The 71347-nt window shown below is 48.1% G+C and overlaps 1 protein-coding gene across 2 annotated transcripts; it reads left to right on the top strand.

Annotated features, from left to right (window-relative positions):
• Nucleotides 1-26748: 26748 nt before the first annotated feature.
• On the top strand, nt 26749-45945 carry VEGFA (vascular endothelial growth factor A; the record flags this gene model as incomplete). Of its 2 annotated transcripts, XM_079550483.1 has the most annotated exons (8): nt 26749-26814; nt 32141-32192; nt 37302-37498; nt 39234-39310; nt 39638-39670; nt 42318-42389; nt 43526-43657; nt 45924-45945. In XM_079550483.1, 8 exons carry the CDS (start codon nt 26749-26751, stop codon nt 45943-45945), a joined length of 651 nt encoding a protein of 216 aa, XP_079406609.1. The 2 variants fall into 2 exon arrangements, with proteins under 2 accessions (XP_079406609.1, XP_079406610.1); XM_079550484.1 differs by lacking the exon at nt 42318-42389.
• Nucleotides 45946-71347: the final 25402 nt, after the last annotated feature.

The following is a 71347-nucleotide window of genomic DNA, read 5'->3' as shown; positions in this document are numbered from 1 at the left end:
AAACCATCCTTCGTGGTGCCCTGGCACTTGGAGAAGCCTTGTCCAGAGATTGCTTGCTTCATGAAATCTTTCATTTGAGATCTTTCTACTTCGTGAAATGTTTGATTCTGCTTTGAAATAGGGAAAGCCCTTGCAGCTCTGACATAGAAGAGTGATGCCAAGCCTTGGTCTGTTCCTGCTGTTTTTCCCACCCCAGTTCCAGCCTGGGTGTTGGAAGCTGCAGTCCCATGTGCTATCACACTGGAAACACTGTGTCCTCTGAGCACCACCTCACAAAGCCGCCTGCTGCTGACCATTACTCCCATTTCTGATGAAGTGAAAGGATGCAGGAATGAAGTCACTGTTGTTACTCAGCCTTGTGATCTCAGTTCAGTGAGCATTCAGGACTATTTGCTTGAAGCCTTACTGGTACTGAACAGGATTGCACAATTTGGGCTTCAGGAGCTGCTGTGTGGGTGTGTGTGTACTCTCTGCACAGGAAGGAGCACAGAGAGTTCCTTGTAGTAGCCTTTATTTCAAGGCTCTGGAGAACATCTTAAAAGCCTGTCCCTCTCCTATGTCAGCTCTAACTTTCTTTGCACTGGAACACACACAGTGAGTGGGAGAGGTAACGACAGTGAAAGGAGAAAGTACTCACAATATAAACATACTTTCACCTTACACAGATAGCAGAAGAGAGCCTGACAGGAAAGGAATCTCCATCCAACCAGGTGTGTCTGCTAGGGGAAGACTGGGAACACTGTGTTTTCTGCAGGGCCATCTGATGCTGTCTGCAATGCTGCACTTGTTTAATGCAGCGTGGTGTGGCTCTGGGAATTGCAGCACAGAAATGTCCAGAAGATTTTATACTTGGCTTATTTGTCAGAAAGCTGTGACTTGGAAAACTCAGATCGGCCTGTCTTTTCTTCCAAATACTCAAGCAGTATGCTTGGTAATGTCATTCTGCAGAAAGTTTTGATCTCTGACTTTTCCAATTAATTTTGGGAGAAAACAGAGTTCCTGGAATTTCCCACAAAGCAGAATTTCTGTTTTTCCACCAGCTTGACTCAGCAAGAATTTCTGCCACAGGAATTTGGCCATAAGTATTGATACCAGCTACGCAGTTTGAATCTCTCTAGATATGAAAGCAAGAGAAAAGTATCTCGTAAATCATCGTGTCACTGCTGTTTCATACTCAAGAGGGGAGATCATCTCACCTTCCTTTCCGTTCTCCCATGCATGTTTCCTGAGAACAGCCTAAGCAGATGGGTGTTGAAGATCTGCAGAGTATGTGAATGGCCAGAGCCGCTGTAGCTGTGCTCTGTGAATTGCTCCTTGCACACAGCCTCCCCTTTTGTTTCTCTTTATGAATGAGCTCAGTTCTTACAATGCAGTTTCTTGGTTGTAGTTACAGAGAGAACTCAGCTTTTTTTATTAAATGTGAATAACTGCCTTCAAAAATCATATTTTTTCAGGTCTAATTTGTGCTTCTGAATTTGAGAATGGTGTGGAGAGAGGGGAGATAAGAGTCAGGGAAGTGCTCCACTGCCAATGCAGCAGATGTGGCAGAATGGCTGGCATGAGTGGCCTTGTCCTGAGCTCCCACTGAGAACCAGGAGCACAACCAGGCACTGTCTGGTCTGTCTGTCCTCGCCTGGATGGGATGAAAAGAACATCCTGGAGGTGTTCAAGAGCCATGTAGATGTGGCACTGAGGAACATAGGTTAGTGGGCATAGTGGGGGTTGGTAGTTGAATAAGATGATCTTTGAGGTCTTTTCCAATCTTAATTAATGACTCTATGATTCTGTGACTGGACTAATGGAGATTTTACCATAATTTTGTCTTTGTGTAGTTCTATAGTGGAAATACTAAGTGATGGCTTGAACTAGTGATTGAACACCTGGTGGGAAGGCAGGGCCAACCCAGAGGAGCTCGGGTGCATGCATGCATCTGAGTGACCAGAAGGAGTGGAGCCAGGATCCCCTTCCCAGACTTCATTTAGGTTTGGCAATGCAGGCAATGGTATCTTGCTTGGAGATCCGTGCCTACCTGTGAGGTCTTCTAAGCGTAAGCAGCTTCTTTCCTTTATTTCTGTGGCCACAGCTGTTGTACTTATGCAAATCTTCACTTGCTGCAGCCTGGGAACTTGCTTCTCTGCTGTCCTTGCTGTACTATCCATTGCGTTACAAACTCCCACTCTCAAAATTACATTGGGGAAAAAAAAGATCAGCCAGTTAATATCTGGACTTCCTCTACACTGGAAAACAAAAATCTTGGGGTTTCGCCTGGCACTGCTAGCAGAGATTTGCTGAAACCAAGTGCAAGTCTTGAACTGTGGAAGTCTGTGGCCTAGGGGTGGCAGGAGGTCAGACAAGATGTTCTGGCTGGCCCTCGATGGCCTTAAGAGACTGCGAACCTCAGATAAAACTATGTTACCCTGAGTCAAGTTCAAAGTCTATGAATCAAGAATTCAAGCCTGAGCCTAACTCAGTGGAAAGGAACAAATTTGTGGTATTTGATGACAATGCAAGATGTTACTAGGAAGTTTCCCCGCGAATGCATAGCAAAAGCCAAACAACTGACTGTGTTCGTGGCCAAAACATTTATTTTCTTTATGGAGTGAAAACAGAACCTGAAGTGCAATAAATAGCTTCTGAATGTGCCTTCATCTCTGGGCCAGTACAGGAGGTCTGACACTTTTAAAAGCCTACTGGAAACTCGGGCTTTGATTACTGCTGCCAGAATAGCTGCCGCCTCTTCTGTGGTTCCATCAGGGATGTACCTCCTGAACGTGTGCTTGGGTCTGAGCCTGTGCTCATGACCAACCTTGTCTGGTGCTCATCTGGTTTTCCTCCTGCCGTGATGTGGTCTCATTGATTCAGGGCATGCTGTGTGTGGCCGTGCATGTGCTGAGCTACAACTGCTCTGCACCTGGGACTGGGGATGGCTGCACAGGGATAGAGCATGGCTTGGGCTTTGCAGGGCTTCAGGTCACTTCCCAGTCAGGCTTTTTCCTACAGCACTGTGGATGCAGCCAGTTAAAATCTGATGTGCTTCAGGAATTAACATTTTTAATGGTGTAAGATTGCAGTGCCTGAAAACAGCATGGTGTAGTGCCTGAAAATAACAAATTTTGAAGCAAAAAAAATCTAGTCTTGTTATTGCTTACAAGATGACAAGAAAACCTTGTGGTTTTTTTTTTCTTTTTTCTTTTTTTTCCAAAATGGCTTCTATAGTATAATGTTTCTCATCTTCTTTCAAACTCTCAGGGAAATAGTAAGATGACAGCAACAGCTATGCTAAAGAGCATGGGGGACATCAAGATTGCTTTACAAGTTATTTAGATCTGTTCAGTGACACAAAGAGCTCAACTTGTTTGCAGATTCCATTTCCAGGTCAAGACTGAACCTTTTGTTTGTGTTTTCAGATGGAAATGAATTTTTGTGAAGGACCTTCCCCCGAATCATTGTCAGAGCCTGCTGACTGATAGACACGTGAGATCTTTGGAGGGCTAAAGTTTGGCTGTCTTTATTTGTAGTGGTTTAGGGACATGTTTGTGGATGTCCTATTTCTCTAATTTCTAATTTCTCCTGTGCAAGGAGAACAGCTAGGAGAGGTTTGAGCAGAGAATGGACAAGAAAAGGACAGCTTGTGGAAAGGAGAAACTTGCATCCAGAAGGGATGAAAGAATGTTATGAAGTGCTATCAAATGAGAACCCCCTTTGCTATTGTGCTATTGTGTGTCTTTGACTCTTGGGAGTATCAGGGATCACTGAAATATGGCTCAGCAAGCCTATGAAAGAGGCTGTGAACAAGAAAATCCCATATGTAAGAAGTGATCTCCACAAAGAGACTCCAGGCACACTCAGCTATGCAATAGGGCACATGTTGCAGTTCCACCAAGTTAAAATGAGATAAGAGATAAGAAAAGCACTTTTTTCTTTTCTCCACTCTTTAGGAAGTTCTTCAGGCTCTTTCTCCTGCTGCTCTGAACATGCACTTTGTTTTACTCCATGCATTGAGAACTCCTGCATGCTTTTGCCATCCAGGTAGGAAGTTATAATTGTGAGCAGTTTGATCTGATCCAAATTTTCTATACATTTAGGTGTAATTAACATGCCAATTCCACGAAGCTGGCAAGCAGACAGTATGCTCCTCATCAGTGCCAACATCTGGCACCCCAGCTTGTCAGGAATCAGAGATGCTCCTTTCTCCAGAAGCAGAAAGGCTTTATTGGCATCAGGGCTCTGTGGTTCAGGAGGGAGAAACAGGTCACCAAGACTGGTTGTTATTTTCAAGGACATCATTTGGTGGGGTCCTCTTCATGTTCTTCCCACCCAGGCTCTGCCGCTCTTCTCTCATCAGAGGGTAAAGCAGAAAGGGCAAAAATGTTTCTCTTGTGTCTGAACTTGCAGAACATTTAAAACTTGGATAAGTGCCTAGATGGGATGGGTTTGGGATGATCCCATTCTGCATTACGATTCCAGGCAGGGCAGTGTATGTACTCACACTTCAAGCTCTCCTCAGGGTAAGTGGATTCACTGCTTGGAGGTTGGAGCATTGCAGTACCAGTTCTTACTCTCCTTGGATATTTGTTATTTATTTATTTATTTTTAATGGTTTGCATCACCACGGTACCTGAGCAACATGTCTTGTAAAACATAAGTGGTGATAACAAAGGGATTCCTGATCATTAAAGTTGGACTGTTGATGACCTTGCATGAGTTAACACCCTTCTGTGGTTGCCAGGGGGAAGTAGACCCTTTGCAGGGCTTTGCATAATGTCCCCTGCTCTGAATAGCCTCTGAAGGGTTCCTTCAGAGAGCAGTGGTGACTGAGGGAGAAGTTCAGGCCCTGTGCCTCCAAGGCTCCTCCAAGGTACACATAGTAGCTTCCTATTATCATGAAAGACACCACCGGGACCACAGGCAAGTAGCCGGTTTCTCAGGAAGCTGAATATTGCTCTCTAGTACCCTCTAGGGTTCAGAAGACACAGGACCTGGGAACTCTTGGCTGTGAGATGAAGGAATCCACAGCACCAGAGCCAGCTGCTGGGCAGGAGGGTGAAGGAGGTGAAGGAGGCACAGTGGTCACCTCTCAACCACTCTCCTCCCAGAGGGCTCCGACACACCATCTCACGCAGGGGGTGATTTGCCCTTGTCCTGCAGGCCAGCCCAGGGCCTTTGCATCACCTCTGTCCCACCTATGGGCCGAGCCGTGCGGCAGATGGGAGGGAGCCGCTCTCTATCCCACGGCCAAATCACTGAATCACAGCAGTTAGAGGCAGAGGCGTGGTAAGGATACTTGGGCTCAATCCCGGCTCTAAAACAATGAGCCTGAGGGGTCTTTATTGTCCATCACAGTGCAGACAATAATATTTTTGTTACCAGAGCAATTGCCAGTGGGATGTGGGGATAGCAGTCCTCTACATACCGCAAAGCACAAGAAAATATTGCTCAAAACTTTGTGTCATGTTTTGGATTGCTGTTGTGATTTATTGCTTCTCCCTGCCTCTGGGGACACAGTGCTGAGGCAATCCAGGAGTAGGGATGGGGCATTTTTGGAGCACAGTCAGGGCTGGACTGTCAGCATTATTTGTAAACACGGCTTAGTTCTCTTCACCAGGAATAATAGCCACTTATCCTGCCAACAAAGCTTGTTCAACTGTAGGCCCCTATCACTGCCACTTCCCACTTCTCCCCTATTTCCTAAGGAGAAGATAAGCTTAATCCTTTTCATATTTTAATTATAGGGTAGCTAGCTTTTCAGTCCTGCTTTCCCTTTTCTTGTGTTTGGACTTGTAGCCATGAGCCCAACTCTAAGCTTTGCTACATTCATTCCTTAGTATAAAAAGCAAGCAGGAGGTGTTCCCAGGAAAATTCAGGGCTCAAGGCAATACAAAAGATCTCTCTGAGCTGACTCGTTTCCTTTACAGAGTCTCCAGAGGGAATGTCTGCCTCTGGTCTGTGGGGAGGATCTGCTCAGGAAGGGATTTGGGGGGAAGGAGCGAGGGATTGCCTGGGAGAAAGAGCCAAAAGGTCAGGATGGATGGCATGGCGTGGGGACACGGTTAGCATGCCACCAACAGCACCTAATTGTGTACAGCCTCTAGGGCTGTTAAACTCATGTTAGACTCTGTGAAATAGAGTTGCTGGTGTGTTGCAGTCTAGCTAAGAAAAAGAAATGGGGGCTGCGAAGAACCTCCTGCCCCTGGGAAAATAGCAACAGAGAGGAGGGGCTGTGGTTTATCCCAGATATAGCATCCCTCGTGGTTCAGTGAAGCTGAGGGGCTGCTTGAAGAGCAGGAGGAAGTAGCGGTGGGGCAGAGCGATCTCAAAACACACACGGGGTGTAGCATGTCACAGAGCCTGCCCTGGCATGAGTAGGAGCAGACTGCTCCCTTGCTGTCTTGTCTTCTCTGTGAAGGACAAGCCTCTGTCATAGTGCAAGAAACACTGGAGTGAAGGGAGGGCTGGGCCTGAGCCCCCAGACTAGAGAAATTAACTTCTTAAAAGGAGGGAAGCAACATAGAGAAAGAAGGAGCTGGAAACCATGGAAACAGATCTCCCCCCCTCCTTCCCTTCACTCCCATCTGGATTTCCCAGAATAAATGCTGTACTCCGGTTTCTTTTGATGAGGCAAACACTTGGGCCAGTGCAGCGGTGAGTGAAGTGGTCATTGAGAGGCTGGGTGAAGCAAAGGGAGAGAAGCTGAAGGTCTTCCTTGCTTCTCCTCCTGAAGTCATAGAATCTGGATGCAAATGAACTCTCCTTTTGGATCACCCTCAAAAGTGAGAGGCAGGGATTAGTAGGGGGACTTCTGGGCAAACAGCCCGATTTCAAAACCCCCTGCTTCTCTTGTCTAGTGCCAGGGGATCATTTTCTTAGCTACACATCTATTTGCCTTTCGAGCAAAATCCTGACGTCGTAGCTTGGCTTTGAGATTTCCCTCAAGATTTTGTTCTGATGTGCGTGCAGACCCCACTGCCCATCCTGTGGATCCAGTAAGATTTCAGCAGCCGCTCCACCCACTGCTGTTTGTGCACACAACATAGGGGTGAATGGAGAGAGAGTACTGAGGGTAAATTGAAGCGTGGGGTGCAGTGGGTGAGGAAAGAGGAAGAAAAGTTGAAACCAAGGGTGAGAGAGAGAGGGAAATGGAGGAAAGTCTGAGCATGGATACGTGGAAACAAACGAGGCAGCTGGAGATTAGTGGGGCCCTCTTTGATTCAGCCGTCAGAAGTGGTGTGTTCATCCATAACTACTGGAAGGGATCAGTTACACTTATGTAATGCTTGAAGAAGAAGGCAGCACTGCTGGGCGTCTTGCTTGAAACTGTACAAGGGGAACATTGGACTCTTGGGAAGGGCCATCTGGGAGAGTATGGTGACTATGCACTATCGCAGCCATCATTTCTTCATGTGTATTTACAGCAATCATCTTATCACTCCATTTCCTGGAGTGAACCTAAATGCCATCTGCAAGGGTCTGTCTTTATTCTGCTTGGCTGATACCAGCCAAACACCAAGCACAAAAATTGGTGTCCCACCATAGTTTCTCTTTGATACTGAAAAAACCCAAAACTATAGAGGTCTGTTCAAAACAACTTATCTGTGTAGATGCACTGAATTAGATGTGATAGGAAAGAGACAGAGATATCATCATCCAGGTAAAAACCATTGTACTCATTCTTCTCTATTCTCAAGTGCGAGATGAAGGGAAAGGAGAACTTGTCTTGGGGAGGTGAAAGGATAAAATCAAAGAAATCAAAGACACATGAAATGGTCTGAAGATTGAACTTTATCCATTACCACAGATGGATGAAATGTTATTCCAGGAGATTATTGGATGAATACATATGGATATATGTATGTATATCCACACACGTACACGTACACATATATATATATATATGTAGGCATAAAGGTGAAAGAGAAATTGCTTAACTTTAGGATGTAGCAGATGCTCTAGTGAGGACAGACATACACCTAGAGGGAATAATTTCCAGTTAAATGAGGTTCCAAAGCTGTTGTCATTGTGGCAAGGCAGGAGATGACTCTCTTGCTTACCTCAAAGACTCTGACACCCAGGGGAGATAATGAGTACAAGGAGAGCTCCTGCAACCAAAGATGAACCATGCTTCTTAATGCAGCGCTGAACACACTCTGTTCTTGGCAGCAATCACGCTTCAGCTGTGTTGAGATTAGGCTCAGCTGCACCCGTTTGCAGTAATTGTTAGCGCAGATATGCAGCATACGCAGCACTGGGACTTCGAGGAGCACAGCCCCTTAGATGGATGCTCAGATTGCAAAATGCCATACTAAGCCCTCCTGTTGGTTCCAGGAAGTTTAACGTACAAAGACAGCGCTTTCAAACGCTTTCATCATGATAGACACTACAGGGGGCTGAGGAAGAAGCCTGTGGTCACATTAACCTGTGCAGGCTGGGGATCTGTGGAAATTGTTATTCCTGGTCTGTGGAGAGGAAGCCTTTCTCTTTGCAGTGGTATTTCTGGCATTGTTACAACCCCAGAAGCAGCTGAGAGCTCCTGGCTGGAATGTTGTGGGCACCTTGATACTGGAGGGAGCAATAAAAAACAGTTTAAAAGCTCTGGTTTTTGTAAGAGCAAGCACATGCTACAGGTGCCCTGACAAGGCAAAATACAACTGGGTTTATGGCCTTCTTTGTTTGTTGACATTGTGTGATCAGCACACGGAAGAAAAATGGGAAGAGGGAATGGTTTGCTTGTTTCTTTGCTAGAAACAACAAAGTTCTTGCATTTGGATCCTCCTTGATTTTGATGTGTTTCAGAACCAGCAGATGTTTTCTATCTACATTTAGAAAGCAGTGATTGTTAACGAAGATTGATTTTTTTCCCCTATACTTGTAAGGTACCAATATTAAACAAAAGAAATGAATGTCTCAACTTAGGATGGCTTTGTGCTATTCTCTTTTTCTTATGACATAAGAACCGTCTACAGTTCTTCCACCACCTCTTGTTGTTCAGCATATAGGAGGCTGAGTATGAAGATGAGGAAAAATCACTTTTTAAAAACACTATGGAAACATTATTAACCACCTCTTAAAGTCTATAAATTCAAACAGTTTTTCTTTGGAAGTCAGCTTTAAAATATTCTTGAAAGATAATGCCATAATACAGAAGAAGAATCACACTTAGAGGCAATCAGAGACTGAACCATTGTTTTTTCTCTGGTTTTGATTCCCATTATCCTTTTTTTTTTCCCCTTCATCTCCTTTCTGTTCTGCTTTTTAATTCTTCGTGAAGGTCAGTCATTTGAAGCATCCAGTTCTGATTGATTGCCATGGAAGTAACGATGAGGCAAAAGTGAGAGCAGTGACATCATGGGAGAAACAGATGGTGAGCTGATGAACTTCTAAGAAACAAAGACTCTTCTGCCAATAAGTGTTCCTAGAGAACAAGAAAAGGAAAACTGAGAACAATCTTAGTTCATAACCCAACGAGAGCGCGCTTGTAAATCACTCCTTACGTATAGGTTGTCTGAAAACAAAAAAAATCTAGCAGTCATGGATAGCTATTTGGATTCCACCAGGACTTTCACCCAATTCAAATCGAAGCAATAGTGAAACGTGGAAGAGCAAAGAGTAGAAGATTATACAGAGTGCAAAATCTTTCAGACAATTCCACTGGATTAGGAAGATAGTTTAGAGTGAGCTCACAAAACCCACTCCCTCCTTACTCAGACACCTTCGGAAAATTAGCTTTTGGGGAAGCACAGTTCTCACAGTGAGCCAGGCTCTTCAGTTATGGGATGATGTCTTTAATGATCTTGTGGAGATCCAGATGTTGTGTAAATGTAGCTAGATTTGAAGGCAAGTATGCACAGAATGAGATCCAGCCCTGATGTCAAAGAAAGGTAATAAATAAATAAAAAAACAAAACAAAATGGAATCTGCAGAAGTGCTTGTCTGCAGTCTTCTAGAGAAGAACATGAAAAAATGGTTGGTTTGGAGAGGAGGGTGGCTTTTCAATTTTATTCTCCCACCAGTCATGCTACTGGCATTACAATTACTCCAGTATCTACATAAGAGAGTGCTTTGTCATTACTAGATAACAAGTCTGCTCTCTAGGGTTGCTGCACTCTGTCCATCTGCATCATTAGCAGAAGTAGTAATTGCCATACCTGCTGTTCACATCTGAAGGAGGTCTGTATGTGGTCTCCTGCCACGAGGTGGAGAAGACAACGTCTCACCGGTGACAGCGGCAAACTGTGCCAATGAAGACAACTGAGTTGATATACCTTCAAGGTATAAATTTAGAGATGAAGCATTTTGCCTTGCATTACTTTGGGCAAACGAGCTAAAAAATGGAAGACTGCATCAAACTAACAATGACATCAGACAAGCAGCACTTCCCACAGATCGAGATTTCTGTGAAGACATTCCTCTCCTTGCTGAGACAAGGCAATCTGACTCCAATGATAGCAGAAGAAGTACTTGAACCAAAGTCGTTGGGGCTGAGACTCAAGCCAAGCTATCTTCAGCCATATGAGTGGATACCACTCCCACACAAGGCACATACAGTTGTGCCTTCTTCACAGAAAATCCTCTCCCTTATTTCCTAATGCTATTTGACCCCCTCATGGGAAAAACACAAGCATAGATACTACTTCATGCATTACAAAAGACCCAGAGTCTGGTGAATACTGAAGTGCCTTCATATTAGATGCTCTATGGATCACACACTTTCATCTCACTGAACTTTTGATGTTTTTGTTTGAGCTTATGCTCCAGGCAATCTTTGTAAACCAGGGAAGAGAGTTGCATTTGCAGGACTTGGTTCATCTGAGCTCTTTTCAAAAACTACCTGAAAATGAAATCACCCGTGCCCCAAATTGCCTATTTCTCTGCACTGACTACTAGAGTAAGTCTAGACGTCTAGCTCTGATGTAAATGCCAACATCTGGACAGGTTTATCGCACCAGCAAAACGTCCTCTGGTAAAATCCACAGCAATTACAGATAAATCAGGGATGAGAGCAAATAAGAGTGAGGCTCAAGGGAAAGCCCAGGAGAAAGTGATAAAGGGATCAAATTCCCATACCACCTCAGGGGTGGTAGGGAACAGAATCAGTGCAGGGGCCCAGCTCAGCCCCTTATCTATGGATTAGATGGGAAGATTTTATAGTTTTCACAGGGAGGAGACAGGAGGATCTGAATGTTTTGATATGGCCTGCAAAAATCAGTTAGTAAGTACTGGTCCTCTATGTAAGTGTAGTTATCACATTAGCCTAAACTCTATGACAGTGTTCTGCCTCTAAAGCATGGGAGGCTGTATGAAAAGAATCTGTGAGCTGTCAAAGGGGGAGGGAAAGGAAGGGGATTAAGGGGAGGGAAAGGGAAGGGAAGGAAAGGAGAAAGAGAAGGAAGAAGGAAAGGGAAGAAAAAGGAGGAAAATGCTGCGGTGTTCTAAAAGAAAGCAGAGCTGCTATGGGTTAGGTCATCTAGTGACAACTTTGCTTATCCATGATATGAGCAAAAGAGCAGTGCTAGGTGGTGTGTCACCAAAGGGCACTGCTCCTTTTATCAGACCTTGTAACAAAGGAGCCAGTAGATAGCTGCTTTCTCACCTACTTGTGAGTATTTGACCATTTTCTCATTTCTTTTCTACCTCTCTGTCTCTGTAAATTTCAGCCCTTAAGACACTATGACAGTTGCTGGACTTGACCAAGATAGCACAGCAGAACATTATTTTGCATTCACTCATATAAGCAGATACATCTGTTAAAATTTCCCTCTCAAACATTCCAGTATTGTTTTGCTTGCTTGTACAGACGATTGCTATCTTGTATGAGGAACACTATCTGTGTGACTGTGGTATGTATTTATAATGGAGTTTTCTGCTATAAGGAAATCAGTTAACATTTATTTAGCGTAAGGAGTAAAGTATTAGTGTAACTCTTGGAAAGTAAACCAGCAAGAAGCGTCATCCACAGGGGTGTATTCATACATGACTTGTTATAAAATACAGCCTAAAATACGAGAGGAAGAATGTTGCTATAATTAAAAACAAAGGACTGGAAGCAAGAATATCTGGTTTCTGCTTTCAGCTGTGTCACAGACGCTCCGTGTGGCTATGGAAGGATCACTTCTCTCTCCCTTGGGCTTCCCCATCTGGAAAATGATCTAATGATACCTTCCAAAAAGGTGCTTGAGAAGCATGACTCATTAATATCTGTAAATATCCTGGGATCAAAGGGCCTGTAGATACACAATGTAACATATGATTATGCTGCTGTTCTTTGCCAATTTCCCTTCGCTGTGTGGATGAGCTCTTTGTATTTATTGCTCGCCTTGGAGAAAGGCCCCATGGGACTCCATGTTTTTATTGACTCCAGATGAAGTTTTCTCATGTTTACAAATAAAGCGATAACTTACTGACCTCCGATGCCCACCACGGAAGCACAGCCTTGTATCTGGCTCCAAGAGCAGTTCCTCCTGGTGCATGGCAATAATCAAAACGCCACATTTTGGGGAAGCGAGGTCCGTTTTCTGCCTCGTAGTCAGATGGCTCCTGTGGGGCAGCACGCAGAGAACAGCCCTGGGTGGGAGTTTGGAGAGTAAGCAGCACCAGGCAGACACGGGAGCTCTGCTCTGCTTCAAGGAGTGCTCATAGCTGCAGATATTTTGCAGAGCGTGACATGATGTCGTTCTAGTAGTGATTGGACCTTTTTTTGCCCTACTCTGAGATGCAAACGCTTTACAGTGCTTCTTATGAGGCAAATCACTTCTGCAGCTGCTCCGCTGTGGAGTTGTTTCAGAGCTAGAAGAGCCAGAGAGCAGCTCCTGCAAAATGTTTTCTCTAGCTGAAGGGAATGTATCACCAAACCAAAAAGGGCTTGCAAATGCTTGGAAATAAATCCAGGCTTGTAAACTTTCAGCTATTAGACTGTGTGAGAAAGTCTGAATGAGTTGGAACCCACTGGTAGATAACAATTCCAGAAAGTGATTCTGCACATTTGCGATCAAAGCATGTCATCAGCCCTTAAAATACAAAATTTACTTCCAAATTTGCTTACAGCTACTTTGTTCTCCAGGGAAAGCCAAAAGAGCTCGCAGCCTGGTAAGATGAGCAGGTAGCTTTCACTTATGGAGTACTTACCTCTTTTGGAGACAGGTAGAAACTCTGTTTTGCCTAAAGTAAAGTTCTTGAGCGACTCCAACAAAGCAGCATTTCTCCAAAAGCACCATACAGCTGACTGGAAAGGAAAGAAGCACGATGGCCTGAAGCCAACATTTGCTAAACTAGGGGCAGAAATTTTACTCAGGGGAAAACTGCTTTACTTTGGGGTAATTTTTAAAAAAATTATTATACAAAAATGTTATCTTCATGGGAACAAGAGGTTGCAGGAGAGGCCAGGGCCGACCACTTTGAGCAGGAAATTATTAACGATCTTATCTTCTGGAATTTGAGTAGATTTGGTTGGTGATCTTTATAGAACAATATTTATCTTTCCCTGATGGACTTTCTCTTTGTCTCCACCAGCTATCAGAATTATAACCTGGCGTTCTGCATGAGTGCCTGTAACAGCGAGCCGAGGGACTGGGCAGCAAAGACAATGGAATTATGGTTACAGTTGGCAGTTCGTGAAGACTTTTTGTTTAAAGGTTGGATGGTAATCACAGGAGATCGGGCTCTGTGATTACTAATGGTCCTTCACTCCCCTTTCCCATGCGAGTCTTTGCCCATGCAGAGCTGAAAGAAAGACATTTTCCTTTTTTATATGCTACTAATGTGAGCTAAGATTTCATCATGTTTTTCTTCCATTTGTGCTGTCTCCGTGTTTATGAGAAGAAAACCATAACTGCCCTTTGGTGATCATCTGATGTTTAAAACTCTCATTCAGATTCACATCTTCCTCAATCTCTCAGCTGCCCTGCGCAAAGTCTCTCATTTTCTTCCTGCACCACCTTATCTGTCCTTCCTCACTGTGCTATCTTGTCCCATAAATACCCCAGAATCTATATGTTTGTACGACTTCAACTATTTTTCTTGCACTATCTTGAGCTATTCCTGCTGCATATGCAATAGTAAACAATGATAGCACAAACTGAGGGTGTTTTTTACTCTTTGTATATAAATATGTCTAATCCCAGTTGTTGGGAGAAGCTGCTCTTCACTTCCTTGCTTGAAAATTGGCTGTGTATGGACTGACAGTGCACGAATTGTCCTAATCCAGAGGAAATTAATGCTGGACTCCTTACCAGATAGGCCAGAGATACACTAAAAATGTAACTTATGAGTGGTGGAGCTGTGCTGTCCCTGTTTCAGCAAGGTCTGGGCTCCCTAATTGCTTTATTCAAAGTGGGATGGTGGTGGTGCACATCCTACAGGCCAGACCACACGCTGTCTGTTGTGTTGATTGACTTGTTGCAGACCTTTTGGGTGGAGGCCAGGGCCATACGTGTCTGATGAACCAACTAATTCTGAAAGAGTAGGTTGGGGTTGGGGGAAGCTTCAGCAGTAGTCCACAGAGTTATTCTGGTAGTTACTGCCAGAGAGACAGAGGTATCCCATGGGTATTCTGCCTCAGCTTTCTGCAATAGTTACACAGCACTATGTTTTTCTTCTCTGGGGTTTAGCAGCCCCGAGTCCTCTACACACAAAGAAAATGCTCAGAGTAACTTCGACATGCATAGAAGTCAGGCCTTCTAATGGCCTGATGGGATCTGGGGAGCACAAGAAATATGAGGTGCAAGGCCAGTTGCATTTCACTCTGGAATTTTTCCATCTTCTTGCAGCTAGGATACATTCCCTGGAAAGCCCAACTAACATGCCCCTCCATTAGCCACATGTTAATTATTACCAGCTATCTCAGAAACGGAAACCTTCATTCATTTTTCTCCTTAATTCCTATCTTGGGCAGCAAACGCCAGTCTTCAGAGAGTGGCTGGCAGGAGGGGACAAGGGGACAAGCCATTCCCTTGAGTTAGTACTCCAGTGTCTGACTTCTTAGTAATAACAACAACAACAATACTGATAAGTTAATTATTAACAATCTGTTTCTGCTGGGGTTATGGCCGCGCTGTCAGAGTGCACAGGTAATGAAACCATGCTTCCACTTCCAGCCATGAGTCATGCAGAGCGTGAGGTAACATCCAAGTGAGTTAATGGCATTCCTGCTCACAGGTAGCCCAATGGTCCTCGTGTCTCTTTGATGCTGTGGAGCCTTTCCTGCAGTGCTGTTTGCAAACAGAGGCTTCCTTGGTACGGATGACAGTGTTTACAGAGGCTTTATTTTCTTGCTAGCATCAGCCAAATAAAGAGACATTCCTCATAGCTCTTCTCATCCAAGCTGAAATTGGTGCCCTGATGAAGCACACCGGAGAGGGATATTTTAATCCCACATGCCTCCAGGCGGGGGACCAGATGCCATCGTGATCTTTGTACCTCACCTCTAGAATTTAAAGTAGGCAGACGTGGGCCAGTGTGACCAGCAGGGGGGAGTGTGGGCAGCACGAAATGTGACTGCTGCAAGGGGAAAACCAGCCTGCCCCGGTCATGGTCCAAGGGGGTGAGCGCTGGTGATGGGAGTACGCTTTGGGTCCCTTCCCGGTTCCACCACCGACCTGGGGTATGGCCTTGACAAGTTGCTCGGCACAGGAGCTGCCTTGCCAGCACCAGAGTTGTCTTTAGCTACCCAAAAGTTTGCTTCCAATGTAAGTCTGAGAGAATCCATCAATAGTTTGGAAAAGCACAGGTTCAGAAGCATAGGGCTATTGTATACATCTCATCTGATCCGTGTAATATCAGCCAAAGGAGCTTCTTGTCTTCATCATGTCTGAATTAAGATGAAACATTAAAGCTCTTTTCTAGAAAGTAAATAAATAAATAAATTGACTAGAACATTTCCAATCATCAAGAAATTGACTAGAGCTTCTTGCAGTCTTCTCCACCTGTATCTTTTTGCCTTATTTCTAATCTCCAAGGTCACATTGCATCATTTCCCCCCATTGCATCTTTTAATATTTGTAAATACTAAACTGAAGAGAACCATTTACTGCTGCATTGCTATCTCCAGTGTAAGGCTCTTCCACACCATGACCAAATCACTCATGACTGTCCGTTTCATCCAATCAACAGACTGTGTCCTGGCAGCTCTGCTCCATGGCATCTTTTCCAGTGCTGCAGTCATCCCTTGGCTTTTCTCAGCACTTCCCTGGCTCCTCCCCTCCCAGCTCATGGCACCAGGCTTGCAGTCATCCCACTACTGTTGTCTTGGTGTGAAAGGCTGGGATAATGCAACCTCCCTTTTTCTGTTTGTTTGTTCCTGTTTGTACAGCTCAGGATTGTATTACTCTTGATGCCATATTTCACACTGGTATATATCCATGAACTCCAAGTCCTCTTCAGATTTCTGGCCTGCTTGGGTAGAAAACACCTTTTGTTAGGAGGTCTCCTGCTTTGTTCCAAAGCTATGACTCATACATTTGTGCATGAAAATTGATATTAGCAAGAGCGTAGGCAATCGTTCTGCACCAAAGGCATATCCTCTTCATTACTCACTAGTTCCATCTTTGTGCCATCTCCAGACTTCAATAAGAATCATTTTGTGTGTCATTCTGGGTTGTATTTGAAGGAGATGGGCCAAAACTACCACTTGCCAAATAGTGACTCTCCACTTACATTATCACCTCCTGAGATGTATGAATTAGCCAGCATTTTAAACCTTAAGGTTCATGCTAATTTTGTATCATCCTATGCCATGAACTAAAATGGCCTGAGGAAGTCCAAGTAAATTACATCAACCCTGTTGCCTCTACCAAGAAAACTCATAATATCACTGAAAAAAAAAAGCTTTCATTAGTCTGATTAGATCAGTTTTCTACACATCTAGGCTCACTGGTGTAAATTATACTATCTCCTTAAATTCATTCTTATTAAATTCTTATTTCATCCCGTTTGATTATGCTGCCTTGTAGGCATACAATTACCTGCCTCGTGTTCATGAAGTCCTAGAAAATATTGGAAAGGACAGCTGAAGGATTGGATCAGGACCATTACCAACACTAGATCAGGTCAGCACGTCTCTGTAGGGCTGAATACTGAAAAGTCTGGGAGTGGACATTCCACCAGCAGTCTGGGTTTCTTTCTGCAGTTCCACATGACCTCTTATGTTTCACAGAATCATAGAATCACCAAGGTTGGAAAAGACCTCCAAGATCACCCAGTCCAACTGTCCACCTACCACCACTATTTCCCCACTAAACCATGTCCCTTAGTACAACATCTAAATGTTGCTTGAACACCTCTAGGGACGGTGACTCCACCACCTCCCTAGGCAGCCTGTGCCACTGCCTGACCACTCTATTGGAGAAGTTTTTCCTAACACCCAACCTGAACCTCCCCTGGCACAACTTGAGGCCATTCCCTCTAGTCCTACCACTAGTTATGTGAGAGAAGAGGCCAACCTCCACCTCACAACAACCTCCCTGTTGTAGAGAGCAATAAGGTCTCCCCTGAGCCTCCTCTTTTCCAGACTGAACAATCCCTCAACCACTCCCCCTAAGACTTGTGCTCCAGACCCCTCACAGCTTCATTGCCTTCTCTGGACACACTCCAGTACCTCAATATCTTTCTTGTTGTGATGGGGCCAGAACGGAACACAGTACAGGAAGTGTGGCTTCACCAGAGCTGAATATAGAGGGATGATCACATCTGCTCCTGCTGCTGTACTGTGTCTGGTACAAGCCAGGATGCCATTGGAAAAGCAGTTTGCTCATTGCTACCTTGTTTCCAGATGTATAACACCCGTTTTGCAAAATTTACATACAAAAAAAACACTCACTGACTTTTTCTGGCAGCTCTTTTAATGCTTTGCAAGGTTGTTTATTTTTATTTATTCATTTATTTAATTTAGTCTATTGAATCAAAACTGCTTCACTATTTCACATATAAATAAACCAGATTTTTTTTATTTTATCCTTTGTTTTGACTTAGCTTAAAAAATGCATTTTATTGCCCTTAAATTTACTGTCCACACGCCTTTCTGTCCTTTTGCTCCCTCTATCAATTTTCTACAGTTGCAGCCAATTAAATTAGTTGTCACACTAGCTATTGCTGTCAGCTTCTCTCTTCCCCCCTCATATCTACATATAGAAAAAGCTATATGGAGAGTGCAACATCTCTGTGTTTGATTTTTGCAACCTCCTGATTTTCCCTCTAAAGCAACCTTTTTCGCTCAACAGCGATGTTTCAGCACCAATAAAAATACTCAGTTTCCCAGCTATTCCATTTCGTCTGTTTGCTTTTCACTCCCAGCTGATGCAGCTCAAAGCTAACATGTTTTCAGCTTTGGAAGCTGACCCTTTTAAAACTCCAGGTTTGTACATTACTAGTTTGGACTTTATTCTGTTTACTCATAACAAATCACATTAAGCCACATTTGTTTGACTCTAACTAATCAATAATTCAGACTAGTAGTCATCCTCTAGCACAGGAACGGGGAATGAGTTTCCATCAAAGGAAGGTATTTTGGGATGTCCACTGTGACCCCTCTTGCAGCACTCTGTTTTGCCTGCAGATGAGCAGTGCTGCTGTGGCATCGCTTCCCATGTTAGTCCAGGTGTTGTCAGGGCTGGTTAATATAAAATACGTGCTGCTGGGATGCAATGCTCTTAATGCTGCTTAATGAATCTTGACTCACCTGGGTACGCCAAGCACTCAACCAGATGAAATTGGAACTGATGATGCAGCTCCTCCATTCCCACTGCCCAGTCCAAAGCGAAATGAAAGGCAAGCGCTTTTGACCGAAACCTGGCACAAGCCACCAGCCTCAGATCCACGAGCCTTAGAATGCTGTTCAGCAGCGAGGCTGGCCTGCACGCAGCCTGGTCAACAATGTGTTATTTAAGAAGACGATTCCCTTGGCGACTGCCGTGATCTCCAAGGTGATTGCCCATGGGTGTCTCTCCATGAGATCCTCCAGCCACAGCCCCTTTGTAGAAGGCCATAGGCCCATCCTGTCCCCATGTTGGGTGTTTCCCAGCCCCAGCCAAAGCACTGTGCCTTGCGACCGAGATCACAAAAGCCAACCCCTCCAAAATTAAGGGCAGTAACTCAACCTGCTTCTCACCTCTCGTGTTTGCAAACTGGCTGGCTCAAGACTTGGGCTATACAGGGATAAACGCATTGCTGTAAGAGTGGTTTCACGGCTCGCTTTCAGGGAAAAGAAGCTGCTCGGTACTTCATATCAAGCGTTTTGGTGCAAGGAGTGTGCATTTTCTTCTTCTAGGAAATCAGCTTGCTGTTTCTAAGCACTGCTGCCTCACATCATAAGGAAAAGAGAGCACTACCCTGTGCTGTCCTGGATCGCTGCCCTGACGGCCCTGTGTTGCCCTGCGACATAACGCAGATGGATAAGGTGTTGGAGGATAACACGCTAGTCCACCCACAGTGTAGTTCTCGTGAAATGTCCAGGAAGGGAATGAGATAAAGCTGCACTATATATATATATATATATATATATATATATATATATATATTTTGCTTCCAGGAAAGAGATAATACGTTACATTCACTGGAGATTTCCAAACCCATATCCACTATGCTTTGAAAGAATTAATGTGGCCCCCTAGGGAGAAAAAGAACATATATCAGAATATGGACAATATTGAAAAATAACTTTTCTGTCAGATGTCAAAAGCTAAGCTTTTTGACCTATAGCTCAGTTCCAGAAAAAAACACTTCTTTTTAGGCAAGCAGAAAATAAGCTGGAAGTGATGAAACTGATCATATGTTTGAACTTTACTTTTGTTGATGGATGACAGTTGTATGAGTAGCTGCCCCTACTGTTTTTCTTTCAAATCTTTTAATGCTGACCTTTCTGTGAATTGGTGACATCACAAAACCTATTGCCCACTTCAGATTCTGCCAACCTTCTTCAAAAGTGGCTTTATTTATGAATATCATATTTGTAAGAAAAGGGGCATTCCTGGCATCTCAGGCATCTCCAGCCTTGGCTGTGCTGTGTCTCGCTGGTGTCAAAGAGGTTTTCCCAGAACTGGCACCAGTGAAGTGCTGTCTTAAGTTGAAGCTGTTTGGACCAAAGTTCCTGACTCCAAGATTTGCCCTAAGAACTTGGTTTCGAAATGCTGAAAGGAAAAAGGAATTTTGGAAACCATGCTTAACAAGGAGGAGGCTGAGGAGCTTGGCCAAAGATGAGGAAGGCTGTCTCTTAAATTCTATTCTGGAGAAATGCTGTGTTTCAGTTCCATTGCTGAGAAGCACTCCCCCAGGAGACTGGGAGCTGGGGAACTCAGGAACCTCCTATCATCCAGCTTGCCTTTGTTTTGATATTCTTCTATTTGGAGTATTGCCCAGCCGCCTTTGAGTGTGAAGGTGTGGCTCTGGGCAGCCAGCCACCAAGGTGTGTGGGCATTTGGAAGGTCCAGATACAGAGGAATTTAAGAAAACTTCCTTGCTTTGTGCAGCTCAATATGCTGTCATGAAATTGCTCACTGAACTGTATTCAGTGCGCTCAGCTTATGGTCCTGGCAAAACTGAAATACTGTCTTGTGCAAGCTGCCATTTATCCAAAATAATTTGATGAAGTCTGTTATTTGAAGCAAACTGCAAGTTTTTGGAGCGGTGAGCCAGGTGCTAATATAGCTCTGAGACAGAAGCTTTACAATTGTATCTATAGTTTGCGGTTTGCCCATCAGATAGTAATCTAGTTTCAATATGGAAATATTTAACTGGCATACAGTTATAGATGTGATTGATTGCGACTTCCTTCTGTTGGGTTTTATAACCTGCACAGTAGAGTGGGCAGGATTTCATGAGGAGATCGGGGAGCCTGGGATGATCACAAGTGGTTTGTGGGAAGGGGTGGGAGGAGGAAATGGTGCAAAGAGGTCTTCAGTCATCTGTGGGAAATGGTGTCTGGGGATGGGGAGGTTCCCTGCCTCAGACCCTAATTGCTGGGGAAGAGACGTGATTGTTGTTTCAGTACCTATACAACTACAGCTGGCCAGTAGTTGTTCCCCTGCTTTTCACCCTACAGGAAGAATATAACTCCCAGATCTCCCCACTTCATTGGAGAGAGACATTCGGGTCTTGTCATGCAGATCTGAGTGGAAGTTGGGTGAGTGCTTACTGGCATCATGCTTCTGCAACAATAATCCCATGCTTCCTGGAGGGAGACAAGAGGGGATTATCCTACCTTTGAAGGAGAAAGAGGCTTCTGGGTTCCATTCTAGCTGCTTCTTCCTTCTAGGAGAGCACTTGTGAGCAAAAACAGGATATGCCACAAGGCATATCCACGCTTCCATCCCTGTGTCCCCACCACTTCATCTGTCAGGTTGTGGGCAGGAGGGAGTCACTCCTTGATCACATAGAGACCATTGCTTGTTTTTTGCTGTCCTTCTCCTTGATGTGGAGCACCAACAACTTCTGACAGTTGTGTGAGGCACTGATACAAACCACAGCTGCTGTTGCTGAGGTGTGGGAAGAGCCTCGTGCTCTTCCATCCTTCTGTAGCACATTGTGTTTGTAGAGTTTGGCCTTTGGTGCAACTCTGAAAAGTGGTGTAAGGTGATGGAAGGGACTTGGTGACCCACGGCACATAGAATAGGTGTTTGGTGGGTTCCTCTGGACTGAAATCCCATTTGCCCATCCTTGCAGAGGACTGCACATGCTGACTGTCCAATTTCTGATTCAGTTGTTGCACTGGCATATTTGTTGTTCAAGCCAATATCATTAATGGACACCTGACTTGAGGAGAGCAATAGGCATGCTTTTGTTCAGTTTTATTTTTGTTTGCTAGTTAGCAAAGTGTTGAGGTCTGAATCCAAGTTCAAATCATACCTCCTTCAGCAAGCAACATGTGGCCAGCACCTGGGATGGACATCAAGTGACCAACCTAAAACAACAGAACAGCTTTCCTGAAATCAGCCTTTGGTTCTTCAACCCATAGCCATGAAAAACACCCACACCCAATGCTGTGAGTGTAGAATATTAACTCTGGGACAAATGATAACAAATGAGCCCAAATGAAACCTTTCCTCTAGGAAATGATTTAATAGGTAAGGCCTACTCCATCAGATTTCTTCTGGGACTGTGATGTAAGTGTAAGGTGAAGTACTAACGCAACTGCTGTGTGTGTGTATTTCTACCAGCTCTGTTACACGAAGATGTAAAAGCTGGGGTGACACGAGGTCCCTTAGGGTGACATTACGTGTACTTCAGGCAGGAAAAAAGCTGCTTTGGCCCCTTGATGTCTCTATAGAAGCTAAAACAACGCCGCTGATAGCTGATGACCTGACCTGTTACCTCCACTTCTCATTGCCTCAGCTACTTGCTGCAAAAGGATCACACGAGGATCCAGTAAGAGACAGGAAGATGGACAGTGAAAAAAGGGGAGTGACTCCTCTCAACCTGACACAATTACGAACTATGAGAGAAGCACCCAGAGTACAAAATCAACTTGTGAGGACAAAACAAGGAATGGTGCTGCCCATTGAACATTTTTCTTTCTTTCTTTCCAGGAACTGAGGATCTTTGGACAAACTCAGAGTGACAGAGGCGATTGAAACTGCCAGTGGGTGGTGCATGGGCATCTCTAATGCTCACAACTACGAGCCTTGTGCTGCCCATGCCCGCTGCATGTATTCTATTTAAACCACAGCAGAGGGAGCGTTGGCAAAGCATCTCGGCAGAGCAACTTTTTGTTATACCTGCAGCTGCTCCCTTCCCTGTCAGCACAACTGAAGCAAAAATAATCCCAGTAACGATTCGCTGTCTTGTGATGGTGATGCCGCTGACTTGGCCACAGCCCGGTGGTCACTCTCTCATCGTTGTGGCTTCTTGTAGGGAAGGAAGTACCCAAAATACCCCTAGAAGCGCTGGGCTCTGCTCACCTTGCTGCCTCTCCCAGCAGCCCACTCCATTCCGGCCTTCTTTCCACTTCCTCGCGCTGTTCCTGGGCTGAGCACCGAGGGACCGTATTTGAAATCAGAGTGAGCGGCATGTTAAGAAATAGCTCTGGCACTCAACTGCTTAAAACTGCTCTTTGTTTCCCTGACTTCTCTCCTAATTTAGATTATCCAAATCCAGATTCCCCCCAGACTTGCCCGTGAGATGGAGTTCTAAGAAAATATTGTTTTGTTTCATTTGCTTTTTAATGTCCACATTTCTCACATTTCCTGTTCCAATTTCAAAGTGGGGCTGAGCTCCCCCACGAGCAGCACTCTGGCTGTTATTCTGGGGACCTGAGAGAGGGGAGGAAAATAAACAAAGCGTGGGGAATGTGTTTCTTGGATTTCCCCCTTTTTGGCCACAGGTTCTATGAGGAGAGCTGGTGAGGTTACCTACATTCCTCTCTTTTCAGATCACAGGAATGGGACAGAGGGTATTACTAGCATGGGACGAGGTATTAAAAAATGGACGCCTACATTTAGGCTCCTACATTTGTATTTTGAGCCCCTCAATATGGGCTTGATCTTGTGCTCTTTGAAGTCCATGCCAACGCTTCCCCTGAATCCAATCTGCAAGATGGAGTCCTCAATGATGGTCACATTCTGCAAAGTTCTCACAGCTTCGAGCGCGCCGTCACTCAGCCTCTCGGCGAACCACGCACCTTACTGATGTGCCTAAACGTGGAGCTCCTGCTTTTCAGTGTTCCATATTTAAACTCCTGCCCCTGGATTCTGTCTCCCTTTCCGTCTCAGGAGCCGTTGATGTGAGGAGGATCCCACGGCTCCCGATGCAGCGCAGCACAGACACGCGTTTGCTTTTTTTGGTGAGCGCTGCAGATCCTGTGGCAATGTCAGCATCTCCTGTCCCCGTATTTATTACGGTGTAACTCTAACACGGGGGGCCCATGTGTGCCCACGCTCGTGCCAGGATTCGTGCAAGTGCATGACCATTTGCACAACCTTCACACGCACCACTCTCCTGGTAACAGGATGTTGGCAGGTGGGAAGATCACAGGATCCAGACGAAACCTAAGATGCCGTGAGCAATCCCGTAGTGGTAATTTTAGAAGCTGGGTTCTGTACATTATTTACAGTACATTGTAGCTTTAAGGGGGTAAGGCTCTCCCTCTGCACTGCTGGATTTAATCTTTTCTGTTGGGTTTCTGTGTGGGACTTTCCAAAGTGCAGTAGCTTTGGGGATTTTATCCTTCCAGAGGGAGGGGGCAAACTGCAGCTTGTTTGCAGCAGAACTACATTCATTCATAAATTGCTCACCTAGTGGGAGAGCAAAAAAAGGCCCCCAGGACCCTCTTTTACCACATAAAGACTCATCTGCTTTCTGATAGTCCACAAGCAGAGGGCTGGCGGGAGGCAGAGCTGCTTGCAATGAACTGTGGCATTGCCAGAAGCAGCTCCTGCCCCTAGGATCTCCCATTTGGCGTTACATTCAGCAACTAAACATCCCCTCTGCTCTTCTGGGGGATACACGCAGCCTTCCTATCTCTTGGAGGACGCTTTCTGGCAATCGCAGTCTGAATACGGGAAACTCCAGTTGTTTTGGACAGATATTTGTTTCTTCAGAGACTCTTTGCAACAATTAGTTCTAAAAAAAAAAAAAAAAAAAAAAAAAAAGCAAGAGAGAAGAGAGAGCAAATGAGAAAGGATTCTTTTGCAATGCCTGAACAAAGGCCACCCCTCCTCAGTGGTCTCTGAAGGCCTAGGTCCTTCTCCAGGCTGGGTTTGTCCCCAGGGGTGGAGAAACCCAGGGGGTGGCCGCACGCGTGGCACCATAGGCTGCATGGGGCATTTGGGGCTGGAACTGATGGGGCCGGGCAGAGCCCGCGTTCACCTCCCGGCCTTCCAGGGGATGGGCACATCTCCCTGCCCCGTACCAAGGAGAACATTTTATTCGTGTTTAAATATGAACAAAGTGGAGAACGGGTCTAAGATCTGCCGAAATCAAAGACTGATTTTTTTTTTTTTTTCGTTTGCTTGCTCCGTCTGTTCCCCTCAGCCAGCAGGTGCCTCTATAGAGCCAACGCTTCGCCTGTATCGCAGAGCTGTGGCACGGTGCTGGAATACCTGCTGCTTCCCAGCGATAATACGGCCTTGTCTTTCACCGTGCCTTCCCCGTCGTGCAGCCCCAGCTCCGGGTGCCCGCCCTGCGGAGGGTGGCGGCAGGAGGGACATTTCTGCGTGCCGACACGCGCGTGGAGCTGCTATGTCACGTGCAGGGCAACGCTGCGGGGACATGAGCAAAGGAGCTCGGCCGCGGAATGTTGCGGTAACCCCGCAGATGGAGCTGCCTTTTTGCCCTTCAAACGCCTTCCCTGCAAGCGTGATGGGGTTCGCCCGGTGGAACACCACGGGCGTTCGGTGCAGGCAGGCCCCTCCACCTAGCGACTATCTTTGGATAAAGGGGATTAAACCCAGCCGAGTTGCCCCCTCCCCTTTAGCACATAAATGCCGAGAAATCACCGTATCTGAAAAGCGGAGGCCTCGGGGGGCCGGCCGGAGGCTGGGACGGCGAACGTCCCTCGCTGCCCCCTCCCCGCAAACGGCCCCGCTGGACTTTGGAGCGATTCCCACGGACGAGGTGAATTTTGACCCGAACGCGCATCCCTCGGCGGGGCACGACAGCGGCCCCGGGGCGGCGGGGGGAGGCGGCGCGGGTAGAGGGGCGGCACGGGAACCCCGGGAACCTCGGTCCGGAGCGAGGCGGGCGGGAAGAACGGCGGAGGGGGCCGCAACCCCCTGCGCTCCGTCGCCGTTTCGCCCGGCGTGTAACAGGGATGGGTGGAGAGGAGGGAGGGGACCGAGGAGGAGGGTGGGACTTCTCCGGAGCGTCTCTCCCCGCGGCCGCGCCGAGCAGTTGCAGAGCGCCGGCAGCGGGCGGTGGGGCGGGCGCTGCGCGGGGAGCGGGCGCTGCGCGAAGCCGCCGCTGGAGAGCGCGGAGCGCGGCTGCCGCGGTGCCGGGGGCGAGGAGCGCACGCTGCGCCGGCGGGGGACAGCGCGCCGCGGGAGGAGCCGTGCGCGGCACCGGGACCTGCTGTTGGCTTGCCGCCGTGCTTTATCCTCTCGTTTAATTTATTTTTTCCCCACCTATACTTTGATCCGCTGGGATTTTTTTTTTCCCTCCCTTTCCTGCAGAGCCTCCCCCCGCCCCGTTCCCTCCCTCTCTAGCCAGTTTGGATTTTTTTTTTTTTTTCCTGTTACTATTCCGATTTTCAAAGCGGTGGACGCAGAGAGAGAGGCAGAGAGGGCAGGAGGCAGGCGGTCCGCTCGCCCCCTCCGCCACCGCCACCCCGACGTGCGGAGCGGGCTCGGGCTCAGCCCCTTCCTTCCCCCGGGGGAGGCGACCCCGGCTCGCCGCGAAGAGGGGGCGCAGCGAAAGAGATGCATTGAAACTTTCCGCGCAAACTTCGTGGCGAGTGCGCGAAGCCGAGAGCGAGCGCGGCGCGGGTGCCTGCCTGCCCCGGCGCCGGGAGAGCGGCCGCGCACGGGCGCCGCTGTGGAGCTCGGATTGCCCGGCGGCGGGGGCCGGGCGGCGGCGGGGCGGCCGCGGAGCCTGCGCTCGGCCCTGCGGAGCGCCCACCGAGAGCGGCAGCGGGGGCCGGCGGAGAGCCGGCCGTATGGAGGGGTGAAAGCGGAGACCCCGAAGAGGAGACCTCCTTCCCCCGGAGTCCCTCGCAGCGCCCGGGAGGCGGCGGGCGCGGAGGAGGCGCGGGCGAGAGCGCGGCAGCGGGGCGGCAGCGGCGGCGCGGCGGCGAGGCGGAGTGCGGCGGGCCCCGCTCCGCGGCGTGCGCCGGCAACCATGAACTTTCTGCTCACTTGGATCCACTGGGGGCTGGCGGCGCTGCTCTATCTGCAGAGCGCGGAGGTAAGCGGCGGGGCCGGCGGCGGGACGGGGCTTTGTGCGGGAGGGACTTTTCCCCTTCGTCCCTTCTCCCTCTCCCCCCGCCTTCCCTTTGCCTCCCACCTGCCCACCGAGCTGGCAGCGGGGCCGGGCGGGCGCCGGCGGCGCGCACACACGTGTGCGGGTGCGTGTGCGGGGCTGCGGCGGGGGGCGAGCGACCGGGAGCCGCGCGCGGAGTGCCCGCGCACGTGTGCGCGCAATGCACGCCCCCGGCGCGGGGCTCCCCGCGGAGTGGCCGTGGGGCCGCGGGGCCGGGCGCGGGGCAGGGAGGCAGCGCGCTGCCTTCTTGCATCAGCCTCGCCTCCCGTCCCCCGGTCTCCTGACATTGCAAAAGGGTGTTCGGCCGTATTTGCCTTGGGTCCCGGCTCGGGTTCGTGCCGCCGAGCGGAGTTCAAAATACCTCGCTGGAAAAACAAATAAAGATCAAAGAGGACAAAATGGATCCTGATTTTTTTCCAGATTGATTTTTTTTTTTTTTCCAAAATACATATCTCTGGCACCGTGATTACAAAACCCCGCGTTTTTCCCTTCTCTTCCTCGTTGGTCACTTTTACTTTTGCCTCGTTGTCATTCCTGAGCGATTAGAGACCAACTCTTCCTCCTTTTTCTTTCTCTGTTTTGTTTCTAAAAGGCAGCGCTGTGTGCAAACCTGCCCTATAAATCTATCTGTTTCTGGAGTCCGGAGGGCTGTGTTGCCAAGAGATATTAAGGGGTTTAGACAGAGTGCCCACGTGAAAGTGGCTGTGCGCCGGGTAGGCATGGATTATGTTTAAGGCTGTAAGAGGCCAATGCTCCCCGCACTGCTCCTCTGCTCTTGCAGGGAATATGGGCCACATCATCTCCCACAGACATGAAAATAAAGGTCGCCTGCAAGCTGCTCAGTTATTCACATTGTTTGTTCAGCATGGATGCTGGAAGGTAACTCCCCAATTAGGAGCCATTTCAGCTGGAACTGGAGGCAGGCTCCGCACGCTTTGTTTCTCGCCTGTTATATCTCCACTTTCCCCGGTGACAGCCGCACGTTGGGCAGTGCTGGATGGGAACCAAGGCTCAGCTCCCATCTGAGCGTGTCACAGAGCTGCGCCGTGCAGCCTGGCGGCCACGTCTGCCTCATGGGACAATTCTTTCCACCCTCCAAGAGTTTTTCCATCATCAGCTAAGATGGGGCTTCTCTGCCCGCTGCCTCCTCCATAATCTTAGAGAGTAGCATCTCTTCCCTGGCTGTGGGTTAGACAAGTCCGTGTCCGGTGATAAAACCCTTCAACCCTCCCCTTGCGCCTTCTCCCCTCCCTTTCCTCTTCCCCGGAGACGAAGCTGCAGATCAGGTAGGGTCTGGGTCTGTCTGTCTGCAGGGGCCATGCAAAAGCCTGTTCTCCTGGGTTGAAGGATGGTGTGATGTGAAAAGAAAGGGGAAAAATTATGGTGTGGCGTGGGAAATGTGGAGCGGTGGGAGGTGTTGTAGGGTAAATCCGCGTGAGACTGTGAGATGCGCAGATAGTGGGATGATGCGGGCCGTGCGAGTGCTTGGACGGATGAACGGTAAGGTCTGTCCTTCGGTTCTGTCCTTATTTGTCTGTGGGCCTCTCGGGCGCCACGGTGATGGTCGGGATGTTGGGAATGCCAGTGGGTCTCACGTAGGCACCCTCTTGGTGACTCTGGGCACGGCAGAAAGTGCCACTCTTCATTTTGTGCTCTGGTAATAGTATTTACCGGTGCTGTTAATCAGGCTGTCATATGGAATAAAACGTATCTAGCTAGTCAGGCGCATTGGGAAGGACTAAAGAAGAGTCGTGGAAAGGCTGGGCAGGAAGGCAGGGTCAGGCGCGTGTCCGGCGGCTTTCCCAAGGGTGAAGGAGGAGGGACACGGGAAGATCAGTGCTCCTCTGCCTAAGAGATGGCTCCTCACCGAGGGGTTGGCACGCTCGCTCCTGGGACGGTGGGAAGTGTGTCACGGTGTGGGCTGGGCGGTGCCGATGCCACAGGTGTCTGCCTCCACGTGTGGCCACAGCCCTTCTGTGCAGGAGAGGGAGGAAGAGGCGGTTTTGCAGTGCCACCCTCCCGGCTGCTCGCCAGTACTGAGCTCCCGTGGGCTCCAGGAGGCCGCGGTGGTGTCCCCGTTTCCTAGAGATACAGGGGACAGCGGCTCCTTCCCCATCGGCTTTGTCCAGCTGTAGTGATGGCAGGTCCCTGCCGATGGGGCTCTGGGAACCTATCCCTTCCCTGAGATGTGGAGGGACCCGGCCCTACCAGCTGTATTGCCACAGGGAACAGGCAGCGCTCAGACACACAGGGAGGGAGAGCGCGCCTGTGACCAGACTGCTAATGATCACACACCCACCCGCCGTGCTGCCTTCAGCCTGCTTCCGCACCAGGCCGCGCCAGGAGCTCCGCAGCCCCTCAGCCGCCCGTGCACAGCGGTCACCTTCCCCATAGCACTCCTATGGGGAAGGAGGAGGGCTCATGTGGGAGCAGGGGAGCCCGTGCTGACACCACAGAGGGGCTCACAGATGCCTGAGCAACCCAAGTGGGATCCCTCGTCCATCCTGCTCCATATCAGGGTGCCCGCACTGCGCTGGCCGTTTGTGGGATTACCGACCTCTGGCTGTGTGCACAATGGAGAGGGAGAGCAGCGAGAGCTCCCTGCTTAAGTAGAAACCGCTGAGAAGAATTTCTAGCGCCTAAGACGAAAAGTGCATTAACTCCTGTCCCAGAGTCCCTCTTAGAGTGGATGGATTGTTTGTTCCAGTCCTAAACAGTTACAAAGCTCTTTTAATGAGGCTGCACAGATTAGGGGGAGGGGAAGGGAGAGAAAGAGTGCTGGTGGTGTTGGCGAGGGGGGCGATGGCTGGGGAGGAACAGCGTCATTAACCTTTTCTCTCCCTTTAGAGAATAACTTGCTCCATACTGGAACTGGGAGGAAAGGGAGAACGGGAAGGTGCAGGTACAGAGGTGTGAAACACGATTATTTCTTCAGGAGGGTTTTGACCCGCTTTAGGACAAGTATTTGCTGTGACCTGCAAAGGGCACAAAAAGGAGCTTCCCGCTCTTGAGCCCAGGGCTTGCTTCCACACCTCTGTGACATGCTGAAAATCTATTGGAAAGAAATCGTGTTACAGAGCTGTTGGGTAATTCCAAAAGACAGCAGAGGAGAGCGTGACCTTCAGGCTCCCACCGAAGGGCACTCTAGGCCCGTTTGTCCCTTGGAATGCTTTGGTTTCCCATTGCCCTTTGTGATATGCAGCAGCCTGGTTTAGAGTGAGGCAGAATCCCCTGCCTCATCCGCTGTTAGATAGGCTTTGCGAGCGTTAGTGAAAGGCAGTGCCCAAAGGACAGAGAAGTTTCTTGCCCTGGTGAGCTAACTGTATGTTAGTGATAGTTCTGTGTGTCTGCGGAGAAGGTCCCCTTTGAGCTCTGCCAAGGGAGCACAGCAGCCTTGTTGCCCCGCTCCTGGCAGGCTCCATATCCATCTCATTTCACATCTGTGGGTGGAATTGTGACCCAGGTGTAGGTGATGGCTGGGAGAGGGCTGGCTCCTGCACTGGTACACCCTGGGCAGGGAGAGGTGCTAGCCACGTGCAGATCAGCAGTGAAAGTGTGTGGCTTCTGTCTGCTTCCCAACTGCCATGCACCACGTGTGTATGTGTGTGTGTGTGTGCGTGCAGGGAGGCAGGGGGCTTGGCAGCAGGCTGAGCAGCCTCACACCAAGAAGGGACAGCATGACCCTCAAGGTGTCTCAGAGCTAATTCTGCTCAGTCCATCACGGTCACCTGGTGTGTGAACCAGAAATCCCTCAGCAAAAGGTCTTGGGGACATTGTGACTTGGATAGACTGACCTGGCTCGTGATTGCTTTCCTGTGCTATGATGTGAATTGAGGCTTTTCTGCCCTTGAAGCGGTTTTCCTTCTGACCCATAGATCTTCAGGCGCTGAGCCGCTCTGGAAGGCCGCTGCAGCCTCTGCTGCCTCCATTTTGTTTGCGCTGTTGCAGTGACCTTCACACTTCAGGGATGAAATTGTTCCTAGGAACCTGCTTTTTAAACTGTTATCACAGCACTGAGGTTTAGGCACACAAGCTCTCCTCGCAGGGATATAACAATGGAGCGGCTCAGGCCTGGACCAGCGTACTGTGCTCAGGTACAGAGGGGCGTTAACAGAAAGGAGAAGCAAGGAGTTTGGTCAGGGGGACCTTAAACAAAGGGAACTGTGCACAGACACAAAGGAATGGCTGAGAGAGGGGCTCTGCCGGCTCGCTTTCCTCCTCCTCTTCAAAGCTGACACTCCAGGCTGTGGACAGGGCTGCTGAGAAGGCTGTAGATGGCAAATTCCCATTGTGAGCCCGAGGTGGACTTTGCCTGGTCCGTTCAGCCCTGTCTCCAGCTGTGAGATCAGAAGACCTTTTTGTAGGCTTAAATACAGCAGATTGCTGATGAAGCAGTATTTTGTGTGTGCCTGCTTGCTGAAATGCAGCAGGTTCTGGGGTGGATGGCGTCACGCAGGTGGCAACATACTTTGCAGAAGTGAAGAAACCTGAGCGTTTTGGTTTTGGTACAGAACAGAACAGCAGGGGGAAACCTGACTTGGCTGGAAAGTTACGTCAGAGCTCCAACCCTCGCGCGGAGCAGGAAGAGTGGAGTTTTTGTTACACCTGGAATTAAAAAAACCACTTCCTTAGCAAAGTGATGCAACCCTGCTCCAACTCAGTCTGGGGGTGGGTTGCCTACTGCCGATCCCGCTGAGGAAATGCCCCTTGTCCCAACAGGGCAGCGAGTGCAGAGCTCGGGACTCGTTCAGTGCTGAGGCTGGGCCCGTTAGGTGACAGTGCCAAGTGTCACACCAGCCTGTATCTATCACAAGGGAGAGGAGGGACGCTGTGGGGTGTCACAGCACGCGGTGCCCTCGCAGCTCATCGCCTGACACGGGCCAGGAAGCGACAGCTCTGTGGCCACCAACAGCGGTGGGTGACATTGAGAGGGGCGCAGCACCCTTTGGCGCCCGACAGCCCTTCCGCCCCCCCCGGCCCTCCCCACTGCCCGTTCGGCTCTGTGGCGGGGAGGCCATAGAGGGGACGGGCAGGGCGGCCGCTGGCCCAGGCCCCGCAGCAGCCCTGCGGTGCGCTCGTTCCTTTCGGCTCCCGCGGGGAGAACAAAAGGTCTCTCTGTGCCGCCGCCGGGGACGGCCTCGCTCCGGGGCTGCCCGGTGGCGGCGGGCCCGGGACCCCAACCCCACCCTCCCTTCCCCGCGGCCCGGCGTGACTGCTCCGCGTCGTGACCGATTCTCTGTTCTCTTCGCAGTTGTCGAAGGCTGCTCCGGCCCTGGGGGATGGGGAGCGGAAGCCCAATGAAGGTAAGCGCGGGGCGGCTTCCCTCGGGGGCGGGGGGCTCGGGGGAAGGAGGCCCGGGCGGCCAACACCGCCATCTCCCGGGGAGCGGCGGCGGGCGCGGGGCGCGGGGCGGGGGCGCCGCCATTAAACCCCGCGCGGTGCTGGGCGCGAGGAGGCCGCGGGGCAGCGGCTGGGCAGCCTTGGAGCCGGGGCGGGCGGCGGGGCCGGCCCAGCCCTCCTCACGCCTCCCATAACTGCGAGAAGTGCGTGCGTGCGCTCGGGCACACACGCGCGCTCATTTATATATATATATATATATATATATATATATATATATATTTATATACGCACACAAAGAGCTGAGTAGCTGCGAACAGCCTCCTAGGAATTCGCCACAGTTCCGTAGGAAGGGATTTGTCATCTTCGCTGCCTGCCTCTTCCCCGCAGGCGCTGGGGGTGCCCGGCCGGCCAGGGCTGATCCTGAACAAAGGCCCCAGCAGCACCCAGCACCAGGCTGTGGGTCTGGCCCTCCCGACAGGGCCACCTGCCCCCGCTCGGGCTATTGCTGTGTGCAGAGTCGGGCTTGAGAAATAACATCTTTTTACTGTGGTGTGAGGCACAGAGGGCTCTGATCCCAAAGGTTCTGCTTTATAGCAGCACAGCAGAGACAAGAATATGGCCTGCTGGGGAAGCGTGCTGCTTTTGTGCCACTCTGGCTGCCTCAAGGCCAAAATAAGCCCTTTGCAGCGCTGGTTTCTGCCTGTGGATAGATGTGTGTGTGGGCCAGAAGAGTGGGCAGCTTCTGGGTCAGTGGGAGATGCCCCCTGCATGTCCCTTGCCCCACGTGTTGCAGCCAGTTGGCTTCCACAGCCTTTAGGCCAGCAGCAGGGTAGCGGGCAGTCCAGTTCTTAGGAGTAGAATGGTAAGGTGGGTGTCAGCAGGGCCCTGTCACATAGGGATGTGATCAGTAAAATAACTGCCATGTCTCCACAAGAAGGAAACACAAGCTTAGGTGTTTTGGAGAATGCGTATTCCGAATTACAATCCGACTGTGGACATCAGAGCCTTCAGGCTTGGGTGATCATCAGCTGCTCTAAGGCCATCCTGACTGCACTTTCCTTGCTGCCTCCGTGGCTGAGCAGAGCCCTCACTGGTGTGGCTGTGGTGAAGGGTCCCCCCATGGGCTGTGACCTCCAGCGTTATTCCAGCCAGAGGTCAGCAGAGGGCTCTAGCAGTGTGGGTCCAGATTGGCTTTTTTTTTTCTTTCTTTTTTTTTTTTTTTTTGTTGCACCCGATTTCAATTTCTGTAACTTTATTAGTGTGACAGACTGTGAGTGTGTTGCCAGAGATTTGTGGCAGCCTGTTTGGGATAGGTGTCCATTTTGCATGGCCGAAATTTCTGATTTGCTGGCGGGCTGCCGTGTGTTGTGCTTGACCCTTGCTCCTGCTGAAGTCAACAGAAGAAGGTTCAGTGACTTCAGAGGGATCAAGATGGAGCCTGCTGTGAGGCTTATTTTGGTAACCAGTCACTCTGCTGTTGGTAGAAAAGAGGCAGTATCCTCATCTGGCCATTTGTTGTGACCAGTTACCTTCCTGGGGAGGGGATGAGTTGAGCGGAGTGTCACTCCCTGGCACAGGAAGGCAGATGGGAGCAGGGGAGAAGTTGATCTAGCCGTGTGAGCAGTGAGACTTCAGTGCTATTGCCTTGGTGCTATTCCTGACCCTGCGATGCAAATACATCAGTGAGCAAGAAGTTAGGACTCTTGGCATTACCTTCTTGGCTCTGCTCCTGTCCTGCTGGATGACCTTGGAGGTCTGCTCTCAGTACCTCAGTTTATCCTCTCTGAAGAGGAGCTGTCGATGTGCCTATGTTACATGAGGACAGTCCCACGATGCCTTTTTTCACCAGTGTTCCTGGAGCCTTTGGGGTCGGCAGGAAAGGTGATTTGGCCATTTTGTGCTTGCAAGCAGCAACAGATTTTTGTTTGGGATGAACTTACTCTGATTGGAGCGTGTAATTTTAGCTTCACCCCCTACCCTTTTGTGCTCCAGAGAGCTTTCCACATGTTTTGTGGCACAGGAAGTTGTAGAGGAGTCAGACAAACACTCTTTGTTTGTTCCACGAGCAAAGATTTTCTGGTATAAATAAAGGAAACCACCAGCACTTGTGGCTGCACTTTTATTTTTAAAAGAACAGTGTGTCTATATTGCTGCAGAGCCATTGACGGAAAAGAAGGCAAAATGATCATAGAGCTGCTCCTTTTCTAGTCTCGCTTGTTCCCACTCGTCTGCTCCAAATTTGGACTCAATCCCACCTGCCATGGCTGTGTCTGCCCTGAAGAGTTAATGTGGACCCTGGCTGGGTTTTAACCTTTCTTCTCTCTCCATTCACAAAGAAGAACCTCTGACTCAAATCTGGAGGAGTGTTACAGGGTAGGGGTGTGTGTTAAATGCGGGATTAACTTTTAACATGGGCTGAGGCCCAAATTGCAGGAGGGGAGCAGGACAAATGGCATTAGTCCTTCAGTGACCTTCCCATTTCTTCCCATCAAAAACAGACGTCCTTCCGTCCCCAACACGACCAATGGAAAGGAGGCATGGACTGAATCAGCCCGGCAAAGTGTGGAATATGACTCCTGGTGCATAGGAGTAAGCGTAGCAGGGGCAGGGCTTTGAGAGATGACTGTACCTCAGTCATGTGCTCTGCTGTAGCTGTGCAAATGGACTGTGAAGCGTTGCAGTCTCCGTGTGAATGCTCTGTGTGCAGCAGGATCAGGGCAGTGCACCTTTGGCAGCAGGAGATCTGACAGGCAGCTGGAGAAGGAGTCCCCGCTTCCTATCCAGAGGCTGATTGCAGCTTTGGAAGATCAGTGTGCATTAATGTAAAAGCGAAAACTCTGCGTTGTTCATGGGAGGCAATTGGTCCTGTTCGATCTCCCAGATCTCAAGTACAGCTAGCAGGGTGCAGCCAAGAAACTAAAAAACTCTGCAAAAAAATTCAGATGTGTTGTTTTTTTTTCTGTGGCCAATCTATAGTGCAGTTTCGATGGTATAATCCAGCTGCTTGCGCAGTGTAAACATTCAGAGAGCATAGCAGACCTGAATCAGTTTCACTTTAGTTTTATTCTTGGTTTTGGTTTCTGCCTCTTTATATCTCAGCCAAATTCAGCGAGCAGTCTTTGATCTGCACAGGTAACCTTTGCTTCCCCTCCCTCCTTTCTCTCCTCCTTCCCCATGCAGTCAGTCCACAAGCATTTCCATCCAGAGCTGTGCCTTTATTGCCAGGGTTCCCAGATCCTTTCTGCTGGCACAGTGTGAATAATCAGCAGTGCAGTTCAGTAGCTGTCATTGTGCCCGCAGAATTTCCCACATATTAAATTGTTCAACTTGTTGGAACATAGGCAGTGAGTAGGGTCACTTTGAAGGGGAGCAGGAAGGAGGTAGCGTGGACTCGATGGAAGGAGGATGGACGGACAAGAGGCACACTGCAGTCAGGGGAAGAAGGAAGAGGGAGGGAAGGACAGGGAACAGAAGCATGCTGTCTTTTAGGCTAGGAATACCAGCAAGCAATCTGTGCCTGCCAGGCTACATTTTCTTTTCATAAGCCACTTTCTCTTTTAATAGTAGCTCACGCTCGCTGACACTTCAGACTCTCTGGATGGGAGCTCCTCCCTTCTTGTACCCGCTCTCAGCACTGTGGCACTGTCAGCTCTGCATGACCTCGAATTAACTTTCAACAATTAACTGTGGGCTCTGAGCTCCAAGCCCTACAGCTTTTGCTTTTTTTTGTGTGTGTGTGTGTGTGTGGCAAAGTAACCTTTATGCCAGTTTAGGGCGCTTTAGAAATGCTTACCGGAGACCATTTTTTTTCCATGATGCAAGCACTTGCGCTTATCACTCAGTTATCAATGCTGGTGCTGTAGGACTCTGTATGCTGTACAGGTGGATCATTATAGTGCGTAATACCATGGGGCAGGTACTCCCTCTTTGTGCGTACTCTTCTCCTCTGCACCGTTTGAGCCATGTTCCTTTGCCTGCATGCTGCTAGAGCTAGGAGGCCTGGGGGGCTCCAGGTACCCGCTGTTTGCAGGAGTGTGCTAGCAGCTGGGTTTTGTGCGTGTGTGCTTATCTCTCCTATCTCTCATCTCTTTAAATCTCTCCAACCCTTGACCAAGCAGCAAGACGAAGCTTTGGCAAGAGACTGGGAAACATTGAGAAACGCTTGTGAAATCGGTGCAGATCGCAAGCAGTCAGTGTTTGCTCCATTCAGAGGAAAGGCAGGGGATAATGGCAGATCCACCCCGTTTCCCCTCCCACGTGTCCTTACTGTGGTTTGGTAGCCAAGTATGTGGTCTAGTTAATCCTGGGGGTGCTGTGGTCTTGCTTTGAATCTCCCAGTGGGTGGTTCAGTTCCTTGTTTTGAGAAAGCGGTTGATGTAGAGACACGGGGGCTGTGACCTGCCTGCCTGCGGCAGGTGATTCTGAAGGTGGCCTCTTGAGGTGGATGTTACGCATGGGCAAAAGAGGTGTCTGTTGGGAAGAAAGAAGCCACATAGATGCATTGTTCAGAACCATCTCTTCATTCTCAGGAGGGTCTCTGTGCCAGGGTCTGTGAGAGGGAGGGATGCTTCTTCCTCTGGCTTACATACCCCTGCCTTCTAAAACCCGCTGGGGCATCAACTGGCTGTTTTGAAAGAGGGTGAAAGATGAACCAGTGAGGGTTCTTCATCCAGAGCGCAGATCATGTGCAGCAGCTTCTGATGCTTTTCAGCTGAGCTGATATGTTCGGTGGCAGCATATCTGAATGTATCGGGGATGGCAGGGGAGGAGGCACCTTGGATGCATGGTGTCAGGGAGAGCCAGTCCAATCAGTAAAGCTCTCTGGTCCGTCATGTCTGTGCCCTAAAGCAGTGTCAGGGAGAGGCTGTCTCCTCTTCCCCACTTGGTTTGGGGTGTGGGTGGGAGGGTGTGTGTGTGTGTGTGTGTGTAGGGCAGAGACAAAGAAAGGACTTAGGCTGTTAGTGAAGAGTATAGGGTAGATGTGTTACAACTGTCTGGCTTTTAAGGAGTAAAGAACTAGACATTCTTGAGCTGAGTTTGCATTAACTTATTCCCTCCATTCCTCCCTGTAGTTATCAAATTCCTGGAAGTCTACGAGCGCAGCTTCTGCAGGACAATTGAGACCCTGGTGGACATTTTCCAGGAGTACCCTGATGAGGTGGAGTACATATTCAGGCCATCCTGTGTGCCTCTGATGAGATGTGCGGGTTGCTGCGGCGATGAGGGCCTAGAATGTGTCCCTGTGGATGTGTACAACGTCACGATGGAGGTGAGGGCCCAACCTGCAAGCTGGCATGCTTGGGTGGAGTAAGCAAGTCACCCATCACAGCCACTCAAAGAGCAGCCTACCCTAGGGAACTGGAAATTGTCAGATCAAGAGGGCTTACCTCCTTCCTGATCCTCGCATCCAGCATTACACCGCACAAGGGTGAAAAGTGAGCTGCCTGTCTATATGCAAAGCTAAAAAGAGAATCTGTTCTTCAGTGGCTCTGATGCTCATTGGTGCTCAAATACAGAAGCTAGGACTATGCAAAGGAGGCACTTACCTTAGAGAACGCAAAGGCCCATTGCTGACGCTGTTAGCTCTGAGGCCCTAAAAAAGATGCTCCCCAGGCCCTTGCTCTACCTTAACTCCGCATTTGGTCCACACAGCTGTTGCTTTCAAGGCAGCAGTGTAGTGCAGAAGGGGAAAGCCTGCCAGTACTCCCTCCCGGAGGGCATGCGAGGTCAGCCTTTACCAACAGAGCAGAGGATTTGGGTCATTAGCTACATTGGCACAGCAGGGGTGGGAAGGGTCTCTAAGAAACACTCTGCTTCAGTGTCAAGTGGAAAAGCCTTTCTGCCTCTAGGCGTACTCCTCCTTTATTTGGAGGCTGCGTAATTCATTTCTTGGAAGAGACAGACTGACTGTGATAGTGAAGTCTGGGCACATGGGGAAGGCTTAGAGACTCTGCTTAGAGAGCTTTGTCACTGCCTTTGCCAGCCTGGGTCCCAGCTTGTATACAGCAAGGTGCTCGCACCAAGTACTTGACTTTGTAGCTCCCACGTCTTTCACCCTCTTGAATGGGCCCTATAAATATTGCCATCAGTTTTTTAAATGGATGAGAGACTTGCAGGACTATATGATTACTAGCCAGTGCTTTTCACTTGTGACCTCAGCTGTGTTTGAACTTCAGGAGAGAATCTGTCTATGTCCTTCTGTGGTTCCCCTGTATTGGTTTTCCACTTGCAAGCTCCTGCTTGGGTCAGAGCCTACTAGCACAGTGTAACTAAGGGTGGTTTTCTTACCTTTCCTTGCTGAATTACAGGTTTCGACTGGCATGCCCACATGCTTGTAAAGGGTCACAGGCATTTCAGTGGCTAATGGTAGAGCTAGTGGTCCAGCCAGGTTCTGGGTTGAGAGGCTGTGACAGTACATGCAGAGTTTCTAATGCAGCTTCCCTGGAGGCACATTGAGCTGGGGGCTAGGCAAAGTCTGGCTCTGCAGGGGTGTTTTAAGCACAGAGCACCAGATTTATTCTTTGTGTCGTCTCAGAGAGAAAACGAGATGCCAGCCAGGAATGAGTGGTGGCTTAGGGAGAATTAGTTGGATACGGAGCTTTTGCTTTGGGACTTTGCTTTAGGCTGAAGCCTGCCTCTGTCTGAGAGCAGTCTGGATGCTCCATCACTGTCTTTCTAGTATTGACCAGGGCTGACTGCTCAGCAAGACTCTTACTGTGGTGTTACGCCCTCTCCCATGCCTGTCTCCAAGGCAGTCCACCAGTACTGGCACCTTGCATGCATGAGCAAACAGAGCTTTGGCACGAGACTGGTGTTGCTGCTTGCTTGTGATCAAAGGCCTTCCCTGACTGGGAGAACAGGGCCTCAAAGCTAGCTCAAACTCTGCCATGCTTTTCCCAGGAGCACCTGGAGTACAAAATGCTTTTGCTAGGCAGTGGACTGATTTGGAGTCATGAATACAAATAGTGAATGGGCAGTGACCCTCTCTGTTTCTTTCATTCCAGATCGCGAGAATTAAACCCCATCAGAGTCAGCACATAGCGCACATGAGCTTCTTACAGCACAGTAAATGTGACTGCAGGTGAGAATGGAGCAGCACTGGTTCCTCTTGCAATTAACTTATTCTGAGCCTTTTCTGTTTTTCTGCCATTGTGTTGAGACCGTTGTCTCCACAGTTGGGATGACAGAGCCTGGAAAAGAGCTGCTTTGCTCATGAGGCATCTGCATCTCTAGATATGACAGGTGGACAATACTAGCCTGCAGCCTGGGGTCTTCCGGCCTTGGTGAGGTGCAACAGGAGGGCAGCTGTACATGTCCTTCCCTGGACTGGTGGGATTTGGAGATAATACTGGAAGCGTATGTGATAAGCTCCCTTTTAATGATGCCTTTGTTCTCTCTTCCCTCACAGACCAAAGAAAGATGTCAAAAATAAACAAGAAAAGTAAGTGACAAGGTTTTTCTCCCTTCTCTTTTGGTGGTTGGTTGGCATTTCTTCTCCCTACCGCCCCGTGCCCTTTTCCTTGATTGGTTGAAGATACTCACTTTGAGAAGGTGTTTTTGGAAATGGCATATGGTAGTGCATGGGGCAACACTCTGAATCCGTTCCAGGTGGGCACAGAAACCCAGATCTGATGGTCCTTCCTACATACCCCAGACCTGGAGCTTGCATGACCCACAGCCATGGCAGTCATTCCTAATGCTTTACCCTGAGTCAGGGAAGTCCCGTCGTGTGTGTCCTACCAGAATGGATTCAAGGTGCAGCCCCCATTCTCCCTTGCCTCCTCCTGGGGTGTTTCTGGTTACTGCATATCGCTGCCTTTCTTCATTATTAATTTTTTTTCTTGCTGCTTGAGTGAGAACTTGCTCGCTTCTTTCACAGCAGCTTGGGTTGGAGCTCTGCTGGCTACAGGGAGAGGTGGCAATGGAGGCTTGGTGGAGGCAGGACTGATGCCATGCACGATGTGATGCTGGTTTTGGTTGGGTGGAGGCCTGGGAGGATGTAAAGGATGTGGAGGTCCTGGTGGAGGCTTTCAAGAGAGTTTTCTTGAGCTGCTGGATTTGCTCTGGTGACCTGAAGAAGGTTAAGGCACAACCTTCCCTTTCCTTCCTTCCCAAAGTAAAAAGGTTGTGGAAAGGAGATAAAAAAAAGCTCTCGTCCTGCAGTAGTTGCAGGGACGATCACAAAACGTGGAACAACATGGACAAAAAGTGACCTCTCTGGACAAGAGGGTCAGCCGGACTGCGCATGGCTGGGATAGTGACTCTGCCATATAGAGGTGCGGAGTTGGAGAGGAAAGGGGTAAATACTGGGAGATGAGGCTGAAACAGAGAGCAAGTGGAAGAGTGAGAGAGAACGTCTTTCACCCCTTTCCTGGTGGTTGTGGATTTCTAGCTGCCTTCCAGTCCCTCTTCTTCCCCCTGGAAAACTGCTCGTGGCTGCATCAGGCTCTGTGCAGCCAAAGCTCCCCTCTGTGCAGGACCGTGTTGGGGATGGTCATCTGCGTGGCTCTGTGGTTTGAAGGTGTGCAAGTTGGGTCTGTGTGAGCTCTGGTGAGGATGGGGTGTGGGTGAAGCAGCCAGCCCAGACTGCGTTGCATTCCCTTTCCTCTTCTAACAGCACCTTGCCTGCTCTTTGCTGGTTCTGCACTCCCTGGGGAAGGAAGGGAAGGGATGGGAGAGATCGGTATGCTTTGATTTGTTCTGATTTGAAAGTCCCGTTATATATCTCCATCTTCAGATTGATTTTCTTCTTCCTTACCACCTCCCTGTGCCTCCTGACATGTAGGGCAGCAGCTGGGAGTGAGCTGATGCTCTGATACACATTCCATCAAGAAGACTGGAGCAGGCCTAAGAAACACCTGTGGTGTTCCTTTCTGTCCCCCTGCTCCACCTCAACAGCTCCCTCCCAGGATGTGCTGCCCCCAGGCAGAGTGGGGAAGGAGGGAGGCTGCTGAGCTGCTGTGGGGCTCACAAGTCTGACAAACCCTGGTGCTTGTCCCACGGCCTTCTCACATGCCTGTCCTTTGTTGCTATGCTGATATAGCTCGAGGAGCAATGCAGGCTCCAGCCTCCCCTTCTCTGTGCTCTCAGTGGGCTGCAGAGATCCATGATTACTGTCCATGCCTGCATGTTCCAGCCCTTGCCTGTCTCAGCTCCTGCCCAAAAATCAGAAGCAGCAGGTGAATCTTGAAGAGAGTGCTTTGGCTCCGTCCGTTTGTCTGTCTGTCAGATCTATGTGGAAAGCAAAGGGAAGGGCTGGATGGAGGAGGAAAGAAAGGAAAATCTGAAAGCTGCTTGCAGTTTTTATCTCCTGGGTGTCCCGACTGGGCTAGACCTTCCTGTTCATCCTCTGTTGCTCATCACAGAGGATGCTGGAGGGTGCGTGAGCAAAAAGTGAGGTCTTCCTGAGTCCACTGAGCCACAGGCACTGGTAGGGTGGGTGAGCAGAGCTTTCAGGCTGCAGTCCCCCGCTCCCATGCAGCAGCACTGCTCAGAACAGGCCTCAATCCTTGTCCCCAGCGTACTGAGCCCAGGGCCCCATCGCTCCCATCCCATGGCAGGATGATTGCCATCCCTACAGTGGGGCTGCTGGGTGTCCCTTCCTCACCATCAAATCACGGTGGTCTCTTTTTCTCCATGTCAGCCAGCGTAAACCTGAGCTTGTCACCAGAGCTGGTTGTCTGCGCTCGCTGCAGTTGTGTGATGCTTTCACCAGGCTTCCTGATCCCTTCCCCTCTCCACTGCCCCTTTCCAGGGGTGCGGGTACCCTCAGAGGCCCGTGGATGCCGGAGCCTCACGTGGAGGTGGCCTCTGCACGCTGTGTTCCTGGCGCTGGCTTGGCTGCGGGCAGGCTGGTGGCGGTGCTGCAAGAGGGCCAGTGAGTGTGTGTGCGAGGTGGAGGTCTGTGCTTCACTCCAGGACTTGCCCTCCAATCCTGCCTCATGTGCTTTCCCCTCCCAGCAAGGCACATGGCTGTGTTTTTTCTCTCTTCTTCCTTGCGTTTTCTTCTGTTTTCTCTCTTGCTCTCCCTCTCTCTTTCCTGCTCTCTCTCTCTTTCTCTGTTTTTTTTTGTTTTGTTTTTCTTCCAGAAAATCAAAGCGAGGAAAGGGGAAGGGTCAAAAGAGAAAGCGCAAGAAAGGCCGGTACAAACCACCCAGCTTGTACGTTTGTGTCCTCTGCTTGTAGACTCTCTTCCCTCCCTTTCCCCAACCAATCCGCCTGCTTGCTGCTCACTCAGAATCACACCCTCCCCCCCAGTCACTGGTGGGCTGCAGGTCCTGCAATGCTGGCGGTGGCACCGCTCTGGCACTAAGGGTGTCTCAGGGAAGGTGGCTTTGGCTTGCTCGGCTCTCTCTAATCATCACCGGTGACCATTTCCCCTGGGCAAAGAAGCGCGGGCAGGTGCCCCACGCCTCTTTGCCACTCCTTTGGTTATAGCTCTGTCCCGCGCTGTCCTCCACTTGCCTTGTGCCCTCGCTGCGACAGCTGGTGGAAGACGAGCTGGTGCCTGCCGTGCATGTGTGTGTGTGCGCGTGTGTGTGCGCGTGTGTGTGTGTGTGTGTCTGGTGGAGTCACAAGCGGAGAGGAGAGGTGGGACGGTGGGAAGCTGGAGAGGGGGTGCCGGGGAACTTGGGGGGGGCGCTCTGTCTCTCTCTCTGCTGGATTTGGTGGCTTCTCTCTCCTTGCCTCTTTCTACCTGTCTCCGTCTCTTTCGCTCTCTCTCACGGTGGTTCACAAAATTCTGCATTGTAAATTCACAGTCCTTCAGGGCAGGTTCCTAGGTGGCAAGGTGGAGATGGGGCTCACGGAAAGGAGGGCAGTGCAGACTGCAGGTGTAAGCACACAATGCTGGAACCCAGTTGCTTTCCAGCAGGGACAGACCCTGCGTATTTATCTCATTCAGCCTCTGGCTTCTTTCTACTCCAACAGCCCACTTCAGAGAATGCCTCTCATTGACTCCTCAGTAGCTGGTTGGGACTTCTCACCTTCCCATCCTTGCTTCTCCCTTCTTCCTCCCTGTGGTGTATGCCAAAGGATCCAATGCAGCATTTGTGAATACTGTGCAGAGAGCCTGTTTTCTTTCTCTTTACGCTAATGCAAGGGGATGCTGTCCTGACCATGTCCTGGGGCTGCTGGGGTGCTGCTGGAAACCCATCAGCCCTTGACACTCCAGTGGGCAGCATGGGGGCTGCGGGAGGGGGCAAGGGGATTGCTTTGATGTTTAGGGTGTTGCATGTGTATTTTCTTTCTGCTGAAGCGCTGTAGCTTAGACATCTTTCCTTTTGCCTTTTTGCAGTCACTGTGAGCCTTGCTCAGAGAGGAGAAAGCACTTGTTTGTACAAGATCCCCAGACCTGTAAATGTTCCTGCAAATTCACAGACTCACGTTGCAAGTCGAGGCAGCTTGAGTTAAACGAGCGCACTTGCAGGTTTGTGTCCTGAAGGATGAAAGAGAAACACACAGAGAGAAAGAGAGAGAAAGAAAGAGGGGGGAGCTTGCTTCCTGCTGACTTCTGGCACCAGTGCTATGTGATCACTTCTTTTCTCTGTCCTACATGGGCCAGAGGGCAGAGGGAGGACTGAGAGGAGGACAGAGATTCTCCGTGTCAGGGGGCGGTTGTGCGTTTCTGATATGCTGTCAGGACTTGGATGGGGATGGGTGTTCACACCTAAGATTTCCTTTCCCCCAGAACAAAATAAGAGTTCGTATTGCTGCAGTAGCTATGGGGAGGGTCTGTAGCCTTCTGTACATTATTTGTATGCAGTTCTGAGGCTACTGTTGTACAAAGCCAAATCCTTCTTAGCTGGCTAAGATTTCACCTCCCCTATCTTCCAAGCTCTTTCTGTGTGGCTTGTGGGCGCTCTGTTGTGTGCAGAGTGAGAAAGGCCAGGCCACACTCTCATTCGCCTTTTTGTTCTTAAAAGCCAGGGAGAGGACCTTGTCCTCTTCCCTGCACTCACAAGTTCTTCTTTTCATGTCTTAGCCAGAGTTGTGGTTTGAGGGGTGAGGGGCCGCATTCAGGGCTGTGGTGTGGGATACAGCAAGGATAAGCCTGTTGTAGGTGGAGGCATGCAGAAGTCTGTATTTCAGACATGCGAGCTGGGAGATGGAAAGACACTGTGTGGTTACTGTCTACTCAGAGATCCACAGTGTGTGTGTATTGCCTGAGTATTACCTGTCATGCTCCCGTCTGTAACATGGATGTGCAGAAATTGATTCCTGGTTCTCACCTGAGCTCTTTGGTGAGCTCAGCAGGATCTCTTGGCTCACTCTGCCTATGTGTGCATCTCTGGTGTGTGATCATCCTGCCTGTTACAGAGAGTGGCATAAAGATGGAGTTGCTAATGAGCCCTTGATTGTGACTCCAAACTGAGTTCACAGAAGTCTAGGAGCTTCTTCTTGTCAGGAGAATATTGCAGGAGCAGTGACTGGATGATAAAAGATAAAGGAGAGAGATCCATGGTCCTTTGTTGGCTACATTCTGATGGAGAAGGCATCCATTTGCCTGCCTGGAATTGGCTAGGTGACTAGGGCTGCTTCAGGCAGCATGTGCCTCCAATAGATGTGCAAGTGCTTTGTGCCAAAGCCAGGGAGACATCTAGCAATGCCACAGCAGTTAAAACTGTTCTGCATACAGAGAAGTTTTCTGGGGTGCTGCAGTCTGAGGGGGAAAATAATTGATGGAGGGGCCACACTACAGCAGCTTAGAGAGTTACCCTCCTGCCAGTGATTATAGCCCCCAGAGAGTGAGACCAGACCTTACCTTGTTATTTTCCACCTGGTCTTGCATCCTATCCCCAGAGTAACTGGAAATTACCTTGCAGAGTTTGAAGAGTGAGAAATAGTACAAAGTACAAAGAAAAACAAACAATACCCCAAATAAGTTGTGATGGCAGAAGGGATTTACTTGTGTCTTTTACTAGTCCCTCCTTTTGGTGATATGACTGGCACTAAGGGAGGTTTCCAGAGCTGGTGTGTTGGCCAGAAAGATAGCAAGGAGTCCTAAGAATGGGTATGTTATCTGTTTCCAGACAAAAAGCTGGTTAAGCTGAAGTTCTTCCTGCTTCATCTCCTTGTGAAGTTAGAATTGGGTTCTAGAAGGGAGGGCAATTTTTCGTTTCTCCCACTGCTTCTTCAGGCTGCTTCTGCTGCTGTCCTCTGGCGCTAACCTCTGCTCATGGCAGCCACTGAAACGAGACGCACTTTCTTTTCAGCAAAATTCTTGCCTGCATGAGGCTTTGTTGTCTGTATTGCTTCCAACCCAAATAACAGGCTAGGTGGGGAGCTGGGGGAGTGTGTCTCTCTGCATGCATTGCTTGGCTTTGTTCTTGTGTGTATGTGTGTATCTATGTGTGCATGTTGTGAGAGGGTGCAAACAAGGCACTCAACTCAGCTTGTGAATGAGGAGACCTCTGATCCTACTCCTAAATTTCCCCCTGTACCAGTGCTTCCCCACATCTAGGTGAGCCTGGGGGAATAGAATTCATCGACCCATTCACGGGTCGAGACTCTCTGCTGCTCTGCCCCAACTACACAGCACTTCACCCCACCAGTGACGTCATGCCATGTCTTAACACCATGTGCTCTTAAAAACATCAGCCACTTCCCTTCCTCCCCTCCCTTGCCCCACCTGCTCCCCTGCCACAAACATTAACCTCTTCTCTTTTTCTTTCCTTGCCTCTCCTCTCTGACAGATGTGAAAAACCGAGACGGTGAGCAGCGGAAAAGAAGGGGGAACAGCCCTGTTTCTGGAGCCTGATTTCTCGCCTGGACAGAAAAATACAAAACAAAACACTAATCCAAATGAACCCTAAAAATGAAGGATCGGTAGAGCACAGCACTTTCAGTACGGACGATGGACTCCGGAAGGAACATTCCCCAAGGCACCCGCCGCACAGAATTCACCTTTGGGTTTTGAACTGTTTTATTTTATTTTTTTTTTTTTGTTTCATGCTGCTAAATAACAGAGCCAGGAAGACTATAGGGGTGTATTTGATGGGTTTTCCCATGCATACATATATATGTGTGTATACATGCATATACATATATATATATGTATATATATTTTAACCACATCTATATATACATATATGTATATCTTAACCACACACACACACACACACATATATATATAATATATATATATATATATACTGATTATTTTTTTTAACATTGCTAATGTTATTGGTGTCTTCACTGGATAATACTCGACTGCTGTGGACACAAGCGGGCTACTTGGGGCATAAGAAACAAGCTAAGACTGGACTTGAGTAGAAGCGCTGGGTGTAAACTTCTTAACTCTAACTGACCTGTGCGGCCTCCGCTGTTTCTCTGTAGAGTGTGCTGTACCACAAACCACCTTCTCCTTGCCTGGGACAGGGAGGAGAGGTGACGGAGAGGATGGGCAGGGAGTTCCAAAGAGCGGCATCCTAGGGTGCGATGGGTCAAAGGCCAAGGAAATGGCCGTCTGCGTGATCAAGGATTCCTCCTCCCCTCTCTTCCCCCAACATTCGCCCTTACTCGTCTCATAACCTGCCTGCCTTGCTGGGACATGGGATGTCAGTGTACATTTTGCGTTGACTTTATTCGCTATAGAAACTTTGCCAGAGAGACGTGCTGGCTTCTCTTAAGGATGGTGGGCAGCTGATGCGCACTAACTTTCCCTTCAAGAAAGTATCACAGGAGTCTAGATTTCCCGCCCTTGGTGGCTGCAAAAGGACACAAGGCCTGCAGTGTGATGAAGCAAGAATGGGGACCGGTGCCTAGCCACACAATTGTTCAGCACTGTCTGCTTTCTTCATGCACAGAGCTGCCACTCAAGAGCATCCAAGATGCTTACGGAACATTTCTGGAAAGGGATATTAATCAAAAGTATATACACAGTAGGGGTGTGTGTGTGTGTAGGTGAATGTGTGCATTTGTGTCTGTGTGCGTGTATGTTTGTGTTTTTCTCTCTTTTTTTATATATATATATTTATTTTTATACATATATATATATAAAAAATAATATATATGTATGCCAAGATGGAAGGGGGGACAAAGAAAGCAATTTTTGCTGCCTTCCGTTTGCACGTCCAGTGTGAGTGACCGTTGGGAACGTCAAGGTTTTCTTGATGATGTAGCGTAAATACCAGGCTCCTTTTCCACCTCTTGGTCTGGGAATCAAATGTGAAGGCAGCCGGAATCCCTAAGGCATGTCTGAAAATCTTGGCTATGTGTGTATCTGCAATATACTCTGCGGTGTATGTGGAACCCACCTTACACACGCGCACACACACACACACCCCTGAAAGCGTGTTTGTACATCTATGTGGATATATATAATCTAGTTCTGTGATTAAAATTATTAATAATAATAATAATAATCAAAAAGGTACTCGGTCTGTGTCAGAAATCTGCCAAACATCATCTGCAATTGAATTTTCAACGCCTGATAATGTACAACACGGAAAGCTTCCAAAAAAGACAAGACAGTCTAAAAACAGACTCACAGCAAGTGACTACTAACCACTAGGAACTCCCCATCTGAGTGATGACTTTCAGGAGAACACACGGGTGGGTGCTTGCATCTGCAATGTATGATACTCATGCTGCATCGTGCGCAAGACAGAGGCTTCCGATGGGGGGGAGGGAAGAGAAAGTGTTTTATATACTTATTTAATATCCCTTTTTAAATTAGAAATTAAACAGATAATTTAATTAAAGAGTAGGGATTTTTCAGTATTCTTTGTTAATATTTAATTTGAACTATTTATAAGCCGTACCTCTTTTTTTTTTTCTTTTTTTCTTTTTTTTTTCCTTTTTTTTTTTTTTTTTTTTTTTTTTTTTTTTTTTTTTATTTGTACTGGTTGTGTATAAATTTAACTTTCCTGTTGTCCCATCCCATCTCTCCCCAATTGTTGGCAGAGTCAGTAGCATGTTATGGGCAGTTATTTAATTAATTTCTCTAACACCTACCCCTACACATTCCTATTGAGACAAGGGTTAGATATACATCTACATACTATATATATATTTGGCTATGTGTTTGTATATATATATATATGTTTATGTATATGTGTGATTCGGATGAAATAGACGCTACGATTTTTTTATATATGTAAAAAGAAGAGACAGGAAAAATAGAAAATTCTACATCTTGAATCTCTCTCCTTTTTAATTTTAATATTTGTTATCATTTTATTTATTGGTGCTACTGTTTATCTGTAATAATTGCGGGGAAAAAAGATATTAACACTACATATTGTGTCTAGTGAGTTTTTTCAAGATATTCCTTAGTACATATTTATTTTTAAACAAAGAAATTACAGATATATCTTAAAAAACCGACGACGACGACGACAAACAAACTTTTTTTTTGTATTAAAGAATTTAATTCTGACTTTGATTTCCTTTGCCTTCTCCTTCTACCTTGCACCCTGATTTTCTTCCATTGCATAGCGGACCCTCCAGCTTTGCCTCTGGAGGCTACAGGGCACCAGCAACCTGCCAGTTGGACTCGTGGATTTGGGCCCAGAGCCTCCAAAAGCATCTAGGTACCTAAAGCCCCTTGAAATCAGTGGGAGGTAGGCGCCAAAATACTTTTATGAAGTTCCCAGCTCAGTGAGAAGAGGGTGGTCTGATGGGCAGGAATGAGGGGGCAGGACTCCCGGGTTCATTTCCAGCCTCTCATACCAAGGAATGTGGTGCTGGTCGCAGTCTTGCCTCTAGTCTTACCAGGAGTCAATCCCCGTCGTGCTGGGTACTGTAGAAGTACGAGTGCCCATGAGCTTGGTGGATCTTACAGTCCAAGATGAAAAGTAATGCTCTGAGCCTGCCCTTTGCTGGTAATGGACTTGGTGTTTGCTGTTGGAGCTGTGTAACCGGCTCCCAGTGACGGCTCAGCAAGACCTCACCATCCTGGATGATATGGAATGAAGATCTGTTCATCTCTAACTACTCAGCCTTTTGCGAGGTACTGTTGTGACATCTGTGATGTGCTCTGGGGCGTTTGAGAGGAAAAGCTGCTTGGAAGCAATGTCATTTCCTCATCAGCCATGGGGTGAGTGTGTCACAGGCTGTTGGTCATCTGGCCATGTTGGAAAGGAACATACAGGATTTTCCTGGATAATGGAGGTGACTCAACTGGGTTAACGCAGACCTCTGAGTTCCTGGCTGCCTCAGTCCTGCTCTTGTCAAGGCAAAGGATCCAGTTTTTATTTAGTGCAGTGTGGGCAGCTCAAGAGGCGGATCTGCAATTTTGAACTCTGCAGACAACGGACGAAAGTGGACAAGTAATTGAAGAGGTTCTGCTTCATCTCGTTCGGTAACATCTTGTAGAATGCACTGGTGAGAGGTGTGAAGGTGAGCAGGCCCATTTGTGGATGCTGCTGTGTGAAGACCCCAAGGAGTTTCTTGTCAAGCATATTCACCACTGACTTTTGGCTTGCAAGGATCTATTGGCTGTTTCACAGATGGCTGTGCAAGGCAACAAAGACAGGAAGTCTAGTCTATAAACAATACACCTGCATTGGCTCTATATGAGCTTGGAAGGGTTTACATGCCAGCAAATCAAAAAGATTGAAACCAGCATGTCAATGGTACTGCCATGTTCTGAGCTGAAGAGACCTTTCTGGATGTTGTATCTCAGCAGAAGAGATTCCAAGTCTGTTAGATGTAGTGGGCCACAAATGTCAAGTTCTGCCTGCTGATGGTGAGCTGAGCTGGCTGCTTCTGGGATGTGAAGGAAAACAAGACCTGCAGTCCTCTCTCCTCCTGCTTCCGAGGGCTAGCTTACTCCATGAGACAGTGGCTGTGCCTGGTGGGGTGACACTTTTCAGCTGGGACAACTGCACCTGCTGAAGGGAGACACTTGTGTGTGGCTGCTGCAGGGCCCAGGCAGTAACCTTGCACCATGTAATACATGCACTGCAGCCGCAATGGGATAGCAGCACAGCGAGAGGTTGTCCGAGCCTGCTCTGAAGTAGGCATCTGGAAGCAGTCCAGCCCTTCACATGTACCCTCCAGAGCAGATATGGCTGAGCTGCACCCTCCTGTGAAGAGAATGGCTGTGGCACATTGTTGGAGGGGAGTCTTGCCCTCCCTGGAGAGGCTACATGTGGGTGAGGATCACACTTTGAAGGTATTCAGCCTCAGGAGTTTGACTTTCCCTTGTCCTGCCAGTCCTGAGCTCATCTGTCACACCTGACTCACATGTGCCTTGTCCTGGGGTGATGTGAGGACGCATGGGGCCCGGCCGGGTTCTCTGCTGTGTGCCCAGCACAAATGGGTTTCCTTGTGCCTGCTTCAGTTATTCTGTGGGACTCAAACTGTGGAGCCACCTGAAAAGGGAGGAAAAGGTGTCCCAGGTAGAAAACTCCACCAGCAACGGGAAAGGCGTGCTTTAGGTTGGAAACGCCTTCCCTCTTTCCAATTTGACGCCTGATAGCTGCTTTGACTCCTTGTTACTACTGATTTAGTTTGCGAATTGAGCCTGTCAGCCTTCCGGTAGGGAAGCAAGGAGGGAGCACCTCAGAGAAAGGCTCTGCTTGGGCTCCTGGGCTATCTCCACTGTGTGTTATGAAGGAAGACTCAAGATGGCTCCCAAGCACCTCACCTGAAAGCAGGCCACCTTTGGGCCAGGTGCTGTAGGAATGCCACCGGAGGCAGGAGCTAGGCTGGCTCCATGTCTCATAGGCTGTGGTGAGCTGTGATAACCCTGCACTAGGGGCTGGTGGCAGCCTGTGAGGAATGTGAAGAGCTCTGGTCCTCGGAGAGGCTCTTCCCCTCCATTCCGGCATCCCTGCACCATGGTGGGGATGAGGGTTGAGTCCACTCTTGGATGTCAAGTCCTGGTGGCAGTGGTTTGCCAGCTTCATGTGTTGGGAGGGACAGTGGGGCATCTCCCAGCGGTGCAGCTCTGTGTGCATCCAGAGGTGACACGCAAATTTGGCAGACAGGCTTCTTCCACACTGCAACCTGTTTATCTGCCCAGGATTGAAGAAGCCTTACAGTTACACATCTCCTTCAAGCTCTGCATAAGATGCCTCAGTGTACATTCAGGAAGGTGATGTGACACATTCACAGCTGAAGGACATACTAGGAAATGTCTGTACTTCTGCACTCTATCCCTATGTTGTAATATGGGGCTAATTTTATTGGTTTATGCTCTTTATTTTTACCTCAGTCTTTCATATTTGCCCAGCACTTTTAAGAAGTAAAAATACGCCTAACTCTTCCTCAAATGGAAAGCGCCCAAGTGTCTCTTCTAGCATCTGCCCATTGCTGCCTGCTGCTGTAGGCTCCTATGTGCCTTTAACACAGGGGTACCCCCACTGCTCACCCTGTGCCATCCACTTCTTGGCCAAGCCTGGCACTTGAACACGGCAGGGGAAGGAGTTGAACTACAAACCTTGTGCCCACATAGCAGGGGTTCAGCTATGGAGTTACCTCAACATGGCTTTTGCCAGCTGCTTAGTTGCCTCTTGCACATTCCACACCTGGAGCATTTTGCGTGGCAGGACTCAGGCTGGGAAAGATATCTGGCACTGCTGGGCACTGCCCCATCACTGCTGGCATACTGAAATAACCTGAGATGCAGGTAGTGATGCCTTGCTCCTGATTTGCATGGAGCCTTGCAGATGTGAAGCTTTGGCTATGGATGGCAAGAACTTGCAAATCTTGGTTGAACATATCTGTGGTGCAGAGTCTTTTGCTTCCAACCTTGTTCAGTGATAGCAATACTTGAGCAGAAGGAGGAGACACCAGACCCCTTCACTGCAAGCCCCATGGACAGCTCAGGAGAGGTGACAGATGATTACAACGAACAACTTAAGCAGATAAACCACTTCCATCACCTCTTCACTGATTTTAAGGCCAGAAGTGGGGTCTGCATGAACTGAGCAGAGCCCTTCACCCATAACTCCTACCCATAACTCTTGCCTGAGCTACAGTGTACATTTTGGAAAGGCTTCCAAGCTGGTGTTTAGCTGCCCAACCTTCATATACTTCTCATTACAGAGACTTCTGGCGCTGGAGACAGCCTATGTTGCATGTCATTAACCCTGTGTCATTGGCCTCTCCTCCAGAAGCTCCTGCTGGCACCTTTGTTATTCTTCCTGCCTATGCTTGGCTGTAACTCCAGGACTGCAGAACCAAAAGCCCCAACAGAGCTTTATGATGAACTCATTCCCTTCAAGGAAACACCTCACCCAGCTGCTCAGAGGTCACTGTGAGAACTAACTTCCAGAAAAGCAAATTTCTGTCAGTCAACTCCACTTTTTCTTTTTTTTCCAGCTCTAATTGGCTCATTCCTCCTCAAGTCGCCTTCATTATTTTGGGCAGCTTGCTGGAAAGTGCAAACCTTATTTTGCATTGCAAGGACCTCACAACGGGGAGATGTAGCCTGGAAGCACCTGACCAGCTCATGTTTCTTCTGAAGTGTTGTTGCTCCTAGAGAACAAGAAGCCAACTCCTAGTTACTTTGATTTATCTCATCATAGAAAGTGCGATGAACTGGGGTCAACAGCATTGAATCTGATTGTTTCCAGTCTCCGTAGGCACCATAAATTATGAGTCACAGGCTCATCCTGAGCTACTCGGTGACTAATCTGAGGCCATTCTTGAGGCTTAGGTCCAATTTCTTGCTCGCAGTACTGGCTTGTGAGAACTATGTGTTGCAAATATACAGTGCAGACCGAGGCGGTACACAGCACCCAGGAGAACTGGCTAAACTGCCAGAGGTGGTGCTGATGAGTCAGGGAGTGGCACTGCCCTATGCACTAGTAGTCCACTGGAGTGGCTGGATGTGCAGTACAAGATTCTGTGACATTACTGACTCACTTCGTGGGACTCGGTGTGATCCACACCCCTGTAGAATTGTTGGGACGAGACATGAATGCAGAGACATCCCAAGAGGAACGATTCCTGGCTTTCAGTTGTCCACCAGTTGCAAATGTGCTGATATTCTGAACATGTGTATCTTTGCGCAGGTCATACTCCATGGCCTAACGCATTGCACCCTCTGGACTTTGTCCTGCTCTTTAGCCTCTGTTTTCTGTGCCTCAATTTCATGCTGTTGCTTTAGGTTTATAAATGTGTCTAGGTGCACTTCCCTCTTCTCAAACACGGACCTCAGATGCTTGTGGAGTTTCACCGTGTCTTATTTGAGCGCATTTCTTGGCTAATGACAGCTTGTGAAGTTCTTCAAAGCCCCCTGCATCAACTCATCGAGCTCTGCACTCAATCATCTCCTGTTACCTTTCATTTATAACAACAATAATCCTTTTCCCTCAGAAGGTGACCTCCACTGAACGCACTCAAAGGTGGATCACTCCAGAACCACAGAAAAGGCTCTAGATAAGTTTAGAATCTCTTGTGTCTCTCTCTCTAAATTCACCTCTCCCCAGTTGCTTGTTCTCAGCCTCTTCTGGCAGTTTCCAGGGTGTCCTCTTTCCAGTGCAAAGTAGCTTTGCCCCAGATACATCAGCTTGTCTTTTCTCAAGTTAAATCTCATTTTGTTTCCTGCTCATTTCTAATCTCTCTAAATCCTTTTGGGGGATTTCTCAATTTGCACTGGAATTTGCAATCGCTTCTGCTGAAGGTGCCAGCCTGGGGAGCTCAGAGGGGAACCTTCTCCTTGCTGCTGCTGAGCCAGGAGGATGCCGTGGCTCTGGAGCTGGGGAGGTGTTGGTGGTGCCCTAAAGTGTGGGTGCAGGTACAGTCTTGCGCGTAGCTATATTCAATCATGTCGTGAACTATATCTCTCACTCATCATCAGATAGGAATTGCCTAGCACACCTGAAGGGCTGGAAGAAGTGTGGGAGTCAGCAGGTCTTAGTCTGTACAGCAGAGGTGTGGGAAGTGAGGGAGCTGGGTTCAATTCCCAGCCGGGCTGTTGATCTCCTTTGCCTCCCTGCCTCGATTTCCCCATGCAAAAAACAACTGTGGTCCTTCAGTCAAAGCACGTATTTCACTGTTGGAGTCTTTGACAGATGATCAAGTTCCATTCACTTCTTGTTATTTTACTGTCTGTTTGTAGAAGGATTCCCAGCTTGTTGAAATTGTAAGAAATCTCTGTACATCTTCCCCTAGAGCGGATAAGTCACAGAATCATAGAATCATTTAGCTTGGAAAAGACCCTTAAGATCATGAAGTCCAACCATCACCAAGACCTATCAAGACCTTCACTAAACCATGTTCCTAATTGCCATATCCACACATCTCTTCCCTGGACAGCCCATTTCAATACCTAATCTTTTATATGAATAAATTCTTCCAAATATACCACCAAAACTCCCTTGGAACAACTTGAGACCATTTCCTTGCATCTTATCACTTGTAACCAGAGAAAAGAGCCAGGCATTCTCCTCACTGCACCCTTCTTTCAGGCAGCTGTAGTGACGAGGTCTCCCTTCAGCCTCCTTCTCTTTTGGCTAAACAGCCTCAATTCCTTCAGCCAGTCTTGTAAGCCTTTTTTTTTAGTCCCTTCACCAGCTTTGCCTCTCTTCTCCAAACATGTTTCAGCAACTCAATATCCTTTGCATAATGAGATGCCCAAAACTGAGCACACTATTTTGTTCACCACTCAGCTCCAGCTGAAGTCATGTCTCCCTGTTCCTCTCCATCTTGAGACATAACCTCAATGGCATTTTGGTACCAATCACACTTTCCTCCGTTTGCTCATTGGGAAAGGGGTAGGAGTGTTGAGAACAATAACAAGCAGGTTTAAATTACTTGGTATGTATATTACTGATATGTATTGCTCCCTCTTAGTCTCCCTCTGCTCTTTTGCTGTAGTTGCACATCCATGCTTTGCTCTCATTCTCTCTTCTGCATGGCGGCTCCTTTGAAGGGAACTGCTTTCTGCCCGCATTGGAAAGGACTTGCAAGGATCATAGCCTTAAAACTGCAGACAGGACCACCTAGGAGACTTTGGAATGGGAGGAACCTGCTGCTCACCATTTTGCAGGATGGTAACACCGGCATTTATTTGTGCTGTGAAAGGGAAGAGCTCCTAGCCTTTATTTAAGAGGAATTCCCTGAAGTTGTACTCATTGCAATCTGGAGGTTTACACCTGTGCTTCAGCTAGAATTGTGGCTCTGTATATCGGGTACCGGAAGTGATAAGTGGAGAAAACACTGAAGCACAGGTCAGCAGAGGCTTTGCTGGCTGGGAAAGGTGAGACACAGTGCAAGACCAGTGAAAGGAAGGGAAAGGATTCCCTGTTTGATGGGATGATGAGGAGGAAGAGGCTGAGTGTCTCAGGAGTGGGGTGGGGCAAGCCTTAGATTATCTGTCAGCTTTGGGTGTAGGAAGCCTTCCCACTTAGAAAACCTCCTGCACTTATACGGATACGTCTCCCAGTGGAGCCAATTGTTCTGAGTCTTGGAAAACTTGTGGCTAGAGCTGGTAGGAGTGTTGGAGCTGTGAGCAACCCTTCAATCTAACCATGCAGGTGAATAGGCACCTATTGAACCCCAGGTTATCAACACTCCCAATTGCACCAGAAAGCTTGTGCTATTTGCAGCAGCACAAGATCCGTGTGATGTATAAATCTACAGTCAAACCAAAAAGAATTCAAGCCTTTGTGATGAGTGAACAGTATGCCAGCAATGGCTTTCCTTCCTAGCCTTAAATCACATTACCCAGTCCCTTTCAGCACACTTTAGACCCCGTTTCCATCTCTTGTCATATCCCCTTACAACCAGGTTCTGCCCTATTTTTAATCTGCTTCCCATCTTCTGGTGTTGTCTGAGTCTCAGTCCTTTCATAAGCCTGCAAAAAGACTGCATATACGTGTCTTGCTGTGGCTCTTTTTTTATGGTTTCTCTCTTGATTTTAAGCCACTTGAGCCCTGTTTGCCTTTTGGGTTGTAGATACACACGAACCTCAGTCATCTAATTGGAAGTTTCCACAGCAACCGCTAAATATTTTTTTCCAGAGGGGACTTTCAGGCCCCATTGGCAGAGAGGTGAAGATTTGGCTGTCTGGTGCCACAGTATGTCACCTTGCACCTGTCCCGGCGGCTGTTTCAGAGAGCTGTTGAACTGCTTTGTTCCAAATACCTTTCACATCCCTTATGGGTTCCTCCGACACGCGAGCACCGTCAGCCAAAGCCATTAGCTCCTCATCCCTGGTGTCCTGGGATCATTCAGCAGCAACCAGAGCACTGCACCCTGTGGCTTCCCCACTGGAGGCTCTACTCTGAGCAGCGAGTTTTCACTTTTTCTTTAATCACATCTTCAAGTTCTAATGCCCGGTGAGAACTTTGACCCTTATCCAGGGATTAGCTGTTATCCTTAAGAGCTTTCTGCGGCAAGACTTATAAAGAGCTCCAGCTTTGGAGAATGCAGGCAAATCATGTCCACTGGGTTAATTTTCTTTATTAGCAGACTACCTCCCTTTTCCGCACACAGCCCTTGGATATTGTCTCCTCGCTCCAGGAGAAGGGCTGTTCCCATCAGTTCACAGGAAGTTCACTGCCGGGATCCTTATTACCACTGAGCCACCCTCAGCAAGAAGGCCAAATCTTGGCCTCGGTGAAATTAAAGGAAAAACATTTTGTTCCCTCATTGGGCTGTTTCACATCCCCTCCCCATCCTCAGAAAAATTCAGCCCTGATGGAGGGCTGCCAGATGGACCCTGTAAAGAGGCAAAGCATCTTCAATAGGGGGTGCAGAGAGAGCCGGGGTTAAGCAGAGGTAGCGAAACCCACTCAGCTGTTTAATAAGTTGTCTTCATGAAAAGAAGTGCCTGTCTTCCCTTGTGTCTCTCTATCACAGCCTATTTCAAGCATAATCCTTTTTACTAAGCAGGATTTTAGTAAGGCATAAAAGGGGATTTTTGTTCTTGCTACTGACTGTTATTTTTCATGTGTCTGCTAGGTGCTCACATACGGGAAAACGAGAAGCACAGTGCTTTTTGCTGTCAGTAATTAGAGGCAGGATTCACAGGTATATTCTGGCTGCTTTCAGCCTTTCCCGTGACAGAAAGCAGCTGCACACCCAGCATTAGCCAATCTGCTAATAGGCCGTGTCACAAGACACAGCATCACCATGTCACACAAAGAAACGGCATTGTCCTCCCTAAGCTTATTGTGCGAAGTATCACGGGAACGCCACCAAATCGTGTCCCACAGACCATTCCAGACTAAACATCAACGGCCCAGCTCCCTGACCCGGACTGGGGCCTTGAGGGAGGAGAGGAGGCACCCAGCTCCTGCCAGGCTATGTGAATAGCTGGTGTGAGCATATGCGTGCCAGCCCCGCGCAGACCTGCACGGGCTGTAGTGCACCCGGGGGATGGAATCTGCATGGAGATCTAAATTAATGCTTTTAACCAGAATGAACCAAACGTGTGGCCTCTATGGAAGACGTGCTTTTGCCAAACCCCGTGTTTGGCAGAACTGTACAATAAATTGATTGAAAGATACGACCATTTGTACTGCTGCCTCAGTTTCTTCATCTGTTAGCAGCAATAACAGCACTGAACCACCGCAGGGGATGATCTGTAAGTGAATTAATGGCAAGTTGTTAAGGATGGATTAATTGGTAGCCTCTGTCAGGTGCTTGGAGATTCCACGATAGCAAGCAGCAAGCTGGAGCTTTGCGTGCTATACAAAACATAGCTTTTGCTTACATTGCAGCCTGTCACCAAGTCTTTGCTTCACTCCACCTGACTCCAGCAGAAAGTCACACCTTAGTTAAGAAGAGCACTCATCAGTCAAGTAATGAGGTTTCCAGGTGTGCAGCGTTCTGTGTGGGCAGGATGGAGGATCTTCCCAGCTGCAACCATCTTCCCCTGAAGCAATACATAAAGAGTAACATGGGTAGTGCTCTCCTGGAGCCCCACATGACATGTGTGATGACAAAGGGAAGAGAAACAGGAGGAACACAGCAAAAGGAGATGTTGCTTACAGCATGCTAACGCTGTGATGTTTTCCGCATAAGATGATAAAAGTGAGGGAGCACAGCTCTGGGGGAGAGAGTCTTGGGGCTGCAAAACAGCTCTCAAAGTCTGCTTTGCTAGGAGAGCAAGATCAAGAATTTGAGAGAAATGTCTGTTGCCTCCAGATGCAAATGCCTGTGTCGGGGGTGTGACCACTGCTTCTTAGAGTTCAAGTTTTGTCAGCTTCTGAAGCCCTTCCTGTCTTCCATGGTACTCCGGAGCTCTGCAGAGAAGCCAGATGCACAGATCTGTGCAGAATATCCAGCATAGTGTACCGCATGGTGACTTCTTCTAAATCACAAAGATTTAGTTGTTGGATTAATTGCAGACATGTCTGGAGCACAGGCAGAAGAGTGCCCTTTGACAAATCATTTCCCCCCCCCCCCACAACTGTAATTTCTCTCTGTTAATCAGGAGCCAGCACTCCCAGGCCATGTTGGCTGCACCCAGTCAGGATGCTCTGCTGACCCTGCAGCTCCCCAAAGCATCAAGGTCCCACCTTATTCCTATCCCCACTTCTTCTGCCTCCAAAGATGGAGCCTCTTCCTCCAAGGCTGAGCAATGTGACAACATGCTCAGACCTTGGCTCGTAGCAGTGGTAACCTCCGAGCGGCTGACTGTTGCTCAGCAATAAACAACACTTGTGCTATTAATAAACACTATCTGTCAGCCTTGGTATTTTTAATGCTTGAACACAGTGCCCTGGCATGCAGAGCAGCTTGGAGACTGAAGGCTGGATTCAGAGATGAGTCTAAACCACAGTCAGGCAATGCGTTGTGCACCCCTGCAGCTTGTGTATGTTGTGGGGTGGAAGGTCCATGTTCCCTTGAGTGCTAGGCAGGACCTGAGTTCTTCCCCACATGGGATTTCCTCTCCCATCCACTGCAATTCCGAGGCACTGAGGCTCAGAGGCAGGCCCTGCTTGCTTTCGTAGCCAGGGATGGAACTAGGAGGAACTGTGGACCCATGTGAGTCAGTGAAAATGCTTCAGATTTTCTTCGTGATGTGCCAGTATATTTAGCTGAATCAGCAAGGGAACGCTGCCTACTTACACAGTGTCTTTGGACTTGCAGTCCTGGAAGGGAAGGTTTCAGCACCAGCTTCGTACATACTCCCCTACATATAGAGGTCAAGAAAGTCCTGAGGGGATCTGTGCACTGGAGTATGACTCCTTCAAAAGTCTAGAAGATAATTAGGAAGAAAAGGAAGCATGTATGGGATCCAGTCAAACTGTACTGAAGTTCCTTGCTTCTTGCACCTCTCCTCAGACTGGCCTGGTCCTTACTGGGATTAGTGTAGACTGAAGGGGGCAGGTATGATGCCATCTGGGGGGACTTCAACCTTGGCTGCTGGGGGCATGGAGAGGGCACTGGGAGGGCTTTGGTGGGGCTGGGGGGAATGGCTGAGAAAACAGCCACCAGAGTGAAACAACTGGGTCGCAGTTCTGGTAAAGCTCTACAAATACTGCTGGCAGTGGTGCTTACCCTAGTCATCAGGCAGAGTACTATCAGGGGGCAGATCCAGAGCAACCTAGGGAGTGAGGGAGAGTTGTGCAAGAGAAAGTTTTGGCCAGCATGACTCAAGCCTCATTAGCAGTGACACACCTACAAGAAGCCCATTAAAACTGAAAGAAAGAAAATCAAGCATCTATTTTCTTCCCTTTGCTATGCACCATCTATTTTACCACATCTCAGTGTCTGGACTGTTGGGTGAATGCCATGATGGCAGTGAAGATAATTGCTGTGGATCATAATTCTTGGTTCTTGGAGCTGCACAACATTTTTTGAGAATTAGTGCCTGTCCTGAAGAGCTTCCAGCATGACTGGAAGCAAGTTGTTATAATGGAGTACAAATGGCCAGAGAAGAGGGAGGTGGGAGAACACAGTGTCAGAGGAAATTCCTTTCCCCACTGCTTTAATAGCTTTTAGTTATGTTCCCCAATAGCCAAACCATGGGATCCCAGCTCTGCCCCTGTCCCATGGACCTCACCAGCCCATCCTGCTTTGCTCCTCACTTACATGGTCCAAAGCTCCACTATATCCTCTCTTCCACTGCCTTGGACTCCACATCAGAGCCATCCAGCCTGATGACTGCAGCCTCTTCCAAAGGCTGGAGAAGCCACAGAACAGCACTGCCCCTGTGTGCTGCGTACAGCCCTGCTCTGGTTGATAGTGTCCATTACACAGTTGTAGATCTCCTTTTGGGAGATGTCCTCAGCTCCTGGGGTGAAGCTGTGCTCTCTGAACACCATCCACCTGCCAGTTTTGACTCGCCTGATGGCTGGCTTCTTGGACATGCCCTTCAGAACGCACCGAACTGGAGAGAGGATTCTGTGCGTCTAGGTCTAAGTGCCCTGACCTAGGTGCAGAGTGAGCAGAAAGAATGTCTGCAGGGCACTCCTTGACACCTTGCTGGTGTCTCTAAGTCCCTTGCTGGTCAATTACTGAGAAAAAGGCCTAATTTTCCTGCTTCCATTGAAGAAGAAAAAAGTGAGTTTACCTTGAGGTGCTTAATATACAGACCTAAGACTGTATTTTACAAGGAGATGGCTATCAGTCATCCCTTTGGGTATGTGTGCATTGTGTTCCAGAGGTGGTATTGCACACATGTGAATGAGAATGGGTGCTAGTCAGAGTTTTGAACTAGTTTTCTGCCTGTTAGAGTGGGTATCAGTAGTGATGTGCCACTAGCATGTCTGGACAGGGTAAGGACGGCTCTGCCATTGCAGGCAATTGGCCGCAGTGGAAGAGACAGGTTGTCCACCTCCATCTTTCCTCCCTGTGCCACTTCTCCCTTCCTCCTGCAAGCCGTTAGTCTTCTCTCTCAGAAACACCATCCCAAACCCACTGTCTTTTATCAGATTCAGCTTGGATTTTTTTCTACTTTTCTCTTTCTATTGACCTACAGGGGAGGGACCGGATGAGCTCCAAATGATGTCAGATTTGATTTATTCTGTTTAATATCGTGTTGCTTTCTGTTGCCGTTGCATAGAGTTAGCTCAGTTTGGGAAAAACCAGTCTTCTTTGGACAGGACAGATGGTCAGCAAATTAATTGTTTTTGCTTACCTAATCCAAAGCAGGCTGTTCTTTCATCAGAGCTTTGGTTAGGAGAGATCTTCCCTTGCAGTAATAGTAGAGGAGAAGGTAGGAATGTGGGAGACAGCAAGGGGATAGTGAGCGAGCTCTACCAAGGTTGAGGTTTCCCAGCTTGATTCCCCTCTGCAGAGCCCCATTTCACTCCTGCTAACCCTGCAGACCCAGCCTCAGAATTTCCCAATGGTCTGGGAAGGAGCCAGTGCCAGACACTGTGGGGAAGATGGCAGGAAATGCAGCTGCAGATAATTATGAAGTAACCTGTTCAAATGTGTCATTTTGTCTTAGTCCCTGTCCATCAGGGTTGACTTTTATCGTAGAGCAAAAAAGTTTAGATCTCTCACATTTTTATTTTATCTCATGAAGTTCTGGATTTTCATTTTTACCCACTGAAGCATCTGATCCTCTCATTCTTCCTGCAAAGCTCTTGGCCTCCCTGATGACAATGATTTCCATCTGTGGTCTTTCTCAGATGATTTCCAGGTTCCTTTCGGTGAGCCTTTGGGTTCTCTGGGATCTGAGCTCCTGTTTTCTGAATGAGCTCAAGGGCTTCCTGGGGTGGCTCTTGAAGCTCTTACTGCAAACCAGCTTCATAAAGCAGAGCATCCCGTTCTGCAGGATGGGGCCTATTCAGTGTGGATGGGCCCTCTTGTGCTTCTTCCAGGATGATAAGCCAAACTTGTAGGGCTGTTCAGAGTGTGGAGAAGACTTCAGGTAGAAGGAGAGGAAGGGAAGACACCCAGAAGCCACATTCTTAACCCACTCCCAAGGTCAATCTTAGCAGGGATGCTAGCTGTCACACACTTTACCTCCCGCATGCCCTCTGTGCAGATGAAGAACACTGCATTTGTTGTCACCACTACTTTTAGTATCCAGCTCTTAAATGCCTAGACCTATATCATCTTAAAATGTTTACTTATTTTATTTGGCCTGAATCCTAGAGGACATAACTGTGGGTTTCCGAATATTTAAGGCCAATGTGTTATTTATAAGCCATGTCGGAAACATTCTGAGCATGTGGATTTCTACTGAGTAGAGTCTGGGTTTGGTATGTCCACACACTCTGGGTTTGCCATTCTACAATGCTTTCTGTGGTGATTGCATTTGAGGTTAGCACCGCCTGCAGCTGCGCCAATCTCCTGACATTCTCTAAGTCTTTAAATCTCTGGCAAACAGAAATGAAATAAAAAGGTGGGTAGCAAAGGACTGAGGGAGACCTTGCAGTGCCCCATTTAAAATCCTACCAGACGTCACACCCCTTGCCTCTTGTTAGTCCCCTAACAGAGTTCTCACTCTTTTCTCCTGAGACAGTGACCACAGACCTCAGCACAACCACTTCCCCAGGGAGGAACAAAGGATGAAGAAGCACTGCAAATGTATGGAGCTTGTCTCCATGCTGTCTGCCCGTGCTGTTCCTTCTCAGCAGCCTCTCCTCTGGGACACACAGCCTCACTGCAGCCCATAGGCCTGGTGATGAGATGGGAACCTGGTTCCTGGGTCTTCTGTCTTCCTCCTTCCGCAGGAGCAGCTAGGCTGCCCTGAGGCTGCCTTCAGTAAGCTGACGTTATCTCTACCCTGACTCAAGAGATCAGCCCTAAGACCATCTAGCAGCCATGCCAGCGTCACTCTCTCCCCACTGCCTGTGTGCTTCTACCTGAGAGACAGACTGGCTTCCAGGGCTTTTCAGCCTTTCCTTTCTAAGCACTTGAGAATTTCCAGAAAATCCCTTTGCCCTGTGCTTGAGGTGAGCCCAGGATGCTGCTCACAGTGGAGATGCACCCTGCAGCTCCAATTTTCTGGCTGTGATTCTCCAGGAGAGAGACTTATCTTCCCCACCACCTCACAGAAGGTCTCCACATTTGCTGTGCATTAATTGAGACAAGATAAAAACCTGCGTCAGGAGTGCCTGCTCCTACTGACACCATTGTACCCAGCAGATCTGCTCTGCTCAGAAGTTAATTGTGTCTAGAAGCGATCCTTGCTGCTCTGTGTCACTGCTGTGAGAGAAGCAATGTCTACCCTGGAAAGCTTTCACCTAATTAGACAAGACAGATAGAGAGGGAGACTGAAAGAAGGAAGTGGTGCTCTGCTTCCCCAGGGCCATGTGCTGGGTGAGTTGCAGCAGTGGGATGTGAAGCCAGGCCTTGTAGTGCTTGTGCTGCAGGCCCACATCACCTCCATGGCAGGGATCCCGTGCAGCATGGTGATGGATGCATCCCAAAGCCCATTCTCACACATCCAGCCCACTGTTCCCCCTCCTGAGTGGGATGCAGGAGGGCAGTTTCCTTGGAGAAAAGCCTGTCCTGGCTGGAGATGTGTGTGAGAGGGCCTGGAGATGAGCAGAGCTTGGCCAACATCAACCTGAATGGAGATGCAGGTTTGGAACACTGTTTGCGGCTGGGCAAATTAGAGAGATGTAGCCGTGGAGCCAAGGACAGGGATACGGTGAGGCTGACACTGGTAATAAACACAACAATAATCCTGTGTGCTGTTCCCATGTACGTGTGAGCAGTTCACTTTGCCAAGAGAGACCGCAGCACTGATCACAAGCCCGGGGAAACCTCTCTGAGGCTGAGAAGCCTGATGCTGGGTCAGTCACCAGAGAGATGACCAGATGCCAGGCTCTGTACAGGGAACTAGTTCTACTGTACTCTGTGCCCAGAATTTGTCATGGAGCAAAGGGGCAGGATTGGACTCCAACTACCCCCCTGATATCTGCATTACCCTGATTATGGCTCTGAAGTACAATTAAACCAGATATACGGCCTGCGCTTCTCCATAGACTATGGGACATATCCTCATATTTTTGTGAGAGCCCTCAGTCATGTCTTGTTTTCGTACTGTCCAAGAAACTACACCATATTGCCCAACTTTTCTACAGAGGTGAAGGTTCTGAGTGACAGGACTGACAAGCAGACTGGGCCAGGCTTGGCCCCTCCTTGCTGACCTGCTTTATTCTGATACCCATTATTATTTGGGGTACATCAAGATCTTCAGTTATACATCCTAGCAGAACATTTTATATCTTATGGTGATTACAAGTTCTTTAAACAGCAAGCCAAGGTCTTGTAGAGAACGGGAAGGACAAGGGTGAAAGAAAATGTCCCTGAACTGTGAGACAGAGTGGAAGAAATATCCTTATTTCAGCTGTTTCAGCAGACTGAGTTTCCTCCAGATACCAAGAACCACTTGGGAGCTGCTTGCCTAGAACCCTAAAGTTGGAATGGGAGAGGAGGTGAATTAGGAATGGGTTGCTTCCACAGAACTGGGAGGACCAGCTTCGGAGCTCCAGGTCCAGCCTGGTATACGGACCATTTCATTTCATGCATGCTCACACCTTACTGACAACAGAATTACATTAGCAGGACTCTTTTCATTCTATTCATCTACTTCTGATGTTGGGGATGAGTTGGAGCTTCGCTCACAGGATTTGTTCCTTGAGGATAACCAGCTGTGGCAAGCAGTGAGGTGTTTCACCTTTCTCCCTGCTCACAAGAGGCAGCCCCATGCAATTAAGAAGCTTAGCTCAAGGCAACAGAAGCCTTTATTGCTGGGCTCCTCTGCTCTGCTTGAACTCTGTTATCCATGCTAAAAATGTCAGAGAAAGAAAACATTTCCTTCTCTACCTGGCGTCTCCCTGGCGCTGGCTGAGTGGCAGGTGCATATCTGAGATACCTGTATGTGTGTCTATCTGATCACCCTTTCTTCCCACTTCAGGCTGTTTAATTTGAGGTGGGACGGTGGTTGGTCTTATGATAGAGCAAGAACACCTGGCTAGATGTGATTCTGGGAGCTGTTAGAGAGGGTGCAGAGGACCACAAAGATGATCAGAGGGCTGAAGTACCTCCCCTACGAAGACAGGCTGAGGGAGCTGGACTTGTTCAGCCTGGAGAAGAGAAGACTGCGGGGTGACCTCTTTGCAGCCTTTCAATACCTAAAGAGAGCCTATAAACAGGAGAAGAGTCAGCTCTTTGGAAGGGTAGATAACAGCAGGACAAGGGGAAATGGTTTTAAGTTGAAGGAGAGAAGATTTATGTTGGATGTCAGGGGAAGTTCTTTACTATGAGAATGGTGAGGTGCTGGAACAGGCTGCACAGAGAGGTTGTGGATGCCCCATCCCTGGAGGTGTTCAAGGCCAGGTCAGATGGGGCCCTGGGCAGCCTGGTCTAGTATTAAATGGGGAGGTTGGTGGCCCTGCCTGTGGCAGGGAGGTTGGAGCTTCATGATCCTTGAGGTCCCTTCCAACTCAAGCCACTGTATGACTCTCAGCGCTCCTTGGGGAATATCTCTTTGGTTTGGCAATCTTTCTACCTGTCAGGGAGTGTGCTCATCTTGATTGTTGAAGGCATTATGCAGAGCTCTCCACTTACCCATTGGGAAATAATGGGAGTTGAGAAGAATCCCTGTGATTCCTTCCTACCTGTGTCTTGGTGATTCTCCATTCTCTGCTGGGTCTGTGAGTGAAGGGATGCAAGGTAAGGCATCCTGCTTTTGGTTGAGAAATACCTCAGCTTTTTACACTGTAGATAAAAAGCCTCCTGAGCTTGGCTCATACTGGAGTTTTGGGGATATATATATATATATATATATATATATATATATATACTTTTTCTTCTAGATAGGTGCAAACAGTGCAAGGATTATTCTCTTCTGGTTATGAATGTTCATGTGCAGTCCATCTCCCCCCTTGTCTAGGCAAAAATACGTAGCATTTAAATTACAACACAAACATACATATGTATGCTTTTATGTAGATACATTTGCTATGCACAAAACTGAACCTCCTATCTAACCCCAAACATAACTGATGCTTGAGGGAAGGTGTATTCACTCCTGACCAAACCACAGACTGTTCCTTCATGGATGGTCCCTGTAATTTCCTACCTGCTCTCTCAGATGTCACTAAACATTGCTCTGTTATTCTGACATACTTCCCAGTCAGAACTTATGTTTTGTGGGTTTGTTTGTGTTTTTTTTTTCCCACATTCATGCTCTATTATTAATACATGAAATGGTGATAAAAGCAATTAAAAACCTGTTTGCACAAAGAAAGCTCTTTCCAGAGCTCTAACTCATCTTCCACTTTGTTGGTTTGTTGTCCCCTCAGTCTGTTGGCACAACAGTAGCTATGTTTGAGTCATGGAATCATGGCATTGCTTGAGTTGGAAGGGACCTCTATAAGGTCATCTATGCGATGAACAGGTCCCTGGTTGCTCCCAGTCCAACAGCCCCAGGTGTCCTGAGCTCACTGGGTAGATCAAAAAGATATACATTCCCTTAGCACTTCAAACACCATTTTTATGACTGGAATGGCTCTGCTGGAGGTGTTGGTTTGCATTGTAGCAATAGGAACAGTGGTGCTTAGAAAACAGAGAGTGCTCAGTAGTTGGGGCACAGAAAGAGAGTCCAGAGCTGAGAGGAATGAAGCAGCAAGATTTGTGGAGGTGAACCTAATTCTGCTGAAGCACACAATCTCTGACAGCACAGACCACTGTAGACACATTGAACTGTGCAGAGATCATTCTCTTTTGTTTAGGAGATGCGAGTCTCACCACTCTGACTGGAGATCAGAATGATCAGGTTTGGCTCTAAGGTGGAGGGCCATGCAGGATTAGGAAGGAATAAGGGCTGTTATCCTTCTGAAAGGCCTGTGATTAAAATTGCAGATCTCAACAGTGTTCTTTGAAGAGGTTGTATGGGATTTAAAAATGGAAGTCTGCTGCATATGAGCAACGAAATTTGCTGTTGCTTGAAGAAAGCTTTTCTGTGCAGGGGTGAGAGCTATCTGATGGAGAGCTATCAGATAAGCATCTGTAGGAGGGAAGGTCCGTTGCAACCTTCCCAACTTCTGTCTTATTTGTGAGGGCATGTCAAGCTGCTTTCTCTGGCTGCCATACCTGGTGAGCTAAATAAACCACCTGCAGTATATGTTTAAGAGGAATGAGGAAAGAATGAATCTCAGAGGGCAGATGTTAGTCAGACTGCTTTGGGCACTCCTGGAAGGCCTCCTGATACCATCACGATATGATGAAGTAAGGAATGGGTTAACTCTGAGGTTGTGTTGTGGGATGGGGGCTGTGGCTGTTGGTGTGGAGATCTGACATTTGGGTGGGAGTCACCAAAGCGTCAGAAGTGGGAGAACAGTTTGGTTCTAGAAAGTGACACATGGATAGGTGTAGGGAAAGGAGGGCCACTTCCTGTGAAGTGTCGTCAGGAGGGAGCTTCATTTTCAGTTTAGAAAGTTGTACGTCACACTGGGATAGGCAGTGATGGATTCATTTCTGAAGCTCCTTGTCCCCATGTTCCTGCAGGCACAAATATTCCCCCCAGTGCTTTTACAACACAGAGAGGAAAGTGACTTCATGACATTCCTTTTCTGACTGTTTCTCTGGCGTGTTCTTTCTAAACATAGATCTAAAAATCAGAAAGCACCAGGAGAATTATGGGTTTCTACACCCTATTGTGCTTTATAATAATTATAATTATTGTAAATACGGCCCAGACACTGTAATTTTCTGCTCTCCATTGGGTCTTTCTTTTTCATTTTCTTCTTCTTTTTATGACTGTTTTCTAAGAAAGTTTTCATATGTCACCTTATAGATGGGAAATGGCAGAGTCAGCTCTTAAAATAAAAGGAGAGGAGTGGCTTGGGGGAGATGGAGAGAGGGATGAGGAGAGAGAAATGTCGTATAATCTGTAGTGAGGGCACCAGTGGAGGGCAACCAGGAGACCTGGTTCTGCACCTAAGCTAATGCCAACCTACTGTGTGATTATAGGCTCCATCTTTATACCTATTTTTGGCTGTGGGGGCCTCTTCTTTTCTCTGTCATTACTTGGCTTAGCAGCTCTCTGACCTTAAGTCAGATCTTAAGAGGTGATGAGCACTTCTTACGCGTCATGTCTGTTGTTATTGTGAGAAGATATAGTATAGATACTTGAATAGGTGTATGTTAGCTTATGCAGCACTGTCCAAGTACAGTCAGAAAACACTTGCGTACAGTTAGGATGGATGAGCGGTATGATACAGCTATACAGCATGATATTCCCCTTGCCCGCATGATATTCATCTTGTCCAGAGACCAGATATGGCTGAGATGTGTCTTCCTGACCAGGGAACTTTGTTTCATTCTTGTGGAAACTAAAGCATGGAGAACAATGAGGGAGAATTGAGTATATTCAGGCTTTCCCCACCAGGAAACACAAACGTGGCCAGGATGTGGATTTAGACAGGTGAAGTGCAAAGTACACCTAGACTCAGAGAACACATGAAGCTAATGTCAGCTGGATATTTGCACAAGAGTGGTGAAGGAAATAAAGATGCAGTAAATAGAATAAGGACCAAAAAAAAGGACAAAATATTCAGATGCTCTGAATTCAGGCAAGAAAATCTGCATTGACTTCAGACTGAACTAAAAAAGAAGAAAGAAAGTGGGGAAAAAAAAAAAGAGGTAGGATGAAGAGATATTGAACCTGGGGAAAGTCAGGACATGAGGGATAACATATAATGGACAAGAGAAGAGTGTTGATATGATGAAGAGAACAGGAAAGCAAAAGACAGTCAAAGTCATTCAGAATGAAAATCACCATTTTTTAAACAAGCAACTGATCTGAAACATCGTCATTAGAAACACAGCTGAGATTTGAACTAAACCACAACTAATTTATCCAAATTTTGCTCAAGCAGACTAGCTGAGCCTGGAGCTTAGGTTTCTTCTTCTCATAAGTTTCCACTGGAAGCTTCCAAAGCAAAACAAAGCACGCTACTTTTCACCACAGAACAAGGGGAAACATGGTTTTAAATCTTTTTAAAGCAAATGGCAGAGTATTTGTTGCTGACTTTCTACAAAGAGTGCAGGGTTAACAGGATGGACTAGGGGCAAGAGAGATGTAGGTATTATACTTCTAACGAATGCAGATTAGTGTTTGCAGCTGGTACTGGGACTTGAGTTTTGGCTTCTAGCTGCAGGTGTGGCAAGTGACCAGATGTAGTCTGTGGCTTGGTGGTGTTCTGAGTTTAATTCCTGCCTTTCCCATTGACCTAAAGCAACTTACAGAGTCTCTGAGTACAGCAACACCAATTAGTTGCCTTACAGGGGATTTCCCTGAAGCCTAAGTCGCTGTTTGCAAAGTGCCCAGAAATCTGCTGGTGAAAGGTGGTTTAGAGGAACAATGATTTAACATATGGAGCAAGAACTCCTTACAAGAAGGTTTGTGTAGTTGCCTCAGGCCATCCATAAATAAACTATTTCAGGCAATGCAATAGGCTGAGCAGAGCACTATGCCTTAAAGGAACAGCTGCTTTAATATTTGGAAATAAGTCAAATCCTCAACTACCCGCATTTCTTACAAAGACCACAAATTCTTTAGGTTTGTGGCTCCACCATTCCAAGCTGTTGCTTTGACTTGCTAATGGGTCTCTGTAGTGAAAAAAAAACCACTCAGGTGTGCTTCTATTTATGGGTCTAATACTCAGATGTTATCTTGTGCCCACCAAGACAGCAAGAACGTGGAGTTTGCTGAACTCCAGGAGGAAAGATCTGCAGGGATTCTGGAGGGTAAACTGCCAGTCAGGTATTTATGAAAAGGTGGTAATCTAGCTTAATTCAAGAATATATTACAAGATAGACAATTATCTAGTGTTAATTGTCCGTTTGACTGAATTAATTACAGCTATTCTGGCTTATAGGTACTGGGGATTTTGGCCGAGTCTATGTAAACAACTCGAAGCCCATCTAACGGCAGCAAGAATTAGTACCAACAGATATATCTAGGTGAGCTACAGGTCTTTACCAACTGTATTCCAGACTCTGCTCCTTCTTGTTGCTGCAATGAGTGCAGAGCCCTGGGTATTGGCTTTGCAAGACTCAACATTGACTCCAGGCTCCAGGGTTAGGTATGTTGTTTAAAGGACTCAAAAAGCAGAGAGTGTGAGAAACACCAGAATAGGCAGCTGGCAGTTTAATTTTGGCACGGGTAAGAACAGGGCAATACAACATGAAAGACCAATTTAAACTACTTACGTAACACGACAGACCCTAAATTAATTATTTTTTACTTAGGAAAACATCAAGTTTTTTTTCAGACTACTTGAACAGAAGTGAACACAATAGCTAGCTAGTACTGAAAAGATTATATTATAATACCTTTCTATAAATCAGGTATATGCCTATATTTGAAATGATGTGCTCAGATTTTGTCACTTTTCTATTCAGTAACAGACTCCTAAAGATAGATGATGCAAATTATTAGAAGACCTAGAAAGATTTCACAAAGAAAAGATTGGGAGCATTAATTTAGTAAGAGGGACTTGATTTGGCAATGAAAAGAATAATAGCAAGGAGAAGGCACATGAGACCCTGCCATTTATTCTTTATTAAAATACCAGAATGTGAAAGAAAAACCTCATGACTTACAATACTGCACCTGGAATACTAATAAAGATGCACACTGTTTTACACAATATCTATCTTGTGGAATTCATTGTTTGAAAATATTACCGAGACCAAGAGCTTTGGAAGACGTTACCCTCATATTTTCCATACAGGAGTAATAAAAATATCATCCACCACTACACCAAATGGGATAAAAACCTTCAAGGGGCATAAATCTTCAGCTTTCATGACAATAATTGCTGTGAGCTAGACGAGGAAGCCTATTGCATAACTGTCCACCACAAGGACTTTTCCACCTCCCATGTAGCATGCAAGGCTGGCTACCAGCAGAGAAGAGCTGTTGTGAGAGACACAGTTATTCTGCCTATCCATCCCCTCTCTCCCCATGAACAACTTTTTATCTGAAGCATGTCCTTCAGCTTTCCTGCTACGGATCCTTGCAGCAGCGAAACACCAATGGGACATACCGCTACCCTGGGCTGTCTCAACAGAGGGGGCTGTATTTGGTATGCTGGCATTTCACTGGTGAGCTGGCAGAACTGTGACATGCCTCTGGCCTTGGAAGATGTGAAGGCTGGCATTCATCTGACTCCACGCAGCAGCAAGCTCCTGGGGTACGAGTCAGCAGCAGAGAAGACGCCCATCTGCTGCAGACATCGGTATTTCTCTCGAGACAGAGATTTTCAGGTGAATCACTGATGTTGTG

The sequence above is a fragment of the Tetrao urogallus genome, assembly GCF_951394365.1.
Source record: "Tetrao urogallus genome assembly, chromosome: 2".
Classification (NCBI taxonomy): Eukaryota; Metazoa; Chordata; class Aves; order Galliformes; family Phasianidae; genus Tetrao; species Tetrao urogallus.
This window is presented reverse-complemented; position numbering and strand designations above follow the sequence as displayed.